We start from the raw sequence: 72,089 nt of genomic DNA on the forward strand, positions 1-72,089 counted from the left end.
ATAACTTTTGATCAACAGGAGACTACATCCAGGAAGATGATCAGCAGTTGTTGGACTTCATTCTCATCAGAAGCTCAATCATCATTACCACCAGTCTGTGTATGGGTATACCTGTTCTAGCCTGGGCCATCATCTCTCTATGCCGTCAGAAGGGAAGGAGCCTCTTTCTCATCCCCCTCCTCTTCAATGACTGTCTACAGGTGTTTACAACTCCCATGGTGACATTGTTTGCATTTTCCAGGAGAAGGTTCTATTGGGAATGGTCAGGGATCTACACACTATGGGTGATATGGGTGATATCGAGGTCCTGCGGCCTGCTGTTCCACATGATAGTAGCACTTCAGAAGGTGCTGTATCTGACTCGTCCAGGATGTGCAGATCGCCAATGCTTTATGTACTTTTTCCTGCCTCTTTCTTCCTCTTTGGTCACCACCATCATCATCATGGTGTTTCTTGATAATCCCCAACCGTTCATGTTTAGTTCTGGTATTCAATTCCTCATGGAGTCTGTTGTGTTTCTGATGGCCCTTGGTATTGCAGTTGCAGCATGCATACTCACATGTACAGCCCCACCTACATCTGACCAAGCCAGAGTAGAGAATTTAGGGGTGCTGGGAATCTCACTGTTAACTCTTGTGTTACTGTATGGCCCCTGCTTTTTGGTCATTTGTTTGCAAGTGGCTGGATATTTAGTTTCTCCATCGGCATCCTTATCTGGAGGATATGCTATCAATGCCTTAGTGTGCCACTCCATGGCGAGCCTGAGGCTGATCACAGATCTTCTCCTGTGTTGGCTGGTCTCTAGGGGGCACTCTAGAGAGCAGCAGCAGCAGGAAGCTGTCACAGAGCTCCAGAACTGATCTCAGATCAGGGCTTAGTAGAGCCGGTGGTTCTCCTGCATTGGCAGGTAGAGTTCTGAACTGATATCAGATCAGACTGACTGGGATTAGAGGTGGTTGGGATGAAAGGACAGAGATTCCAATGGGTCCAATGGGAATGGAAGATCCTGTTGAGGTGGTTGTTGCAGTTGAATGTTAGATGTAAATGTAGAGTATTGAGGTGAATGACGTGGAGCTCAGATTTTGTAATTGTTTACAATTTCCTATTTTGTTGGAAAAATGAAAAGTTACATTTGGAGGTGAATGTTGTAATAAATAAATTGTTATTGAATTTAAATATATGTCATCCTTTTTTAATAGAGTCTACTTCCAAAACATGATCATGCTCTTTAACTCATTAAATAATATTCAGTGCAACACCACCAACTACCAACCACCCCAACCCACCCACCTGCCCCCCTCCCCACACCAACCCCTCTGTCCTCCGTGGAATCCACATGCATACGCACCAGACGTGTGTGTGTGTGTGTGTGTGTGTGTGTGTGTGTGTGTGTGTGTGTGTGTGTGTGGATGGGTGGGTGGGTAGGTGTGTGTGTATTTACTCATTGCAGTGACAAATGGACAGGTTATACAGCGGAGAGATAAAAACTTCTAAAACTATTAGCTTGAGTTACAAGACCGGAAAAAAACATCTTCAGATGCAGGTTGTGTGGTCATGAAAAAGCCCCTGCCGTGCTCTTCCTGCCTGCCTGGGTTACAGAGGTGGGGTTTTCTAGTGTGGTCTGTCCTAGCACAACCACACCTTCAGAAAGCCATATTTTTAGATCTCTGATATTGATCTCTGATATTGACTGCACACACATCATGGTGTGCATCACTTTTTCCACACTATACTCTGATACTATAATTGGAGGTCCTGTACTTGAGTGTTCAGATCTTCTAATTTAATATGACAGATACAGAACATATTGATAATTGAAGATTATACAATTTATGCACAGGTCCAGTACTTATGTTGAGGCAACAGCACCTCTAAAATGACTAGAAAGCACACACACAGACACAGACACACACACACACACACACACACACACACACACACACACACACATGCAAGCATGAATGCACACTCGTGCAAACACAAACACACACTGTTGCGTGAGACATTTTATTCAGCAGAAGTCTCCACGTTTAGTCAACCAAAGTAGTTTGCTAGCATCAACCTAGCTAGTTATCAACGGACAGAAAAAAGACATGACCACATCACACTGAGTTTGGCCGTGAGAAGAGAACGATTCAATTACGTGCATGCTCATTAGTATCACCACCTGTCTGTCACACTCGCACGCTATAATGATGTCAGGTAGTAGCATAAACATTATACTGGAATATGCAAATATAACACTCACAAACACAAGCACACACTCTTGCACACATACTGTGTACACACATATTAACTTATGACAACAAGCAGAACCCGTTTTCTATTCTCTAGAATCAACAGGTCATCACCATCAAGCAGGCCAACAGAGATTCATCATGACTCAGTGAGCAGTTGTGGGAGTTCAGTGTCATCAGAAGCTCAGGTACACAGGTACACCCAGTGTGTGTGGGTGTACCTGTGCTAGCCTGGGCCATCCGCTCAAAACCAGACTCACTATTCTCACCAATCAACCTTCACTTCAACCTTTTCTTTGCATAGAGCTGGACTCAAAATGATTGACTGAAACCAAAATAACCAGGCCTCAAGCTTTGTTTGTGCACAATGTGCACAATGTCTAGAAATACAGATAATCAAAAAGCCCACAGCTACATGTTTGATTCAGTTAAACATTATTTCCTGTTGTTACTGTGGCTGAGGCACAGGAGGTAGAGCCGGCGTCTAATGATCACAAGGTTGGCAGATCGGTGGTTCGAACCCTGGCTGGCCATATGTCGAGGTGTCCTTGGGCAAGACGCTGAACCCCAAATTGCTCTTGATGAGCGGGTCGGTGCCTTGCATGGTAGCTTGCCGCCATTGGTGTGAGAATGGGTGAATGAGTGAATGAGAGGCTATTGTAAAGCGCTTTGGAATAAGGCGCTATATAAGTCTGTACATTTACCACCTAAGATAACCTAATCAGTGGTTCAATCAAAGTGCTGCTATGACAGCTTACATATACAGTGACCAACAATACTGCTATTACACTCAACAGGCACAAGTTCATCGACTGATGCACTTGCAGCAGAAGCTACACAGCTCAGCCTGTGGTCACCTCGCTGGTGTGAAGAGTCTTCCTGTATGCCTGACAGAACCAATAGTGTAGGTAGAAAAGAGGAAGTTCCGACAAGATTCTCCTGTTGGTCAGGGACCTACATTGGTCACAGTGACATCATCAGAATGAGTGACTGAAAGACAGTCAAGATAGATAGATACTTTATTGATCCCAGAGGGGAAATTAAGGCGTTACAGCAGCTCAGACTTCAAACAACAACCAAATGATGGTGATGGTCGAGAAATGTATGTTCAAAACCCAACAACCATTGGCCTACCTACATAACCGTTTGCAATAACTAATATGTTTCTATTAGAGAAATAAGTCTCACTCTCTCAAGATTTTTTTCTCCCTTACTGTATTTATAAATTGGCTGCTCGTATTCTGTTAAACAACCGTTATTCCTTGCTTTGCTTGAAGATGCTTTCATTATTTCTAAGCCATTTCCCCTAACCTATGACCCCTCAGTAACCCATCTGGTATCATTCTTATAGCTATTTTGACTTTCTGATCAGCAGTGGCCTGTACCGCCCAGCAGATGGCAGCATACTTCCATAAATAGGGAGCCGAAGGCTCAGAAGCTTGTCAGATGTGCTAGAGAAGGGTAAGCACAAACATTTGTAGTGTCCCCATTTCCTGTAGTAGTGACTGAGTTCATACTTTTCAAAATATACAAACGTATATAAAAGTTATAATAATAGTTTCATATGAAAATACAACTTGCAAGACACTGTACTGCTTGTAGTCTTCTTCTGCAGGGTATGCAGTCTCTACAGATCATGCCTTCAGTCAGTGGTCAGACAAAAATCAGGTTTAAAATATTTTTATTAAAACATCATACATTTAAGGAAAGACATATGGAGTGGCAAAAACGTAATGAGTTTTTTTTTTAAATAATGCTATACAAATAACAAAACATGTTAAGACAAACAAATCTACATTAATTTAGCTGCAGTCCACAGATCCAATGATCAACATAATATGTATTCTCCCCTTGAAAAAGTATGGCATGTTCACAGTTGTCTCTAGTCCTGGGGAGCCACCAGGCTGAAGATACTAGGCCGGTTTCCCTCTACACAGATTAAGCCTAGTCCTGGTTAAATAACATTATCAATAGAAAAAAATCATTGAATACACATTGGGGTCTAGGATTAGTCTTAACCGTTGTCCCGGGAAACTAGCCTTTAGAGTATTGCCTACCTGCTCCACTACCAATTCACTGCTCATTAAATCCTTTAATTGCTCTATCAGGTATTAAAAACAAGTCAACAAACCAGAGATGTGGGTTCCCCAGTAGTGTTGATGAGCTCCATTTCAATACATTCATCATGTCTCAACATCATTTCCATGTGTGTACTGCATCCTTCCTGACTTACCTGTTCATGAGCCTGCATGCTGAGCCAGCACCTCCCCAGAGAGCCCCTCCCAGTTAGGATGATCAACATGACTTCATACAAGTGAGATATGGGGAAAGGGGACATTCTGAATAACACTATAGCCTATCCGACTCACCCATGACACAAAAAAACCTATTGGGCAGTGAGGAGGAGGAGAAGGAGGAGGAGGAGGAGGGGGGGGGGGGGGGGGGGAGTGTTATGATAAGCAGATTTGTTAAGCGATTGTGATTGAGCACTTTACGTCGAAGAGATCACAAGATATGATTCATTGCATGATGTGAATTCACATTGGTATAGTACAGGACGCCGTCGTAGAGGGTAGGGCTATTCCCTCATTAATCAGGCAGAGAAACACGAATCAAGAGGAGACTGAACTGCGGCCGTCGAGTCTGACGGGTTGAGAGGGACCCATTGATTGGACTCAGGAACGACAGGCTGATCATTAAACATTATGTAGTAGTCTACGGTCAAGATTTAACGGGAAACAATTGATACGGTCAAAATCACTACACAATTCAGGTCTTTATTAAAAACATAAGTAAAGACAATAAGGAAGTACATTTATCCGCCTTGAGGTTGATCTACCATCTCCAGATAGGCTAAGATATCCAACTAGCCAATTGACACTAAGCCGTAGGTGTTTATTACGCTGTGAACATTGTCGCAGAACGCAACCTTTCAAATTCTGTATTTAGCATGAGTTAAACGATGGAACGTGCAAGTGAAATTTCAAAAGGAGACAAAAGGTTTTGTTTTGATAAACAGTCCCGAGTACTTATATTAACATCCTCGTCTGAAACTTGATGCAGGAAAATCACTGTTTCAGGGAGTTCATATCATATCACATACAATATCAGAAGACTAAATATTGGAACGTAAAATAAAAAACGCCTGACTTAGGCTTGGTGCCGAATGTTAAAATAGCTAAAGCACAATAATAATAGTAAAAAAAAAGAAAATAAAGGGCAAAACAAGACGAGGGTAAAAAGTTTTCTTTTTCTTTTAAGTCTTTAAGAAAGACATGGCGTCCGCATAACAACTCCTCCTGTGTGCGCTCCAGGAGAACGTAACGCGCTCAGCCAGACGAGACGAGAGGGTATAGCGCCACGTGCACCAGGAGACGAAGACGACGGAGACGACGGCAATCTTGTCGGATAATTTTTAACCTGGAAAGAGAGCAAACCACACAAGTCAGCCGCCTGTAGCACACCAGAGCACGCGTTCCATTTCTACGATATATGCATTCTTACAAAGACAATGTCGTGAACGTTTTATTTCTTCCCCCCCCCCCCCCTTTTTATCATGATCAGCTCAAGTGAATACCACTTTCTCCCTTTAAAACTGCTTGATACCCGTCTACTCAATCTCTGCTAGAGAAAACAAGGGCCGGCGAAAGATTCACTGAAGAGCTTTCTTTACGTGTTCTTTACCAGTACCCTATAACGCAAGGCAGCAGGCCATTCGTTCTTTAAAAAAAACTGGGGCTTACAGTTGTGCTCAGGGGTACCCCTCAGACTGTCATGGGGGCCCGTAATTAGGAAAGATACTATTCAGCCTTTCAGGCCGCGTTAGGGCGGCCATTGTAGCGCAGGCCCATTCTCACCTTGATTCACATGCCGGGTTGCATTTAGTACGAGTAGCGTGGCGGCGGCGGCGGCAACCTGTCAGCATAGGGGTCCCTGGGGCGAGGCATTCCATACATCGGGGCCCTAGAGACGGGGGAGAGACGGGAGCGCTCGTACGAGTAGCCGTTACCCGCCGGGGCGATCGGGGGAGGGGGGGCTCTTCTGATGGGGCTGCGGTCCCGGGCGTAGTACGCGGACGGAGGAGGGGGGAGGGGGCGACGCTCGTAGGGGTCATGGGGAGACGTCATGAGACGCTCCCTGACAATGGCAGAGGGAGGCGGTGGAGGAGGGGGTATAGAGCCAACGCGCCTCTCCTCGTAAGACGTAATACCGTAAGACGGAGCACCGTAAGGGCGAGCTCTGTATTTCTCGTAGTAATCCACCACCCCGTAGCTCTCTCTCTCGTGCTCATAGGCTCGCTCTGGGTAAGGGGCTCGTCTGGGTGGAGGGGGTGGTGGCGGGGGAGCTGGGTAGCCATGGCCATGAGGATGAGGGGGTGGGTGGCGACCCCTTAGATAGCTAGGAGGGGGAGGTTCATGCCTATCCCCACCAGGGTAACGGGGGGGCCAGTATCCCCCCCTCTCAGGGGGAGGTGGTGGGTAGTCTTCTTCCTCATCATGCCTGGGTCGGCTCTTTGATATCTGGACGTGGATACGTTTGCCTAGGAGAGAGATGAGCAAAAAGGCAGCAACAAAAACATGGTTTAGGAGTGAGTGAAAGAAAGTAATATAACACTGTCAACCAAAACACCTAGAGGAGGGTGAGACTCTGTTTAATAATAATATAATATACACCATTCAGCTGACGCTTTTATCCAAAGCACCTTACATTGCAGTGGGTGCATAGTACATTTTTCAGTATGGTCCCAGCGGGAATCGAACCCCAGAAGCGTCGTTAGCGTCATGCTCTACCACCTGAGCCACAGATGACGACAGACCCCGTAGACTACCTCACAGCCCTTTTACCCTTTTCTTACCCTGGAACTCAGCGTTGTCCAATCCCTTAATGGCATCCATAGCCTCGTCAGAGTTGGCCATGTGCACAAAAGCGAAGTTTTTGACGATGGCGCACTCTGAGACCGTGCCGTACTCTTCGAACAGGGTGCGGAGCTCGTCGTCTGTGCCTTTCTCTACGTTGGCCACGTGGAGCTTGATGGAGCCCTGGTTCTTCCCGTGGCTAGCCTCCACGTTGATGGGGATGCCGTGGAGCTTGTGCAGGTGCAGGGTTTTGATGGCCTTGGTGGCAGACTTGCGGTCGTCCATGTGTACGAAGGCAAAGTTTTTGATGATGGCGCATTCCGTGACGGCCCCATACTCAGAGAAGAGAGCCTGGATTTCCTCTTGGTCTGTCTCCCTTGGGAGGTTGCCGATGAAGATCTTCACCATCCTGTAGCAGTGTGTTTACAAAGCCTGGAGGGAAATAATATAAAAGAACACATCAGTGAAATCATGACACTTTCTGTGATTAACTGTGCTGCTCCAAGTCATATTCAAAGGAAAGGAGGCAGGTGCACTTCCTAAAACAACAAAGTTAGATACAGACCACAAACCAGCCCCTTGCAATCCATACAAGGAAACAGGTGTTTCCCTCTGAAATGACATAACTGATAGTGATTTGTAAAGCGTAGCGAACAACCACAACGCGTTGGAATCATGTCCAAAGAAAGTCCATGTCTCGATCTGACAGAACCAGCAACAGACATATCGGCCACACACAACCCACAAGGACCTAGCTAAGCTAAGCTAACGTTAGCGTGGGTTAGCGTTATTAGCCACCCATTCATTCCAGTGGCACATTTTCAATCGTCCATAAGCCAGCCAAGCGTGATACATACTACCCGCAACACAGAGCTAGAATAAGCAAAGTCGTCAGCATATTATAATAAACAGAAACACAATTTAACCGGTAGGCTAAAATAACAAGCTAGGTAGCAAAGCTTTAGATGACTTTTATAAACCCGAGCAAGCGAGCGAGCCACGCCAAGGCCCACAGAGGAACCACCGATGGCCTTTCAGTTTCAGGCATAAATATGATAGTTAATGAAGCTATTATTAAAAAAAAATATCACACAAACAACTACTTCGTGTCTATCATACATACATTTGTGTAATGTTGGTTCATAATCTCACCGAGGCCGTTTGAATGGCACACTTACTTACCACGAGTTAACCAGACGCACGCAGTGGGGGGAAATGGCAACAATGGCGGCCCTCGTCCCAGTGACTGGAGTGGAGAAATCCCGCCTCCTTTGAACGCTTTGTGCCTCGAGTCATTTGGGTGCGTTCGTAACGTTTATCTGACAGCGCCGGAGCGCAACACTGGGGTCATAAAGAGACCGAGTCATTTGATTGGACGAGAGGCGTTCCGTGAGTGCTGATCAGATTTTCAGAGCGGATTTACGAACGCACCCATTGTTTTTTTTAGAGAGGCATTGTTCTATGTATGATTACCTTGTGTCACAATAGGCCGTTACGAAACTGTATCGCAACCATTCAAACCACCGATGCAATGTCGACATTGAAGTTTGGTACAGTGTACAACAATTTACAAACACGCAGTAGGTTTGTATTGTTTATTGGCGGGATTAGTTTGTATATGCTATACTCTGTCGATCGAGCTCAAGTTTACACAGCATGCCACGACTGTCAAATAATGTGTAAAACACACACACACACACACACGTATTCTCTCATAATCAAACCTATCTATTGAATGTAAACCTCTACTTAAGTAGAAAAGAGCTAGGTAGAAACCTCAGGAAAAAGGGCTTACTGACAATAAGTGTGAGGACTTAATAAGGCTTTCTGTCCACTGGTGACTGTTCACCCTCTCTGTCTCCTGCCTGGCCATTCCCCAAAAGTGTTTGCATACAAGGTCAACAGGCGTGAAAGCATGTCTTTGAAATGGATGTGAAAATCTTGCAGTATAGCATAATGCATAATTTCCCTCAGGTTTCAGCCATTTACTGTATGCTGTGTGGTAGAGACAGGTGCTCAGTCATGGGATAGCCCCTTCTGTAGCTTCTGGAAATATTCCAGGCGACATACCTTTCAGGTAAAGTCCATCTACTAATGTTTACTGTAATAGCATTTCTTCATTCTCAACCACACTCAACCAATGGTACTTCAGTAGGATATACTCTAGGCCACACCCCGGCCAGGAAGAAAACCAATAAGCTCATATTGACACAGCCCATGGTGTCATTAAGCTTGGTATGATGCGTGTCTTCTGGAGGTGCAGTGCCCTCATGTTCTAGTGTCCAAATAGCAGTGTTCTATTCTTGTTGGCATGGGATACTTCAGTTCTCTATATTCTAGCTTGTGTTCCTCAACTCTAAAATGTATCTACATACTGGAATTAATCATAATAATCAAATTAACAGAGCAAAGGACCTTTATTCCATCCATACACAGTATGAGGTGAAGTGACGCCTGAATGAGGTGTCTTGCTACCCTAAAGTCTCCCACAGAAGATTAACAAAACGTACAATATGGTCATGAAAATACATTTATTTACAATCGTCCAATAAATATTACTGTGGGGGTGGAAACACAATAAAACAAAACACTAAGTTATTATATAATCTTTGCCAAATGAAGCTGAGCAGTATCACAACCACAGAATAATCTCATGTGTTCATAAATGTCAGTGACAACATTTGACTTCAATCACTGTCCCTCACTGATGACATGAGAGAAGGGAATATGTTTGGGTCTCTGTCCATTTTTTTTCACCACTAGGATAATTTTTATGAAACTTGGGTAAATGATGGGTCTCGCCATACAGATGACACATTTATGAAATTACACTAATTAGCCTGAATTTTTACAAAAACTATGGTGAAAGAGGTGATCATTAAACACGCCATAATAGGGTGCAAAGTGGAGCATTCCGAGTGTAGCTTAATGCAGTAGGCGTAAAGCCGTACACATTTGGGAATACTTTTCTTTTAAAATCAATAGAAAGCTCTAAGAAACAAGACTGATTAACTGATCAAATACACACTACAGGTTCCGGTGACTCATCCTGGCTATGAATGCAGGTGCAAGAGGGCCTGAGGCAGTAGGCCTATAGCCTAAGGAATTTGGGAATAATATTTTGAAGTCGGTTATGCAGAATAAATACCAACACTTGGCCTGTATCAATACGGAAACCAGAGATGTGTAACTTCATTGCAGTGAGTGCATACATCTCAATACAATCTCAATACATATGGTCCCAGCAGGAATCAAACCCACAACCTAAGCTTTATTGGCACCATGCTCTACCAACTGAGCCACAGAAGACCACGTAACTAAATAATTTGACTGTGCAAATAGGTTGTCTGAGCGTATTGGTGAAATTTGAGCTTGAAGTCAATAGAGCGAATACGCCCAATATAAAACGTTTTTTGGGTCACAGAAAGTAATTGCAAAAAGTAATTGTAAAACATTATGAACATTGGAGATGACACTAGATTTGAATTCAACATATTCAAAAGTTACAGAGAAAATGGAAAGTTGCCTCAAGGTTATAGAGGCAGGCCAGTTAACAGGGGGTTGCCGGTTCAAATCAATTGGCTGCCAGGAAAATCTGGAGGGATGTGAGCTGGCAATCAGAGGGTTGCTGGCGACCATAACTCAGGTGTCAACACCACGGTTGTGTCCTTGAGCAAGGCTTTTAACCCCTCCACTGCTCCAACAACACCACACTGTAGCTCCCAGCTTTTCCGTTGCAAAAAGGGACCAATAAAGATTGTATTGTATATAAAATGCTCGATTCTGTGAGGGGGGAGTGGTGGGCGGGGGCAATGTATAATACAAAGTCATAAAGTCCTTGCGACACAGAGAGCAAATTCCTGTAGTCACTGGTTGCAGCAGGTGGTGATGTCGTGTCCAGGACGGTGAGGACGACAGGGCGCTCAAACACGACTTCAGTCAGAAGTCTTGACTAGCAGTCTTGGGCCTGTGGTGCCCACTTCCCTCCCTACGGGAACAGACACACACATGAAAATCCATCCTGCACTCCGTGAACATTCACCGTCACTAAAATGCCCAACAGATATTGCTTAGAAAAAGTGATGTCCAACCTGTAGGCTCTATTAGCAGGACTCTCCTGGCCTGTTGGTCTGTAGGGTTGCACCGGGTCAGCAAACCGGTAGCGACTCAAATGAAAGTCATCTCAAAGTGACGGCCAACGTCCCCATCAGCAGTCCTGTGGGCGCACCACGCCTTACTACAGGGAAAAAAAGAGTAGGTAGTATAAATAAAGTCTGTATAAGTTAGACACAAGACAAAGATTAAATTAAAAGTGTACACAGATAAAAGAGTAAACTAAATATGGGGCCAATGTAAATGTGATTTGTGGAATCCTGTGGCAACAGGGAACTATTTGGACTAATTGTCTGTAGGTTCAGAGACACTTGGATCAATATTTAGCCGGCCCACACAGAACTCGGAGGAAGGCCTCCAAGATCTCCAGGGACCCGACCCACCCTGGGCACGTACACTTTATCAGGCTGCCCTCGAAAAGGAGGTACAGGACCCCGGCCGCTAAGACAAACAGACTGAAGAACTGCTTCTACCACAGGGCCGTCAAGGCCCTGAACACAGCAAAGGCCTAAGTTCCGGGCCCAGGACAGTCTGGACGGATTGTATGGCAGCTAGTGCTGAGGCACAAACATGTACATTTCAAGCCTGCAAACTGTGACACTTTAAATAACGTGAAAAAATACTTTTGTGCAATATGACAACCCTAGTTGACTATCTGTGCAGTATAGTACAGTGGATTGTGTACATAGCCTTTATTTATGTAAACCAGCTCCTTACCTTCTTGTGATTTTATTCTTTTTCAAAAAGTTTTTTTTTTCCCCTTTCCTAACACCAGGGGAGCCACCCCTCCTAAATGTCGTTGTTTGGTACCTGTACTGTAGCAATGACAATAAAGTCCATTCATTCATTCATTCAACTCCACAACTCTGCAGGTAGAATTAAATAGTTACTTGCCTTGACTTTATGGTCGGACACAGAACGTATGGTCCAGCAGAATCACTCACCTTAGCCTCACGTCTCCTACATACATCCCCTTTCCAGAGATCATGGTTCTAACAACCTACAAAAAGCAAAAGTGCTAAGAACACCAAGGCTTAATTACAGATGTACTATGGATGAAAGGGCATCAACAGATCACAAGCCCATAAACATTACATAATCATCGAGAGGATAGTGATGGAAAGTGAAGGACATGCAGTGTGAATGGGGACTGAGTAATTCAAGAGTGTACCACAATCAGATATAAATCGCAAGCAATTATGCATTGGCCATCGCAATGTTACCAAAATTGTAAAACAATTATTTGTTAAATTACTTGGAGAATAACTTAAAGACTCAAAACGTATATTTCGGGGAGGATGGGCCGCCTTCATGCCACTGATTAAGTTACAGTACAGTACTGGTTCATATGGACTTCCACTGACCCCAAGAGGGGTTTTCCTAAAGCGTCTTGCTACCTGACCCGGAAAGATTGGAGAGTTCAAAACGACGATTCAGATCAAATCTGTTTATTAAAAAGCTTTGAAATCAATAGATATCTGTAAAGAAATAAAATCAAACATAACGCTGCTTTAGGGCATATATAAATCAACAGATAATTGAACAAATGAAATTACACTGTTAGTTCCGTGTCATCGATGTACTAACATTGAGTCGCAAATCTTATGTACTGGACAAGCAATTTCCAAAACCAGGATTTGACAAACCAAAGCGATATTACTAACACGTGTTGGACTGATTATACAACTCATAGTGTGGGGTATAAAAAAACGTGGACACAGCCATAAGTATCTGGAAGACCTCTTGAATCGAGTATCTGGCATTCTTGTTAAACAAATCACACAATTTGCTCTGGAACTAGAGCTCTTCCCTTGTTCACACTATCAGAGGCTTTATCCATTTATATGACGGCGAGAAGGAAATTAAAAAAAAAAGAGCCGTCTGATGCTTAGCCATTAACAGTATTGTTCAAACTGAACAAAACTAACACCTCAGCCATAACTCTAAGATTTAAACAGTTCAAAAAATTCGAACAATAAAATCAAGCATAACAAAAAAATTATAGAAGAAACAAAACAATTAAAGCAAGGAAGACGAAACCGAAGACATAAAAGCGTTTTTAAAGTACGGGGTGCCCGCAATACAGTATCTTCCAGTAAGTCACAGGCAAACGCAACGCAATCCGCCACAGACGAAGGGGTATAGCGCCACGTGCATCAGGGGACGACGACGATCTCGCCAGATAATTTAAACCTGGAAAGAGAGCAAATCACACATGTCAAGCGCATTTTACTAATAAAGTTACGCGCCAAGGTTCAGTCAAAACGTCCAGCATTCTTTAAAGGCATATTATCAATCTTAACGGTTTGATATATATCTCTCAGTTGAGGCAGATCTGGTATATTTATGAACAGTGTCTGGGTGCAACATTCTCCTTCCTAATGTTTTTGGTGTTTTAAGCAAAAACTACTGAGTGACCTGAGACTTCTCGTTCCTCGCAAAAGAAAATGGGACTCAGAACTGATGGGTACCTATAGCTAGACAAGTGAGCTGGATGCGGAGTTCACCTTCACGCCTCGTATCTCACCTTCAGTAAAACCCTGCTGGGGGGGGTCTAGTAGGAGTAGCGTGGTGGCGGCGGAGGCACCCTGTCAGCATAGGGGTCCCTGACGCGAGGCATTCCATACATCGGAGGCCTGGACAGAGGGGACAGCCTGGATCGCTCGTACGAGTAGCCGTTACCCGCCGGGGCAATCGGGGGAGGGGGGGCTCTTCTGATGGGGCTGCGGTCTCGGGCGTAGTACGAGGACGGAGGAGGGGGGAGGGGGCGACGCTCGTAGGGGTCATGGATAGAGGACGCAAGACGCTCCCTCACAATGGCAGAGGGAGGCGGTGGAGGGGGTATGGCGCCAATGCGCCTGTCGTCGTAAGACGGAGCACCGTAAGGGCGAGCTCTGAACTTCTCGTAGTAATCCACCACCCCGTAGCTCTCTCTCTCACGCTCATAGGCTCGCTCTGGGTAAGGGGCTCGTCTGGGTGGAGGGGGTGGTGGCGGGGGAGCTGGGTAGCCATGGCCATGAGGATGAGGGGGTGGGTGGCGACCCCTTAGATAGCTAGGAGGGGGAGGTTCATGCCTATCCCCACCAGGGTAACGGGGGGGCCAGTATCCCCCCCTCTCAGGGGGAGGTGGTGGGTAGTCTTCTTCTTCATGCCTGGGTCGGCTCTTTGATACCTGGACGTGGATACGTTTGCCTAAAGAGGAAAACCATGATTAACAGTAAGACAATGGACCCTTCTCAATTCTTAGGAACTTGATTCCTCTTGTCCCCATGTTCTCCCCATCGATGCTTTTTGAGAAGCAGCATGGAGGAGAGGACATGGGGGGAGAATCAAGTTTCTAACAATTGAGACAGATGCTAGTGACAAACTAAGAGATGTCAAGAGATGTCCAATACAGACAGACACAGTTCAAAGTTCAATCATAAATCACATTGGGGGGGGCTTTTCTTACCCTGGAACTCAGCGTTGTCCAATCCCTTAATGGCATCCATAGCCTCGTCAGAGTTGGCCATGTGCACAAAAGCGAAGTTTTTGACGACAGCGCACTCTGAGACCGTGCCGTACTCTTCAAACAGGGTGCGGAGCTCGTCGTCATTGCCTTTCTCTACGTTGGCCACATGGAGCTTGACTGGACCCTGGTTCTTCCCCCGGCTTGGCTCCACGTTGATGGGTCTGCCGTGTAATTTGTAAAGGTGCAGGGTTTTGATGGCTTTGGTGGCGGACTTGCGGTCGTCCATGTGGACAAAGGCATAGTTTTTGTACTTTGCACATTCTGTCACTTTGCCGTGTTCCGTAAAGAGAGCCTCTATTTCATCTTTGTCTGCCTCCTGGGGCAGGTTTCCAATGAAGATCTTCACCATTCTCTTTACTTCTTCAATGCCAAGACTGCGTGAGAGTGAAGGGACATAGCGGAGCAGTTAAGCAGCAGTATTTTTAAGGAATCTTTCACTTTTTGATAAAATAACAAGTTAGAACAGAGGTCGATTTATGCATCATGACCAGATTTACCTATGGAGTCACCACAGTATAACTAATGATGCTATAGAATGAGGTCTTTGTGCATCTTCAGGAAAATATTACTTTGAAGAGTGCTGGTCCCCATGCAATAACTGGACCCACTCCAAAATAGTTTTAACTTGTATTTATTTTTGATTTAATCATAAAATAACAAAAACAGGATACAAGCACTCATGTGGCTACTAGGGTGCACATATGGGTGGATTGGGACTCTCAGATTGTAAAACAAGTCAAGATTTTAAATTAAACTACATTTTTAAAAAGTTCCAAGTTTAAAATTGAAAGTTAAGTTGTCCTCCAATGAGGTAGTGGAGTGATTCTTTTTTGTAAACTTACAACATGTTTGAATGGTACACATATGAACATAAATATACTATTTTTGTACTTTTGTTCTATTTTCTTTTAAAGGTTCTGACCATAGTGACTTATTTTAAGAAAAGTTTGACAGTATAATGCATAACAAGTTGGCGACGCGTGTCGAATCATCAGTTATAACAAAAAAGGGTAGGCCCTATAAATCTACACTAAATGTACAGTCCTTTTCCAAATTAAAGGCGTGTAAAATAGGACGTCCCATCGGCGGCCATTCTGCTATAGTATCGGTCACAGGCCAAATGATTGATGGTTCGATGTTCATCTATACCATTAACGTACTTAACGTTAGCGGTTAATAAAATGGTGGTATTATTTTTCGTTGGACATGTTTAAAAATCGCTGCTTACAACCCTCCGAGATCTAAGGTCGCTCCATATCTTAGTGATAACGTCAAAAAAAATCTAATAACTAAAGGTTTGTACAACAGTAGTACCGTCGGCGGCCATTTTGAAACATGGCTGCCTAGGCACCAAAACGGCTCCATGTCTTATTCTCTTCACGGTTTAACACATTAATACATCTACATTAATACATCTACGCTGGCTCTGTGCTCAATGTTGTGCCTTTATCAAACAGTCAACGATGTATCGCCTTAACCGATGTACTAATACTACAGGTACACTGAACAAAGCCTGGCTCGGCGCTATAAGCAAATGGAGCAGGCTGGCGAGATCATGTGGTGATTTTGAATTAAGGCAAAACCCCCCAAAAATGTTTTCATTTGTCAAATTGCATCACTTTAAAAGTCCAACACCGAGGGTTTGAACATAAGTCTAACGTGTTCAGCTGATAGTTAAGCCAAGTCTCTGTCCAAGCGACGATAAAGACACGGAACTTCCTTGTTGTCAGCTAGCGAGGCGGCTAGCTCGGGTGGCTAACGTTAGCATGCTATATCTTAGCTCGCTCGCAATTAATAATATACTGGTCAGAAGACAAATGAGAAGCCAAAACCATATAATAACATTATCAACAAAAACCAACTCAGCTTATTATTGTGTAAAAACTCACACAAAAGAAACATTACACGTTTTGAATACGGTTGATTAGCTAACAAGCTAACTAGCCAACTCACCTTAGACTGTTGCTACACGACGGAAGACTGCGGCGGAGAACAGCTAAGCGGTTTTAGCTGCGACTGCCAAGCCCGCCCACGGCCGACTGTGATTGGTCAATGCTCTAGTCTAAGCCGACTGTGATTGGTCAATGCTCTAGTCTGTAACAAAGCATCTGTCTTATGAATGGGCACAGGCTGCAGGTTCGACCTTACTTACTTTACTCCGGTTTGCTTGTCCAATTTCATTGGATAAACCTGAACACAATCCCCATTGATAAAATCTACAGGTAAATCATTACTCCCGTAATCAGTGATCTAATCTAACATGACTGTCCAAGCATAGCCTACCTTTCACCAATTCACCAACGATGAATTGAGAATCAAGGACCCCAATTGAAATAAGCCAGTGGCTTTCTTGGGTTTTTATCCTGTTAGTTGACCATGTATGTAATATGTACTTTCATGTACCTACTTCTGCAAATCTTCTAATAAGTTTTCAATCAATCAATCAATCAATCAACACATCATATCAGATCAGTGCTTCCTAGAGGAAGTGTGATGGCCCTATATTAAACATTATCCTTGAGACCTGCCTTTGCTCGGTGTAAAGTGCGGTACGTTTATCCCAAAAGGCACTATTTCTTCCAATCGTGGCCTGCAGCTATGGGCAGAGATCTGTGCCACTAGAATCTGAATCTGAATTACTGACTTACTTAAACAATACAAATTCAAATTATGTGATTCAAAGTTAAAAAAAATATTCAACGTCATTTTTTAAATTCAAATTGAGCAATTCAAATTCAAAGTCAGTAATTCAGATTCACATTCTAGTGGCACAGATCTCTCACTACAAATCAACAATGCATTTATCACATATGGCATACAGTTGTAATTAACACAGTGACATTTTGGGGGGATCTTGTCTCAACAACAGCTGTCAGCAGCAATCAACAATTAATAAGTAATAGGCTACAAAGTGACAATAGTAGGCTACTTTAGCCGCACCATTACGACATGAATCGTCAACACATTGGAAATTAATCAAATAAGCTCCGGGTGTTGTGCCGAATTCTCACTCCCCTTCGCGTAGCATTGCGAAGTGTTCGTCTTAACTTTAACCAAAAATATACGATCGCTTGTCCTCTGTTGTAACTGCATGTGCTTTCTAGGGTACCAGGAGGTTGTCACAATGATTATTAATAAATAATATAATACATACATGTATTACTGTAAACTATTCCGTATATAAGTGCTCTCGTAGTTTATTATCGTGGATGTTATAGCATACATTATTATTATTATTCAATAATATAAAACATAAATGTATTATTGTAAACTATTATGTATTTAACCCTTGTATGGTCCTTGGGTCTGTGGGACCCATGTTCAATGTTTACTAAAATAAGAAATAAATGTATCAATAAATGATACAATTAATATTTTTTTCAACCTGAGACTCATTGGCCTTGGCTCAGTTTCTGTGAAGAACATGTACACATTTTCATTGAGTACCCACTGTGCACGCCCCCTACACACGTACATTACTTACAGGGTCCTCGGGTCCACTGGACCTGCAGGTATAGTGAGTGTGGAAATTGGAAGCGGGTCGGGGGCAGGTCAGTGACCTCTGGGCCACCCCCCTGCACCCCCTGGCGAAGACCACGAGTCTCTACCTCACCCAGGGGCCGAGTTTTGGGGCCGCTTTGGATAAAAGTGTCTGCTAAATTTACATGTAAATGCATACGCACACGCACACACACAAACACATGCACTCACACAATTCGTGGGTAGAAGTTGTTATGGTTAAACCAGGACACAAACTCACATAGAGACACAAAAAAGACACTCACTTGTCTTTACAACAGTCAAAGAGTTGACTGCTCCACAGAATCTTTTGGGGTTGAGTGTCGCCTGGCTGAGCTGTCACTATGGGCCAATGTTGAACAGCCATGTCTGTGTGAAGAGTTCATGTGGAGAGATAAGACACCAGTCAATTTGATCAGCAGCTGTTCTATGATGAGGTGTTGTGGAGATTAACAGTTTGTTAGAATATATGACAACAAGCTGTCAAGGAGATAGATATACTGTAGTTGACTTACTACAGTGAAAAAATAACCAAATAATAGTCTGTTAATATAGTTGTCATTATCACTTTCATTACACGTTTAAAGAGAGAAAACTGATAAATCCAAAGAGAAAAATGTTATAGTTTAGAAGCGTCTGTGGCGCAGGAGGTAGTCGCAAGGTTGGGAGATCGGCGGTTCGAGCCCTGGCTGGCCACATGTCGAAGTGTCCTTGGGCAAGACACTGAACCCCAAATTGCTCCCAGTGAGCGGGCCGGCGCCTTGCATGGTAGCTTGCCGCCATTGGTGTGTGAATGTGTGTGTGAATGGGTGAATGAGAGGCCGTTGTAAAGCGCTTGGGATGAAGGCGCTATATAAGTGCAGTCCATTTACCATTTACCATTTACCAAGCATCTATAATCTCTCAAGTGCTCAGGTCTGGCTAAGGACAATACCAAGTACAGACACGGCAGAAAGTGACAGCTGGACAGTCATCCCCCCATCGACCCTTACAGGTGTGACAGAGAGTGAAGATGAATGTATTTAATGAACATACCCCCTCATAACAAGATATGCAAATGATGCAGGGCGCATGGTAGCAGGGCGCAACAAAGCAACAGATTGGACAAGTGAGGATGCAGTCACACAAAACCAGGGAACCCAAATATGCAATAAATGAATATTTATTGATAAAGCAACAAAGGGAACAGAGAGGACTAACAGTGGCAACAAATAAAAGTCATAATCCGAAATAATAATCCCACCACTCCTTCACAGGTACAAAAGGTAGTATAACAAATGGAAGCTTTCACATTTCTATTATATAAACATCAAATTAACAAGACCCAGAAGAAAAACAGCTGAGAGAGAGAGAGAGAGAGAGAGAGAGAGAGAGAGAGAGAGAGAGAGAGAGAGAGAGAGAGAGAGAGAGAGAGAGAGAGAGAGAGAGAGAGAGAGAGAGAGAGAGAGAGAGAGAGAGAGAGAGAGAGAGAGAGAGAGAGAGAGAGAGAGAGAGAGAGAGAGAGAGAGAGAGAGAGAGAACTGATGACACAGAGCTATTTATAATGAAGGAACAGGTTGATTACTGATCAGGAACAGGTGTGGAATGATGGGAGTGGAACCAAGCATGCATCTGAGATTTTAGGAGAATGAGAACAGCAGGGGGAGACAAAAACACAACACACAACACCATACAGAAAACCAACACTGTACGTAACAATGACCATCACAATTTCGCCCATGTAATGCATAGTTACCTATCACTACCATTCTTGTTTGATTTATGTCATGCTTTTTTATCACTATTTGCACTTTTGGTTGGATGCTAAACTGCATTTCCTTGTATAGTACTTGTACTCTGCGATGACAATAATGTTGAATCTAATCTAATCGTGTGGTGCCTCTCCCTCACGTCCAGCAGGGGGAGACACACTCAATGGTAGTATGACAGTAGGGGACACCAGGGGGACCAGAGGCCACAGCAACATGGGAGAACGTGTATGTGTGTGGGTGTGTGTGTGTGTGTTTGTGTGAGTGTGAGTGTGTGTGACAAGATAGCTCAGTTTTGAACAGGAGAGGTGTCTTTAAATGTCTACTCGGATATAATGTCTACACACACAGACAGACACACAGACACACACACACACAGACACACACACACACACACACACACACACACACACACACACACACACACACACACACACACACACACACACACACACACACACACACACACACACACACACACCACGCCTCAAACTTGGCCTTCATCAAGCCAGTAGAAAAAGAGTAGAAAACAGACAGTGTATAGCCATTGGCTCTCCATGTCAATCATCTCCAACAGCACACGCACACGCACACGCACACACACACACACCTAATGAGCTACAGCTTTGTCCCCTTTCTGAGTGACCTGGATATACTACTGACCTCCTGGCGTGTGGCTGTGGTGTGTGTGCGTGCGTGCTGTTGGAAATGACTGACGCGGAGAGCCAATGGCTTTATGCTCTGTTTTCTACTCTCTTTCTACTGGCTTAACCAAGTTTGAGGCGTCGGTCCACCTGACCAGTTGCGCATTTGGGCGGAAATGTCCGGGAACGTGACTACCTATTAGGAGGTGAAGCGGGTCTTGACTCATGTTCTCACACAGGGTCACATCTGAGTTGCAGTCAAGGACAGCCCACTTCATTGACACACAGTCTCTATTGTCTAAGCATATCACACTCTGATAATGTGTAATTTTATTTATTTGTGTGGTGGCCTGGGAAAACCCTTCACATGGTGGCATTTTGACATTTTCATTTTTTAATATTTCCATAAATCAGAAGTTCTCAGCTATTCATAACTGGTTGAATGACTGAGATAGCCCTTTATTTTAAAAAGTTATGAGCATTTTAATGTATCATGTCAAAAAAAGTGAAAGGTGAGAAATGCTGCCCCCGACCCCTTTCTCCTCCGGGTCGGGGGAGGAGCCTATGCAGATCGGCCGGTCTCGTTTGTCTGCTTGTGATGCGGTAGCACCCATGACACCCACAGCGCTACACTATGACTACGGTACTACTACTGCTATTTTCCACATTGGTCTTGTGAGCCTCATTCGCATGACAATGATTCATGATTTTTTCAACAAATTTCTCCAACCTGACAGGGCTTTATATTGTATGGGGCTGAACTCACACCCTCCACCACCACAAACCTATGGACTGGAGCACCCACAACCTCCATTACAACGCCTTCTCAGCGAAGGACACACTGCTGTACAGCACCACCAGGGCTAACCTAAAGTGTGGCATCCGGGAGGCCAAGGCAGACCACAGAGAGAAGATTGAGGAATGTGGCAGGGGTTCAGCACATGACAAACTTCAGAGCCAACAGGCTCACAGCCGCGGAGGACGACCCCCTGCTGGCGGAAAAGCTGAACTCCTTCTACGCCCGGTTCGACGAGGGGCGAACGGAGGTAACCACAACACAAACACCACTCTCTCCAGCTCTCAGCAGCCTCACCCTTACAGAGCATGAAGTGAGACGCGTGCTGAAGGCGGTGGACCCCAGGAAAGCCTCAGGGCCGGATGGCGTCCTGGGACGGGTGCTGAGGGACTGCGCCGACCAGCGTTTTCACCAACATCTTCAACCAGTCCCTGTCCCAGGCCACCATCCCACCCTGCCTGAAAACCTCAACTATCATCCCAGTCCCGAAGAAAAGCACGGTAAGCTGCCTAAACGACTACCGCCCGGTGGCACTCACACCAATCATCATGAAGTGCTTCGAGAAACTAGTCCGGGCCCACATAGTCACATGCCTCCCGCCCAACCTGGATCCATACCAGTTCGCCTACAGAGCCCACAGGTCCACAGAGGACGCCATCGCGACGACTCTCCACTCCACTCTATCCCACCTGGAGAGGGGAAACAGCTACGCGAGACTGCTCTTTGTGGACTTCAGCTCTGCCTTCAACACCATCCTTCCAGACAGGCTAGTGACCAAACTACTAGACCTGGGACTATCACACTCTATATGTGCATGGATCAAGGACTTCCTGTCTGACCGCCCCCAGAGGGTGCGGGTGGGCTCCCACACCTCCACAGCCCTCAGACTCAGCACTGGGTCCCCCCAGGGCTGCGTGCTAAGCCCCATCCTCTACAACCTCTACACCTACGACTTCACCCCCGTCCACCCCAGCAACTCCATCGTAAAGTTTGCAGACGACACCACCGTGGTGGGCTGCATCTCGGGGGGGGGACGAGGCGGCGTACAGGGATGAGGTGGAGCAGCTGGGCAAGCTGTGCAAGGTTAACAACCTGCTGCTGAACCAGTCAAAGACCCAGGAAATCATCGTGGGCTTCAGGAGGAAAAAATCTGAGGTCCAGCCCCTGCTCGTCGATGGAGGGAGCGTGGAGAGAGTCTCAACCCTCCGATTCCTGGGGGTGCACATACAGGATGACCTGTCCTGGAAGAACAACACAGCAGCCATCATCAAGAAGGCACAACAGCGGCTCTACTTCCTGAGAGTCCTCAGGAAAAACCACATCGGACAGGAGATGCTTGTGACCTTCTACCGCTGCGCAGTGGAGAGCATCCTCACCTACTGCATCTGCGTGTGGTTCTCCAGCTGCACAGCCGCAGAGAGAAATGCGCTACAGAGAGTCGTGAGATCGGCCCAGAAGATCACCGGCGCCCCCCTCCCCTCTCTGGAAGAACTGTACAACACATGCTGCCTCAGGAAGGCCTCCAAGATCTCCAGAGACCCATCCCACCCTGGGTACGAACACTTTGCTCGGCTGCCCTCGGACAGGCGGTTCAGGACCATGTTCGCAAGGACAAACAGACTGAAGTTCAGCTTCTACCCCAGGGCCATTCAGGCCCTGAACACAGCAAAGGCCTAGGTTCTAGGCCCTGGACAATCTAGACAATTTGATGGCAGCTACTAGATTGAAATCAAGTGCAATACTGAAACACAACTGTGAACATTTCAAACCTGCAAACTGCGACACTTTAAATGAATGTGAAATAACACTATGTGCAATATGACAAACCTCAGGTACATAAGGTTCAGAGATAGAAAATATTAGAATAGGTATAGCATAGCATAGAGTACAGCACAGTGTTTTATTTGTATAGTATAGTATAGTGGATAGTGTACATAGCCTTTATTTATGTAAACCAGCTCTTTTCCCTTCTTGTTTTTAGTTTTTTTTTCCTAGCACCAGGGGAGCCCCCCCTCCCAAATGTTGTTGTTTGGTACCTGTTATATCAATGACAATAAAGACCATTCATTCATTCATTGCAGAGCTTTGCCCAATGTGCAAGAAAGCCCTGTATCAGCTAAGGCAGTATGTAGGGGGAGTATGTTTAAAAATGATTCTTACAGATTTTTAAAAAGTTGTATTCTGATGGACATAGATGGGTTGTCATTTTTAAACGGTTGAACACATTTTTAAAGAAAAAAACATTGATGTTGAGAATCTGTACTTTGACCCCATAATATGGTTGTTTGATTTCAAATTCAAACTGTTGGGAGTACAGACCTAAAAGAAGACAACTGCAACTGTATCAATGTAACAGCCTGAATGGACTGCCCCACCGCGTTACTGCTACCAATAGGTAATGTTTGTGTAAATGTTTTCATTTCAGAGATTTAGCAGACACCTTTATCCAAAGCGACTTACAAGTAGATTTGTCTGAGTAAGTGAATCATCTATACATCAGTCATCATAAGAAAACAAATCTATGCTAGGACCAGGGGCCACTGGCATTCACAGTTCTAGAAGGAAGAATTACTTTTAAATAAATATTCACAGTAGAGAAACTGTATTATCTAGCAGTCTCCTGTTTCAACCAGATGGACAAACACTGGAAATTATTTATCAAACAATGAAAAGTCCTTTATTGCCATCAGAACATGAGTGAGAAGAGCAGAGACACAACCTGACACTGAGTGAGTAGACAGTACCTAAACAAACAGTACTACTAGCATACAAACACTGAAAACAGGTCAACGTTCACCCCACAGGACACGGGGATACACTGCCACATGAGGGAATGAACACACACACACACACACGAGCGAGCACACATACACACACACCTGAGGTATATGTATCACACAAACTAAAAACAAGACAGTGATTCATCTCTCTCTTACGCACACATGCATGCATGCACAACTGAACCAATGTAAACATACTCAGTGCTCTCATACTCTGACACAGAAACACAAGAACACAATTGTTGAACTTAAAAGGGCAACAACACTATTCAGAGGCCGGTTTTTAATCCAACCATATCCCTTCCACCCCTTTACCCTGTCAATCATGTGATCAAGTGGCCGCCATCATGCATCATATTTCCCCATATGTTTAATATCGTAGAACCAACACTGGTGTGGAAGAGGACAGGGGGGTATTCCATCAATGTTGCTAATAGAAAATCCGGGCTTATTTTTGATAACTCTCACGAGATTTATCGAAATGAAGTCTCACGAGACTTATCAGAATATGCCTGGATTGGTCTTTAGCGACGTTGTTGGACTACCCTCCAGGACAGACGGTTAGCTAAGTGTGACATCTTGTGGTGAACAGTCAGACAGGAAGTCATCACTATAGGGTACAGTATCTCTCTTTAAAAGCAGGAGATTAAGACATTCAATTTGGACAATATAGCAGCAGTACTAGTGAATAAAAGAATGGCAAAACTGTTTGGATACGTGACGTTTTGAGTTTTTTTCTTCCCCCCTCATGCATTGCTAAATGATCATGCAGTTTATTTAGAAAAATAGAGCTCAAACCCACAGAAAGAAATCAAAGTTCATTTCAAAGACGGTTGATTTCACTTCCATTTTTATTTCATATTTTCTATGATGTGGAAAGAACAACAACAAAAAAAAGTTGAGAGCGGTAACCAAGACGACAGTAACAACATGATCCAGGGAGCCACTGGGGTTTTGAGTCTCTCCCTCTGTCTCTCTCTCCTTCCCTCCCTCACCCCCCGCCCTCCTTGTCGACCACAACCATCAGGAACAGGACAACAACCTCGCTTATAGTTCATCTCACACGGTCATCTCTTCTCCAGCACGAGCGGGCGGGCGGCCACACTGTAACCCACACCTCCTACCACTGGGACCGTTGCAACCGTAGTGTGTTGCAGCTGCACACTGTATGTGCGCCTGTGTGTGGATGGATGTGTGTGTGTGTGTGTGTGTGTGTGTATGTGTGGATGGATGCGCGTGTGTGTGTGTATGTGTGTGTGTGGATGACTCTTCTCTTATGACTTTTGTGCGGAACGGTCTGCTGTCTCGTCTCCCCCCCCCATGCCCCGCCCCCTGTGGTCGCCATGTGTGTTTGGACCGTAGGCATGCTGCAGTGGTTACCAAGGCGTTAGTGTGGCTGGAAGCAAGAGCACTGTGCTATACCCCCCCCTCCATCTCCCTATACCACAGCAAGTGGGCCTGTAGAAAGAGGCACTGTGAAGTTCACCTTATAAGTCTAACATCCACATATTAAGTCCACAATCTCTGTGTGTCTGTCTGTCTGGGTCAGTCAGTACTGTCTGTCTGTAAGGCTGCTTAGGGACAGCCCTGGCCACTCCAGAGTAGAGCAAGGGGGAGACAACCACCTCACCATCCGGCCCGTCCTAGAGAGTGGCCTCGCCTTGTGACCTACCCAGGGCTACGTTCCAACAATTTGTTACTCCTCCCTCCCGATTTCCAATCTTGTGGTCGCCAGCTCTCTCAACTGTGCACACACACACACACACAAACACACTCACGCACACTCGCACACACACACACTCGCGCACACACACACACACAGCCCCTAACGCTGTCCAGTCCACTCTTACTGAGGACAAGCGCCTTGAATTTCTCATTTGGCACCAGACTTTTCTGTTCTGGTCAGTCACTCCTATCATTCTGTTCCTCTTATCACAGTAACACCTCTGCACTCCTTTAATTCCTCTATCCCTCCATACTGGTCTGTTCTCTCCTCGGAACAACAAAAAAAGAAGAAAAATCTCCCCCCTTTCCTCTTGTGAAATGAAACAAACTAAAACCGAAAAAAAACAAAACTAAACTAAACGTTTTTTTTTTGTTCTTTTTTAAATTCAAGGCACAATGTCTATCAATAATTCCATTTCTTTCCTTCTGTCCATCACCACTATCCCCCCCCCAAGGTTCAGGGTGCTCCTTGACTACTGGACCCTGAGGCCACCTTACCCTCTCTCCAGCCTAGCTATCATCTCTCCTCTGGACTGAACACTGTTTAGAGACGCGTCTGTCTGACTGGGCGAGCCACCACAAGTCCAAAAGCAGTGATAACAAAAGAAAGAAAGAAAAAAAGAAAGAAAAAAGAAAAGAAAAGAAAAAAGGAAGAAGAGAACCGTTTCCCCAAAAAGTAAAAGAAAAAGAAAAAGTCTCGTCCTGTTTCTGTGTGTCAGTATTTCTTATAAATCAAGTCATATCCACCAGCTCTTTTCTGGCAAGCTAGTTTTTAAATAAGCACTAAGTACTGATAGATAGGATAACATACACAGTTACGTGTGTTTTTAAGTAGATGCTTTTGTCGTTTTTTTGTACATTTCTCTCTCGTGGTATGAATTCAGGTATTTTGTCAGGTATTTTTCACTCATCTGTTTTTAAGGTTTAAGTTAATGCAAGCAGGGACAGAGTTTGCCATAAAGTCTTGCTCTAGACGTGGGTTTTATGGGGCGCGGCTAAGCCCTTTACGAGACTCCGTTGACCAGGGTCAGGGTCTCACTGGGCGTGGCCATGCCGTTGCTAGGGGAACGCTTGGAGGGTGTGCGCTCGTCTCTCTTGGCGCTGCTCCCGTTCTCCTGAGAAAAGAGCAGAGGAGGAAAAAAAAAGACTCACGTCATGCAAACACTCGCCTTGGTCACTAAATCCAACATCGTGGAGAGTGTGTTTGTGTGTGTGTACCTTGGGCTCAGGGGCAGCGTGCATCTCCTTCTGGGGCAGGTTCTGTCTGCTCTGGGACTCTGCCCGGGAGATGTAGTCTGCCACGGTCACTGGGAACACAGTTCAAAGAACAGTGAATAATAATAATAATAATAATAATAATAATACTAGGGCATATAAAACCATCAGTCCACTCAAGAGCAGTAAAACCACCCAGAGGGTTATATAGTAGAGAGACAGTTACCTGGTAAACCACCCCACCCCAGTTACCTGGTACCTCTACCACAATGACTGACGGGTCAACTTTCTCCACACACAGAACATGGTGTGGTGGACATGGCGGTTAGGTTAGGGTCCACAAGGTCGCGTAGAAGGTAACGGCATGACACTCACCGCTCTCCGCTGGCTGTCTGTCGCGGCTGGCCGAGCCTCCTTCAGGGCGGTTGCCGCGGTTACGGCGGCGGCGGCTTCTGTTGCGGCGCTGGGGCCTGCCATCCTCGTCTGAGACGCAAAGAGGGAGTGGAGAGGTGTGAGGTGAAGAGACTTGGAAGATTGACCACACACACACACACACACACACACACACACACACACACACTTCCAAGTACCTGGAAGACCGCAATTGTATCTCCCATATTTAAGTCAGATGACCCCCAGAACATATGCAACTATCGCCCAATCAGCATTTTACCTGTGATTTCCAAGGTTGCCGAGAAGTGGGTATCAGAGCAGCTTGTTTCTTTCTTAAATAATGGTCCATTTAATCTCCATCCCATGCAGTTTGGCTTTAGGGCCCATCACTCCACTGAAACAGCTAACTGTCTCTTCTTAGAGAAGGTCCGAGCAATGGTTGACAAAGGAGGTGTTGTTGGTGCTGTGTTTTTAGACCTTCGCAAAGCTTTCGACACAGTCAACCATAAGGTCCTTATTGCCAAACTGTCTGCTTTTAACTTCTCCTCATTAGCACTCAAATAGATTGAGTCATACCTAACTGGTAGAAGTCAACATGTTTCTGTGAACAACCACCGTTCATCAGCTCTTAACCTGTGCACCGGTGTACCTCAAGGATCAATGCTCGGCCCGCCTCTGTTTAGCCTATACATTAATGATCTGCCATCTGTCTGCCCTGATGTCGAAATACAATTATATGCTGATGACACCGTAATATATGTGTGGTGGCCTGGGAAAACCCGTCGGATGTCGCTGGCGTTCGTTCGTGGCAAAGAGCAAAAATAGATGGAAATCGCGATTTTGATATTATGTGGTATTCTAGTACTTTGAACTCCATACTACATTATGGCAGGGCTCGACAGTGCGACTGTTTTGGTCGCATTTGCGAGTGAATATATTTCTGTGCGACTTGGAAATACATTCAATCGCACCAGTGCGACTACTACTGTCATGCGCAGTCAAACGTATGTGTATAAGCGATGAGGGAATGAGAACAGTGAACAGAAACGCGTGTCGCAGAAATGCTTCACGCGAGTCCTATATGCGCATAATGGGTATATGGGATACAGCTCTCATAGTTCGTAGCGCTGTGTTTTGTTAGCCGCTAGCTGCTAGCAGCGTCTGCTTCCGGTTTCATTACAAAGAGGTTAACCCTATATGTGCCTGACGTCTAACAACATTCAAATGACTAACTTCATATTTTTTCGGATTTCAATGTATGACACATCATTTGAAAGCTTATGATCCGTAGTTCCAATCCACAACACGTCACATTTGAAAGTGTTTATGTAATTTGTTTACATTTGAAAGTGTTTTTTGTTTATATATATTTATATTATACAATTTACCAGTCATATTCTGGAATGTGTCTAAATGTTAAAGTTCCATAAGTATAAGCAAAATAAAGTAACAGTTAGTACTTTATAGTAGTAGCATTAAAAAAAAAAAAAACCTGCGAACCGTGAACCGTGACCCAAAAACCGAGGTTCATACCGAACCGTGGGCCAACTGAAATTAATATTCTTACTTCCCCTTTACATTGTGTGAGTCTCCATTTTTATTACGGCCAAGAGTCGGTTATGATCATTTTGATATGTTATGATTATGATAATTTGTTGTCGTTGACGAAAATTGCGCAATTTTCATTGTGCTACTGAAATTCTTGGTGTGCTACAAAATGTTTCAACATGGTAGCACAGTGCTACCTGGGGAAAAGGTAAGCGTCAAGCCCTGCATTATGGTGAATAAACATTTTAAGAAAACAAAAGAGAAAGTACTTATTTTTATGTTTTTGTGGTGGGTAGTTTGCTAGAGAAACAAGGTCATTGTCATTCTCATTTCCTCATTTCCTCATTCTCAGTTAAGCAACGCACGCACACATGAGCGAAAGGAGAGACGATACTTCCACCTGTGTTATTGCCAGTTTACTGATGCTCACAATATAAGCATAAAGTAATAACATCTTAACTAGAAGACACACAAAATTGGATCTGTCCCTCGCATACCGACGAGGCGAGCAGACTAACACCGCATCACAAGCAGACAAACGAGACCGGCCGATCTGCATAGGCTCCTCCCCCGACCCAGAGGAGAAAGGGGGAGAAATCACCTTTCACTTTTTTTGACATGATACATTAAAATGCTCATAACTTTTTAAAATAAAGGGCTATCTCGGTCATTCAACCAGTTATGAATAGCTGATAACTTCTAATTTATGGAAATATAAAAAAATGAAAATGTCAAAATGCCACCATGTGAAGGGTTTTCCCAGGCCACCACACATGTGCATGCCAAGACCAAACATCTGGCTGCTGCCAAACTCATCACAGCTATGGATCAGATCACAAATTGGCTGAACCGTTCATGCCTTCAACTTAACGTAAATAAAACTGTAGGAATGTTTTTTTACTAAAAGACAATGTAACATTGTGTCCAATATATTAATCTCAGGTAAAAATATTAGCATTGTGCCACAATTTAAATATCTGGGTATCATTATTGACTCCAATCTGTCATTCAAAACACACATTAAGAAAGTATGCCAAAGAGTGAAGTTTAGCCTAACCAATTTTAAATATATCAGAAATGTAATGACTTTTAATGCTGCCAAATTATACATGAACGCCATGATTATGTCACATCTGACATACTGTTTGACAAGTTGGGGCCAAACTAGCAGCTTGTCACTAAAGCCACTAGCCATTCTCTACAAGCAAACCCTTAAAGTCCTGGATCAGAAGCCTAACAGCTCTCATCATTGTACTATCCTAAATAACCGTAAACTTCTGAGCTGGGAAGATGTGATCAAATACAAAAACACCTGCCTGGTCTACAAAGTCTTACATAACACTGCTCCTCCTCCTCTTAACTCATTCATAACCCAACGTAACAATACCAGTCAGAGCACCAGAAGTACCACACGAGGCGACTTTCTAGTCCCATTTAGGAAAAGTAAATTTGGTCAATTATCATTCTCTGTTATAGCAATACAAAACTGGAACTCACTACCTACCTACATAAAAAATATACATACATACTCCACCTTCACAACACACCTTAAGGCATGGCTTTGCAATAACTATAACTGCATACATTAATTTCTGTCAGATGTGAAGTGTGTGTTGTATGTACACCTCTATCTTTGCTACCCGCCTGCATATGTCTGTGTGTGCTTCAATGTCTGGATGCTGCTGTGCCTGTATGTTGCTGTGTCTGTATGCTGCTATGTCTGTATATTGCTATGACTATTTGCTCTTCCTTTGTCCCCTTTGTACTGTTCTTATCTCATGTACTGTATTGATGTTGCTGCCATTTGTGCTTGACTGTCTTGTCTCCCCGGCATGTTTGTGCTTGCTCCAATTGTGCTTGATATGTTTGTATGTCCTGCTCCATTTGTTTGTGTTTGCTGCAATTGTAATTTTTTAAACTAATGTATTTTATTTTAGGGAGCCTATTGTCAACTGGCCCGGGGACTACAGCTGGAAATTAGCCATGTAGGCTAAAGCTGCTCCATTTACTGTTGTTACAGTTAATTAATGGGGACTGTCCACGACATCATAAACTAATAAACTAAACACACACACACACAATCCCCAGCGCGCACAGACACGTTCACACACACACACACACGCGCACACACACACACACACACACACACACACACACACACACACACACACACACACACACACACACACACACACACACACACACACACCTTTGGCATCGGTACATCACATCCATACAGTGGGCAGTCCCACTCTCATACTTTTTCTTCGAGAGGGAGAGTGTAGAAAGACAGGAAAGTAAGGAGGAGAGGCTATGTCAGCAGGGCATGGGCCGGATTCGAACCCATTCCGACATGGGCGTGTGTGTGTGTGTGCACTGTAGGCCCTTGTGCTACACCACTGGACCATGTAACAGTAACACAAAAGCTTTGATCAAAATTGTGAATTGACTTAAAAGCAAAATGGCCACCCTGTCCCTTCCCTCACGCCCCTGCTCACCCAGTCCATTCTCGCTGGGGCCGGCCTGGCCGTCTGACTCGGTGGCGGCGGAGTCCATCACGCTGGGCTCCTGGTCGTTACGACGACGGCGGGAGCGCCTCCTGCGGTCTCCGCCCGCCACGCCCTCGCTGGCGTCCGTGTCCCCCGCCAGCTCACCCTCGCCCTCCAGCAGGGAGAACGGGTTACTGTCTGGGTCCTTCAGGACTAGGGTAGAGGGAGAGAGAGGGATGGGGTGGAGGGAGAGAGAGAGGGAGGAAGGGGGGGGGGAGAGAAAGGAGGGGGGGGTGGAGAAAGAGAGAGAGGGGTGGAGAGAGAGGGAAGGAGGAAGGGAGATGTGGAGAGATAGTGTGAGGATTTATTACCATCCCAAACGGTGTCCCCTTCACACAACCCCACCAGAGACAGACACATCACGTTACAATTCTGCTCATCAGAGCTGATCACTTCAGTCAAACCAGTAACAATATTGGACCTCTAAACCCAATGCTAAAATTTCTAACGCCTGCGCCTCTCCACTAGGGATGGGACAGAATAATCGATTATTCGAGTCGATTTGTAACATTAGGACCTTTCCATTCAAATAAACACAAATTAACAGACAGAACTAATGTCGCTTCTGTAGCACTATTTGTTGTAATTTTTGCATTAATCATAAAAACAATATACACAATACACACACACACACACACACACACACACACACACACACACACACACAAGCATAATATTAATATAGTTCAGTAATTATTCTCTATGAAGGAGAAAGAGATTGGAGGCAGACATGGCTATTAAGAGGCGTCAAACGTAACGTTGCAGAAAGGTGAAATAGCCATGGGCTCTAACGCTGGCGGCCAGTGTTCCTCAGGTTTTGATGCGAGTAAAAACATTTACCGTATTTTCCGCCCTATAAGGCGCACCGGAGTATAAGGCGCACCTTCAATGAATGGCCTATTTTAGAAATTTTTTCATATACAAGGCGCACCGGCTTATAAGGCGCACCGGCTTATAAGGCGCATAGAATAGATACTGCAGTCAAACGTTTGACTGGGGTTGCGTTACGCCCAAGCTCCACCTACTGCGTTGCGTCACCTCTCCATCGGTGTTGTGTCAACTTCCCGTTGTCCAAGCTCCACCTGAGCGTTGTCACCATCAACGTTCTACCTGCTCCACTGTCAAAAATATATATTTTTCCACCTCAAGTATCAGCCGTTCGTCATCCATTTTTGCAACAAGCGTCAAGGACCTGCGGTGATTCACAGCTGACTCGCGTGAATAGCAATTCGCAATAGCTGCAACCACGAGATATAGAGTAGTTAGCTACAAGCATTTTCAATCTGCTATTATCTCTATTAGTGGATTAACCGCTGTGGTGATTTAACAGCTGATAAAAATACATCAAGTAGACTACAAACAGAGCAAAACAACACCAGAAAACAACCAATAGGCTATCCAATTATAACCAACAACCAATATGTGACAGCTCCTGGTGAAATGTGCAACGTACTTTTTCAGTTTTTACACATGCTTAAACTACAGATTGTAAGCTTTCAAATGATGTGTCATACATTCAAATCAGAGAAAGATTGAACACGACAGGCGTATTTGAATGTTGGTTCATCCACAACAAACGCTGCTAGCGGCTAACAGCTAACAAAACACATCGCTACGAAGGTCTAAACTGTATTTTAATAACATGACAACATACTGGGAGAACATCGACATGCTAAAAACACATAACTACACATAACTAGATGAACACACAGTTCTTGCTTTTGAACACGAGCTAAAACGAAAGTATGTTTACAAATCAACCCTCCCTTACCGGTAGCCTCCGGCAAACGAGAATAATGAATCCAATACACAAATGATAAGTGTTTAGTGATCGTTAAACTGTTGTTTATTATATCGAGTGGGTACTTTAAAACTTCAAGTTGAAAGCACCAAGAATCTCACTTTGTTCCCTCGGAAACTCTGTTTAGTCTAATTTACTTGGGGTCTTGTGGTGTGGGACTGTGTAAGCACAACACCGGTGTTTACTGATTACCGTAATGCTGCAAGCGGTGTGAGTGTCCGAATTGAACAGTTGGGTGAGTACGGCATCCATTCAGAGCACATGATAGAATAACAATAGCATGTAGTGCCGAGAGACGGGAGTCGGAGGCGGCGTATTAAATGTCACAGCTAGACGTTTATTGACAGACATGAACCAGTTGTTATCACACACTTAAAACAGGAACTAAAACTCAGTACCACCCACTTAACCCTCCGTACGGAACAATACTCCCAACTATTAGTTCCGGGGGTGAATTATGTTAACCCACCACAAGCATAGCATTCGCGGAGATTCCAAGATGGCGGCCGTCGTTTACTGATTACCGTAATGCTGCAAGCGGTGCGGCTTTGTAGTTTACCAGTCGTACTGAAACATTGTATTATTATTAAAAAAAAAATATTGGTCATGTAATTTTTACATTTTGATCCATATATAAGGCGCACCGGGTTATAAGGCGCACTGTCGTTTTTTTTTTTTTTGGGACTTTTAAGTGCGCCTTATAGGGCGGAAAATACGGTAATTGGTCCCTGTTTTCTGAGAGTCTGAGGCTGAACAGCTATACAATGCGGGCGCCGCTCCAATGCGACTGTCGGTATTAGCGGCATGGCTTTTTTCTGTTCTGCATTATTGTTGTTAGCCTCATTTATTTATTCAGAAGGAGAAATTCATGAGGACTAATACCAGATTTTTTCTTCTTCTCACTGTTAAAGGTGTTTTTTGGGGCGTTATATTAACTGATTTCTTGCCGATGATCCATGGCTGCCTTTGTGAATGTCGGCACAGATCGAAAAATCTATTATTCGTTCATAGCACCCACCGATTAGTATTCGGAAAATAAAATAAATAGAGTTATGCACATCCCTACTCTCTACCTGAGCTGATGGAGTTGGACGGCCTGGAGCTGGGTCCTCCGCGGCCCCGCCCTCCTGCGTTGGTCCCGCGGCCCCTGCCGCCGCCACCACGGCGGGAGCCCCTCTCGTCTCCGCCCACGCCGCGGGGCCGCTGGTCTCGCTCGTTCAGGTCCTCTGACTCCGAGGCGTTGGACTGCTCGGAGTTAGTGCCTGTGTGTGACGCACACACACCCAAATGAATGGTAAATGGACTGCCTTATATAGCACATTACTCCAAAGCGCTTTACAATGGCCTCTCATTCACCCATTCACACACACACATTCACACACCAATGGTGGCAAGCTACCATGCAAGGCTTTGGGGTTCAGCGTCTTGCCCAAGGACACTTCGACATGTGGCCAGGCGGGGTTTGAACCGCCAATCTAGTAGTTTACCCCACCCTCCCACCTCCCCTCCCTTCTCCTCACCATATCCAGAGTACTGGTTGTTGGGGGTCCTGCGGCCACGCCCGCGGCCCCCGTAGGTGCGGGAGGTGTGGAGGGAGTTGCTGCTCTCGTCCGTTAGGTAGCCCTTCTCCCTCTCCCCAGGCCCGGCGCCCCCGACCCGGTTAGCGGGGGCCCGGTAGCCCACCCCGATCTGACGGAGCTGCTCGTCGATCTGCAGCCGCTCCAGACGCAGCTGCTCCACTTCCTGGTATGGTGGGGGGGACGGAGAGAGAGAGGGAGAGAGAGATGGTACATGTAAGAATACATAGGTACATAGAACATACACCCAGTCACCGGATCTGAACCCAACAGAACTTCTTTGAGATGTGGTAGAACAGGAGATTCACAGCTTGAAAGTGCACCTGAAAAATCTGCAGGAAACCCACGATGCAATCATGTCATCAGGGACCAGAATAAAGTGCTCGGTGAGTGAAACACAGTCACTGAAACACTTATTTGGAACACTATACTAATACCTTCCTTTGCTCTCAACAGCCTCAATTCATGTTAGAAACATTCCTTTGAGATTCTGGTCTATGATGACATGATTGTATCACGCAATTCCTGCAGATTTTTCAGGTGCACTTTCAATCGGCGAATATCCCGTTCTACCACATCTCAAAGGTGTTATAGCGGATTCAGATCCGGTGACTGGGAAGGCCACTGAAGAACACTGAACTCATTGTCATGAAACAGGTTTTAGATGACTTTTGCTTTGTGACATGGTGCATTATCATGCTGGAATTAGCCATTAGAAGATAGGTACATTGTAACCATGAAGGTGATGCACATGGTCAGCAACAATACTCAAATAGTCTGTGGCATTCAAGAGACGATTGATTGGTATTAACGGGCGCAAAGTGTGCCAAGAAAACATTGCCCACACCAGGGCTTGACATTAAGCTTTTTCAGGTACTTGTCCTTCGGACAAGTGAACTTATCTTTTACTTGTCCTAGAGCTCAAGTTACTTGTCCAAATCCAAAGATTTTGAAAAAGCAATAATATGAATAATAATATATTATACTCTCACCGGCCACTTCATTAGGTACACCTTTTCAACTGCTTGTTAACGCAAATACGTTAGCCAATCATGTGGCAGCAACTCAATGCATTTAGGCATGTAGACATGGTCAAGACGATCTGCTGAAGTTCAAACCAGCATCAGAATGGGAAATAAAGGTGATTTAAGTGACTTTGAACCTGGCATGGTTGTTGGTGCCAGACGGGCTGTTGCGTGATATTATAGTGTCAATATGGACCAAAATCTCTGAGGAATGTTTCCAGCACCTTGTTGAATCTATGCCACGAAGAATTAAGGCAGTTCTGAAGGCAAAAGAGGGGGTCCAAACCCAAGGTGTGCCTAATGAAGTGGCCAGTGAGTGTATGTGTATGCAAATAACACATTTGACTACTATTGATTTGAGAATGATGTATCCTTCATTTTCAAATGTATTCATTAAACAATATTTTGTAATTATTTAAAAACGTAGGGGTAATCAGTGATTACCCTAACCATAACCCTTTTAGATTAAGATTGGCCACAAAAGGGATGAATATATAGGAATATTTACATATTTTTTTACATAATATGTAACTACAGTCCCTCCCCAATGGAAGCAATCTTATTTGCTAGCCTTTGGATCATGGGCGTCAGCAGCTTTTTGAATGTGGGGGGGCCACTTATTTTTTGGGGGGTCTGGGGGTCCTCCCCCCGAAATTTTTTAAATAGTAGATTCAATTTCCTGCATTCTGGTGCGTTTTACACCCAAATAATCTCCCTCTTTCTTTGTTTTTCCTTGGAGCTGGCATGGTCTGCAATTACTGACTACTATTATGTTTTGGTTTAACTCACAGAGGCCTGACACTGACACTTGGGTACTTTATTAAATATGAAGATTCAAAAAGAATCAAAGAGTGAATTAGAAAAGAATGAGGTAACTTTGAGTCAACAAATTGAATAAAAAGTTATGAGGAAACATAAAATATGTACCTAGGCTACTCAGAGCCTATTACAATCAAACGTAGCCCTCTTCAGTGCATTGCAGAACATACAACTATAACAAAAAAAATAATCAAAGAGTGAATTAGAAAAGAATGAGGTAACTTTGAGTCAACAAATTGAAAAAAAAGTTATGAGGAAACATAAAATATGTACCTAGGCTACTCAGAGCCTATTACAATCAAACGTAGCCCTCTTCAGTGCATTGCAGAACATTCAACTATAACTCAATACAACCTGTTAAAGACTTGCTTTTACTCCATTCTTTCCCCAAAATTTCAAAGATTCCCCTTTTTGTCCTTTCATTAAATGTTCCATATCTCCTCCTATAATCATATTTCTCCTCTATTATCTGTACCATGCATACAGCAGGATTTCTACAATTAGAACATAAGACATCATACAAAGGCTCCAAAAGTGTGACCTCTTTTGTCATTTGCAGACACAAATGACTGGCAAATCTCCTTTAAGTCAAGTTTGTCAAGATGCTCTTGGTGGATGTGGCAAACAGCCACATTGTTCAAGCGCTTTTGAGACATTGAAGAGCGCAGCCACGTCTTGAGCCTTCTTAAGGCACTAAAACTTCTCTCAGCCTCTGCTGAGGAACATGGCACAACAAGAAGAAGCCTGACCAACACCTCTACTTGAGTGAACAGACCTCGAACCTCTGGCAGCATAGCTCTCAGTGTATCCACCACTTCACTGACTGTGCTGCAGGGATACTGAAGTTTGAACATGGCTAGCTGTACCTCCAATGAATGAAGGTCTAGTTCTGGGTACGAACGACCACATCCACATCCTCCACCTTTCCAGTTATTAACACTCTTTCCAGTAGACTGAGTGTTTCGAAGCTGCTTTGGTCAAAGCGCCTTGTCAGCTGGATCTCCACTACATCCAGCATTTTAAAGAATTCTATCCTGTAGAACTCCTCAGGGGAGGTAGGCCTAAATGCTGGTGCATTTCCTGTGAAGCGCTTTGGGGGTCTCCGGATATGAGGAGTCTGGATAGCCTCTATGTCCAACTCCTGGATCATGTCACAGGCTTTGGTGTATATCTGATGAAATTTTTCATCACATCTCTTTACCCGAATTGTGTTTTTCACACAATCAACCGCAGCCAGCATCCCTGAGACACTCACTGTCTTGCTTTGAAGGGAGCGGTTGAGACATTCAAGTTCTTTTAGAACTTCAAGGGCCATAATCAGGCTAAGCAAAACCTGCCCCTTCTGAAACCTCTCCAGAAGCCCTCTTGCAGTTATGCAAGTGTCAGAGGAGCCATGTGCCATTTCCTCAAGACTGACCAAAATATTTTCGTATTGGTCTACAACTGCCTGGATAGCTACCACCCTCATGAGCCATCGTGTGGGGCAGAGGGGCCTCAGAGTTCTGAAACTCCCTGCTTCCGACTGGGCAACCTCCTTAAATATTGTTTTGTATTTCCCTGATAGATGGTACAGATTGCCAAGTTTGTGGACTAAATCCAGCGCATCAGACACAATAGTGCTTGTGCTACAGGCTGTCTGAGTCACCAGATTAATGCAATGAGGACCACAATGAACGTAGAGAGCAAGAGGTTGTGTTTCTTTTATGACTGCCTGAACGCCTTTAGCTCCACCTGCCATATTGGCTGCCCCATCATAGCTCTGCCCGCGAAGGCAGGATGAGGGCAGGTTCAATCGAAGGAGGACATCCAACTCTTTCCCTGTTGTTGAGGAGACTTGATAGAGGCCCAAAAACTCCTCATGAGGTAGCAAATCACTATCTACATAGCGTAGGCATATGGCCTCTTGTTCATTCCCAGACAAATCTTGTACTCCATCAATAATGATGGAGTACATGAGTGTGGACACCTCATGTATTTCCTTTGATATATTTCTCAGAACGGAGTTGCCCATAATAGTTAGCATCTCATTCTGCATTTCTGGACTTGTGTAATGGTGACAAACCTTACTGAGCCAACGCTTTAGAACCTCATCATCCGCTGCTCTAAGCTTCAGTAGCTGAACAAAGTTTCCCCCATCACTCTCATGTCCACGTAATGCTAGACCCTGACGGGCAAGTAAACAAACTGATTGCATTATTTTCAGCAAACAAGATCTGGCCTCTCTTTGCTGCTGCATCTTAACTGATGATAACTGTGTTTCTATTGTCCTGTGAAGGTGTGTGTGAGTTGTAACAGCAACTTTGTGTGCATGACTATTTTCATGGGCTCGAAATTTTTCAATGGCCTTTTTCCAGTTTTTAAAACCAGAAACCACAAAGGCTAGATCCACATTTTTCGCAAGAGGGCTTGCCTGCCTTTTGAATGCTTCTTTACAATAGAAACAAAACACGCCCCCAGCATTTGGCACATAATGAACCCAAGGAAAGTCCCTAAACCATTTTTCCTGAAAGGTAAGAGTCTTGTTCAGCAGACGTTGGGGTGGAATGACTCTCGGGTCAGGTTGATTTGCCTTGTGGTACACATCCTCTCCCTCGTCTCTCTCAGGCTGGCTCCTCTCACCCTCCTCTCTCTCAGGCTGGCTCCTCTCACCCTCGTCTCTCTCAGACTGGCTTCTCTCACCCTCCTCTTTCAACATCCCTCTCTCTTGCATCTCCATCAGAATGGGTCTCTCTCTCTTCATTCTCAATGTTTCCCTCCCTCTCTTCTGTATCTAATGTCTCCTGTTCCTAGAAATTAAAATAAGAATGAAATTGTCCATTCATTTAATTTGATTATCAATTTTCATAATTCACAGTAAACTTTGATGCTTTCAGGCATGCTAAATTATGCCTTTGCAAAAGTTGGTATAGCCTGAGGGACTGGGCATTAGAAGATTGTGAAAATATTATTATTATTAATAATAATAATAATATTTAATAATAATAATAAGCAATGCTAAATTTTCCTTAACTGCCTGTCACCTTTAAGCACTTACCTCAGCAACAGAGCTGTCTCCACTGCCCCTGCCTGCTGCCCCTGCCTCTGACTCACTCTCACTGTCTCAACCACCTATATCAGGAGAAATGGGGATGCATTGAGCACTTGTTCATATTGTTTTTCTCTAATAGAACATTTGACATAGAAATACAATCATCAATACAAAAAATACAATCACAAGCATTTTAGAAATAGAAAAATAAATGGAGCAGGTGTTTTCTTCTTATTTTTTAACCCTAGCTCAAGCAATCAGATGCAAAATTGATTCTTTGGGTGGGTGCAATGGCCAAATTAAATAGTGCAAATGCTCAGGGCAATGAACACGGGCAGTAGATGCAATAATGACAGGACAGGTAAGCACTGTGAGGTGTTTGTCGCCATTCTGTGCTTTTGATGATATTTCGCCTGTGTCTGTTCTGCATTTAAACATGTCTAACTGCACTAGTAATGCCTAACAAAACTGCTAGTGCCATATAGCTGATCTAGCTCGTATTTGGTTGCTAGTAGGCTATGCTAATTCTATTGCTAATACAGAGAATGTCTCATAAGGTGCTAACATTCTTATCAGAAAAGCTGGCTGTGTTTGACCTTGGGAGAACGCAATGTTGCTGTTTGGCCACTCACGGGAAAACTTGGATGACTTTGACTTACTTTTCTCTTCTTAGAAAAAAAAATCCTTATATCCATCTTGGTGGATGATCTAAATATCGTCTTGCCTCAGTCTGAATGTTTTGAATCTGCGTGCGTGTCTGATGCTGCCGTGTTAAAAACAGAAGTAAAACGCGGAGTGGATTTCTGGATATGGGCAATCCCCTACTCATAAAGTGGAACAGATTTGATTGTGAAGCAATGAAAATAACGCTGACCAGTCATGCAACATATTTTTGATGGCAAATGTGGGGGGGTCCAAACGACCTTGTTTCAAAGGTGGGGGGGACACGTCCCCCCCCAAATATATGGTGGTGACGCCCATGCTTTGGATAGTATCCTATATTCAAATTGAGAAATCTATCATTAGTGTCATTCTGAAGTTCGTATTGCGATGTGCTGGTCTTAAAACTTCAAACCTAAAATATACGATCGCATCGATCTACATGAAAATAAGCGGCATTGAGAAGAAGCGAATATGCGCATGTTCACGTGAATGGCACTAGTGACAGGAGACCCACAACACTATGGCTGCGTTTGTAAACTCGCTCTGGAATCTGATCAGCACTCATGGAATGCCTTTTGTCCAATCAAATTACTTGGTCTCTTTATGACGTTGAACGCAGTGTGCGCTCTGAGCGAATTGACGAACTATGACGATAACGAACTACGAGAGACTGAAACAGCGAGAATGAGGCGCGGCATCGCTTTGCTTGCTTTTTTTTTTTTTACTATTCAGATCGGAAGGAGAAATTAATGTTTGCAGATATTAATACATATTGATTAGTTTTTTTGTTTTGACTTGTCCATCGGACAACTGCAGGAGGAAGTCCACTCGTCCAAACATAAAATGTACTTGTCCCGGACAAGCGGACAAGCCTTAATGTCGAGCCCTGCACACCATTTATTTTTTCTGAGTGGGGCAGTCCCACTCATATTCTTCATTTGATTGGACATATCTAGTGAAGACAGACAGGAAAGTAAGGAGAAGAAGGGAGAGAGGGCATGTCAGCAGGGCATGGGCCGATTCGAACCCATGCCGACATGGGCATATGTGTGCACTGTAGACCGCGGTGCTAGACCACTGGACCACCCCAGGCCACTTCCCCACACCATTACACAACCTGAATGAATGAGAAGGTGTACAGGTGTTCCTAATTAAGTGCCCAGTACCTATGTTCTGTTACATAACGTAACACATGTTACGACCGAGCGAGAGAGCGTGATTGATTATTGAATATCAATTAATTCTACATTGCTAATGCGTTGGTCTTCATATCGGGATCCGATGTAATTAGGGATGCACGATATTATCGGCACTGATATTTATCGGCCCGATAATGGGAAATTAATGTTTATCGGTATTTATCGGTTTTATAACATTTTAGCCGATATTTAGCCGATAATATGAAGCCGTAAATATTTCTGCTTCCGGTTTCCGTGCTCATGCTGCTGCGCCTGCGTACAGGCACGCAGTGTATAGACGACAGCGAAACATGAGAGCTTCCCCGGTGTGTCTGACATTCTGCAGAGTTTCTGAGGCAGATAGTGCGTTTGCAATTTGCAACACATGTTCGACAAAAGTTCGGAGAGGAGGGTCTACGAGTTACAACACAACGAATCTCATAAGTCACCTTAAGATTCACCATTGCAAGCACGCTGTATGGAAGGAATATCAAGCACTAGTAGCCTAGTAGCCTAGCCGCGAAAAAAAAAGCTGCTGTGCCTATTGAACACGCATTTGTAGTGAGTAATGAGTATCACAACCTACCTCATCCTCATGCACTAAAAGTAGCATAGCCCAGCCCTTTTCAGTTGCTTTATTAAGCATACTAGTGTAGCCTACTATGTGCCTTGTGTCATTCTGTTTATCTGCAGACTAAGCAGCCATTTGGCACTAGTTTCTGTAAAAGTTCTATACAACTTTTGGTTCTTTAAAAGTCTTTATTTTTGCATTGACTGATGCACTTTATTTATTTATTTTTTGATATTTTATTTATGCATTTTCAATTTACAGGGATAGACAAGATGCACTTTATTTTTGACACTTTTTTGATCTAATTACTCTTAGGTGAGCCTTTTTTGTTTTCATAAAAGGAGGCCAGATCTTGGCTAAAAAAAGCATTGTGCACTGTCTATAACAGATTCTGTTTGTTAGAGGAAATAATAAATGAACATTTGAAGAGTCAGAAGTGTTCTCTTTGTTGTGTTAACAATAGTGATGTAAGTTAGATTTGGTGAGATCACTATGGAATATTAAATCATCAATCTTTGCTCACTACATAGCCTCACTACAGGTGTGCATGAACTACAGGTTATCAACTGTGAAATTATATCTGTTCTCATATCGGTTATCATATCGGTTATCGGCCACGAGAAGCGGGTAAACATCGGTATCGGTAGGAAAAAAATGCATATCGTGCATCCCTAGATGTAATGATTAGACTTTTCTTTCGAAAAATTTGAATACATTTCCGCGTTGTTGTAACCGAATCCATTGCGTTGCAGTATTTTGGCTTGACTAGCGAGTTTGTGTTGTGATTCTCAACAACGTTGAAATGTAGTTCCGTGTTTCAATATAAAAGTCTGAACATTTTGATTGGTTGCCGGCATGCGGACCAAATTATCAGACTGTCACATTTGGGCAGAGCCTGAGCTCATCAGCATCGTCTAGGCAACAGATCAGACACAGGACCTCGCCGTGTGGCGTAGTCTGCAGTTTGACGTGATCTTGTGAAGTGACAAGCTCAAAAATAGTTTTTAAAAAAGTGTCTTGATTTGCTTCTTTTCTGCTCTTGTGGTATATGGGGGGCAGGGAGTGGGGGGTGTTGGGTAGGGAGTAGAGGGTGGGATCAGTGGTGGCGTCGCGGGGCTGGACTAAAGTGCAATGACAGCAGTTCCTAAGGTGGGGGGGTGGGTGTCACTCCAGAATGCGACAGCTGCCCCCACATAGAACAGCTGAGCCCTAAGGGAGGTGGGTTGAGATGGGTGTGAAGGAGGGAGGGGGGGTGGGCTGGCTGTGGCTGTTATTTTGGGTTGAGGGTCCAGATATCCTGTAATCTACACTCCAGCCCCTTACCCCTACCTCAACCCAATCCCTTATACCCTTGAGTGAGGAGGCTATTTATAAAAGCACACGGGGTAAGGGCAAAATTAGCCGCTCTCAGCAGCTTCTCACAGTGGGTGGTGTGAGGGACAAGTGACCAATTTGGAATGATCTGGCACCCCCCCCCCCCCCCCAAACCCACCCTACAACGAATACTGCGTCTGCCCCTCTCAAATGGCCTACAAGTCCTCCATTGACTTGGGCCAGTCATTCACTGCCACGTTACATTGAGAAAAGCCTCCCCTTCGGGCCCCGGCGGGGCTGAGAGAGGACAGTGATGAATCCAGCCAGGCCGCGGTGACGCTGCTGGAACTGTGAGGCCCTGAGGTACGACTGATACGGAGCAGAGTCGAAGGCAGACTACTGCCCTCTACTGGTGATACTGTGGTGGTGGTGGTGCTTGTGGTGGTTATGGTTGTTGTTGCAGCCTCACCTCTAGGTAGGCCACATGGTACTCCAGAAGAGCCTGGGCGTTGCTGATGTTCTCTTTAGTTCCCACGAAGACGAAGGGGACCATGCCCTGAAGAAGAGAAGAGGAGGAGGAGGAAGGTGAGTGAGAGTACTGGTGGACTAGCTTGAGTGGAGGGCACATGCATGTGTGTGTACGCGTCTTCATTCATTCATACATTAAGTCAGAGCATTTTTTGCAACAGACAAAGTGTCTACATTAGGGCTGTTACGATTATTCGACGTCGTCGACGTCATCGACTACGTCAATACGTCGGTTTGCGTAATATGCGTCGGTTAGTCGTAAATAAACAAAATGGCGTTTTTTTTTTTTTTTTAAAACCTTTATTTTACCAGGCGAGACAATTAAGTGTATGAGTGAAAAATGGATAGCTACTAGCTAATGTTACACAAGCAATGTACCTCACCACAGTTCGTATGTCTTGTCTTCTGGTGTTAGTAACGTTAGCTATGTAGCTGGCTAGCTACGGTAGCCTATTGTCATTGTGGTGCGAGCACCTACTGTACGTTATCTAGCTCGTAGCTCGCATGCTATGTTAGCATCAATTTAGCTAATCATAACATAGCAGCGAGAGTAACGTTAGCTAGCTATGTGTTGTGGTGATGGACAGACTTCTAAATGGCCATGTTGGCATTCAAGTTGGCTAAACATAGCAGTGAGGTGGAGACAAATACGTAGTTTTTTTTTTTTTTACACCACAAAAATTAGCGTCAGACTTACCGATAAATTAGTCGTTAGACTAATCGATAAAATAATCGCTAGATTAATCGTTAGAAAAATAGTCGTTTGGAACAGCACTAGTCTACATCTTCTACACGGATACTTGATTTTTTTTTGGTGTGAATCACTGGGTAAACAAAATCTGATTTTAGGCGAAAACAACCACAGAAAAGCACACAGAACACAACCATACAACATTAACCAGCAGCTGAACGGATGGACACCCCAACCAACCAACCAACCACCCCCCCAGCCCCCACCCTGCCACACCCAACATAGGTAACAACGTGCATGAAACTTATAACGTCAGACAGACTGTCAGATTGTCAGAAACAATGGTGGCACACAACACACACAGCACAGTGAAATGGGACACAGTGGAAAAATCGTATACACACACACGATGACCCAAAACATTATGACCACCTGCCTAATACGCTGTTGGTGTTATGCCTAATATGGTCACGCATCGATGAGCCTTGGGCACCCAACACCCTGTCGCTGGTTTATGGTTTGTCCCTCCTCAGACCACTGTTGGTAGGTACTCACCACTGCTGACTGGGAGCAACCCACAAGTCTTCCCGTTTCAGAGATGCTCTGTCCCGGTCGTCTGGCCATAACAATTTTGCCCATGTCAAAGTCGCTCAGGTCTTTCATTCCTGCCCATTTCTCCTGCATCCAACACCTCAACTTCAACGGCTGACTGTTCACTTGCTCCCTAATATATCGCTACCTCTTGACAGGTGCCATTATCTCAAGATAACCAACTGTTATTCACCTCACCTGGCAGTGGTCATACTGTTTTGGCTCATCGGTGGATATATACACCCTGGTACGATTGTTTTTTTGGGGGGGAGAGCGGCGGGGCGCTCCATTCACCTCTTTGTTGGGGGCAGTGTCTTCTCTGCCAGCCCCCTGCCTGCCTACCTCCTCCCGGGGAAGCTTTTTGTCGTTGTCCCCCTCGATCCGCACCCGCACCACGCCAGACTTGTCCACTATCTCCTGGATGACTTTGCCGTTCTTGCCAATCACTTTGCCTGTGAGAAGAGAAGGAGAAGGAGGAGGAGGAGGAGGAGGAGAAGAAGAAGGAGCACCCAGAGGAAGAAAAAAATAAAAAACGACAACATTATCAGGTGGAAGAATCAGGGGGTTGTACAAATCACACCGAGACGGCCATTGTATTGAGAAAGCACAATATTGCCCTGCAGAAGCTAACCGCAGTAACTACACAAACAGTGAAACTGAGTAAAATGGCTTTAAAGTTCTTTAAACTGACTGACTATCCAGCCAAATGCAACACTGCATCTTTATATCCCTTTTCTCTAAAATGGAGCAAGATTGAACTCTTGAAACTTTGTCACAAGATAAAACAGATGTTCAGAAGTTCAATTTCACTCATAATTTTTTTTGTAGTTACTGCGGTTAGCCTCTGCAGGGCAGAATACACCTACGTCTTTATAGGGTTCGGTTTTTAAAGGCTTCTGACTGACTTTTACATTTCAACCATTTAGCAGATGCTTTTATCCAAAGTGACTTACAATTACAGATTACAGGGACAGTCTCCCAGAAGTAATTTAGGGCTAAGCGCCTTACTCAAGGGCACACTAGTGGTGGTGTTCCCCAGGTGGGATTTGAACTCATGACCTTCTGATCACCAGGGCAACTCACTATCCACCAGGCCACCGCTACCCCCACTTGTAAGGGACCTGACGTGTAAGAGTTTCCCCTCAGTGGTGAGGCACGGGACGTCCACTCACCCACAAGGTTTCTGGGGACATGGAAGTAGTCTTCTTTGAACTCCAGGTAGACCCTGGCCTGCTTCACCGCCTCTGGGGTCTGGAGGGAAAACAATACGTCATTCCTACTTCACATGAGAAACTCATACAGTGGCAACCAGACACGCGCGCGCACAGACAGACAGACACCCCCCCCCCCCCGCCACACACACACCCTCACCCCCTTCCCTCCCCACCCCACCCCCCACACACCTCTCCGTAGATCCTGAAGGTGCAGCTCTCTTCCTCCAGTTCGATGGCGGTGACTCCGGGGACCTTCCTGGCCTGCTGGATGTTGGCGCCGTGGGAGCCGATGGCCAGGCCCATCAGGTCCTCCCTCACACGCACCTCCTCCTGGTAGGCCGACGCCAGCTGCTTACTCGTCTGGGGGGGGGAGGGGTAGGTGACCACCTGTGTGCGTGTGTGTGTGTGTGTCTACAGCTGTTTGACTGGAAGGCCTGCAGGTTACGTTATTGTGTTGAGTGATTGATTTTAGGAGCTATGTGAAGCGTGTGTGTGTGTGTGTGCGAGTGACATGTGAGTGTCTGTGTGTGTGTGTGTGTGATATGTGAAGAGTGTGTGTGATATGTGAAGTGTGTGTGTGCATGTGGTGCCATGCGCATACCTCCAGGTGCTTGGTAGCTTCCTCGTTGCGAGACATGAGCATAAGCTTGGTACGGATGCTGCGGAAATGCATGTCGCTCAGAAGAGTAGCACGCTTGACTGTGGTTTCGTTCGTAGACTGGTGAGGAAAACAAGAAGGGGAAAAGATGGAATGAGAGAGATTGACAGAGAGAGAGAGAGAGAGACAAACAGACAGACAGAGAGAAAGAGACAAACAGACAACAAGACAGAGAGAGAGACAGACAGAGATTGAGAGAGAGAGAGACAGACAGAGAGACAGAGAGACAGAGAGAGCGAGACACCACAGAGATGATCTGTCTGCCCAGCGGAGCTAGGGTCTAGGAGGCCGGCGGCGGTGGACACTGACCAGGACGATGATCTCGTGTGTGGCGGCGCTGTAGAAGATGCAGTTGGCGCCGATGGCTTTCCTGAAGTCTTTGTGGATGTTGTCGTTTGCACAGCTGCCGGAGGCGGGAGACGGAGGTCACAGAGGTCAGTCTGGTTATGGAAGGAGCTCTACGGCCCATCACCATAACAATAACAATAACAATAACAATCACAATCTGTGGCTGCGGAGAGGGAGGCCCGGGCCAGACACCACAATGAGAAGCCCATGCACGCTGGTGTGGTGACGCAGTGTGACCCAGGTCATACACTCTGTGTGTGTATGTATATGTGTGGGGTGTGTGTGTGTGGGGTGTGTATGTGCCTATATGTACGTGTATGTATGTGTGTGGGGGGTGTGTGCGTTTCTGTGGGGTGGGTGGGTGTATGTATGTGTGTGGGGTGTGTGTATGTATCTATATGTACGTGTGTGTGGAGGGGGTGTATGTATGTATGTATGTACCTAGATGTACATGTGTATGTATGTGTGGGTCAGAAACTCACATTTCCCTCAGGTCCTCTGGGATGGCGATAGGGACCTTGTGGAAGGAGGTCTTGGTAGAAGGGCTGTTGGGGTTCACAGGCCGGATCCGCTCCGACGTGACGATCTCGTTGTATGTGGCGTCGCACGCGGCGTACTCGATCACGTAGAACTGACGGGTGGAACACAGACACACGGGTTCTCAGACATAGAAATGGCAACAAAAAAAGAAGAAGACTAACCTGGATTTTAAATTATGTTGAATAATAGGGGGGGGGGTCGTCAAATCAGTTACCACGGGAGTTAACATTACTACGGTGTGGTAACCCGAAATCACCAAAATGCTAAATCACCAAAACTACTTAGATCACCGTCGTGTTGAAGAGTCATACAGTGTCTTTTTAAAAATATTTTTGGGCAGTCCCACTCATATTTTTTCCATTTTATTGGACAGATAGTGAAGACAGACAGGAAAGTAGGAGAAGAACATGTCAGCAGGGCATGGGCTGTATTTGAACTCATGCCGACATGGGCATATGTGTGCACTGTAGACCGTGGTGCTAGACCACTGGACCACCCCAGGCCACTATACGGTTTCTTTGACAAAGTAAAATCATAAAGAAATGACACCTCGCTTTAAACATTCATTTAACTGCGGCTTCATTCATATGATAAATGAACCAATACTCTTTTGCCCACTCGCAGAGAGAGAGAGCATGCGGGAGAGGGGAGAGAGAGAAGGGGGTGGGAGATAGAGAGAGACATAGGAAAAGAGGGGGGGGGAGAGACAGGGGAGAGCAAGAGAGAGATGGGGGGAGAGAGAGAGAGAGCGAGAGGTAAGAGATGGAACACCACACTCCATGCTCAAAGGCCAGAATTAAAACCATCACTCTACCCCAGGACATTCCTACAGGCCATTATCACAGCCCCTCACACAGCCGGGCGAGCACACAGGGCGAGTTCCTGGGGCCCGACACCTCCTGTCCCCGTGACCCGGTCTCAACTCTGGACAGACTGTGTCACACAGGCACCACAGTGCCATGTTACACTGGGAGTGATCCTAGGGGCCCTGCCTAAACACCACATATGCTGTGTTGTTAACCCAACTAATTAACCCACATTACAGTAGGTCTGGCACGGGGACATCCAATTTTACATCCCATCCCATCTTAGAGAGAGAGGGGGGGGGGGGGGGGGGGTGCGTGTGTGTGTGTGTCAAACACCGATGCAGCACAGCATGCACGTGACAGAAATGACAGCATGGTGGATTTCAAAACAAGAGAAACAGATAAGACACCTAAAACACCAAAATCTGTAAAAGCCACTACCTCCTCAAATTAGACATCCGACACCCCCCCCCCCCCCCCCCCCCCATGTCATTGACCCCCTCCCCACACACACCCACACTCTTGTGACCCCCCCCAGCACCGACCCCATGCCGGCCCCAGTGTGCTCCCGACCCCAAACTCACCAGTCCCTGACTCACCTCTCCCTTCATCATTCGGACCCGAGCCAGCCACCAACCGCATGGCTCCTGCTCGTTGGCTCTGGAGTACACCTGCAAAGACACACAACGCTTTAGGGCCGCGAGGGAGAGACATGTATATCGTATACGAGAGAGAGGCTGGAGAATGATAGATGGGAGAGAGAGAGAGAGAGAGAGAGAGCAGAACTGTTTAGGCCAGCAAGGGAGGGCCGTATATATGAGAGAGAGAGACAGGGGAGAGAGTTACAACTAAGGGACAGAGATTAAGTCAGGGGTATTGAGAGGGAAAGAGGCATGGAAAATGGCAAGGGACCCGAACATAAACACAATTCTATAAATGTCAATTTCAGGTACGAAAAAATAAAATTAAAATAATTCTGATACATAAAGTAAGGGGCAATGATCCAGGGATGGGGTGCCAGTGAAGCCAGAGAGGTTGTCTGGACGGGGGAGACACTAGTGTCACAAATGGAATCCTGACTAATCATGTGTCTAAATTGGACCGCAGTTAATCTCCCCCCCATCTCAGTGAATGGGACACTGGGTAATCTCTGGCTGGGCACCAGCTCATGGGTAATCTCCAGCTATGAATGGAATCGCGGGGAGCGGTGCATAGTGACTGGGATTATGAGCGGTCCTTTGTGGTCCTCTGTGGCTCAGTTGGTAGAGCATGGCGCTAACAAGGTTTAGGTTGTGGGTTCGATTCCCACTGGGATCGTATATATTGAAAAATGTATGCACTCACTGCAATGTAAGTCGTTTTGGGTAAAAGCGTCAGCTAAATGGCATCTATTGATATGATATGACAGACAGACATGTAGGGGACTGAATGTGGTCAGTGCCCTACAAGTCTGGGGTGGGGTCACAAGTCAAGCTCCTGGGGGAATGGTGTGTGTGTGTGTGCATGTTTTTGTTCCTGCACAGCGCTGATACAACTGATAATAACCAATAAACCAATCACGGTATTCAACACAAAACCTTTATTAGCACAGAATCAGGTGTGTCTCTTTTAACTCTGGGTGTGCGTGTGTGTAGCTGCACTACCTCCCCCTCCTCTCCCACTAACTCCTGTGTGTGTGTGTGTGTGTGTGTGTGTGTGTGTAGCTGCCCTACCTCCACCTCCTCTCCCTCGCCGATGTCCTTGTTGTAGTCTGCTGGCGGAGGCAGTCTCACATCGCTGAAGGGCAGCTGTCTCTCTGGCTGCCAGCTTTTGGGGGACAGGGAGGGAAACACACACACACACACACATCAATCAGCATCCGAATAATAGAGGAAATCTGTCACCTTTGACCTCATAGTGAAAACACTACAGGTCTACAATATCAGACTCCTCTGTGCTTTTTCTTGAGAGATGTTCAGTTATAACAGGTTTAATCGATGCCCAACCGACACTTCACATGAAACTTGAAACTGGATGAGTAGCTTTAATAAGGTTCTCAGGAACATCATGGCTTGTACAGCAGTCCAGCAGGATGTCCTTTTACCGTATTTTCCGCACTATAAGGCGCACTTAAAAGCCTTTAATTTTAAAAAAAAAACGACAGTGCGCCTTATAACCCGGAGCGCCTTATATATGGATCAATTGGTTAATTTGTTGATCCATACTGGTTGTACACGGCGCTCTGTCAAAATGTTTCAGTACGACTGGTAAACTACAAAGCCGCACCGCTTGCAGCATTACGGTAATCAGTAAACACCGGTATACTGTGCTTACTCACAGTCCCACACCACTTGTGTGTGTATAAAGACCCCAAGTAAAGAAGACTAAACAGAGTTTCCGAGGGAACAAAGTGAGATTCTTGGTGCTTTCAACTTGAAGTTTTAAAGTACCCACTCGATATAATAAACAACAGTTTAACGATCACTAAACACTTATCATTTGTGTATTGGATTCATTATTCTCGTTTGCCGGAGGCTACCGGTAAGGGAGGGTTGACTTGTAAACATAGTTTCGTTTTAGCTCGTGTTCAAAAGCAAGAACTGTGTGTTCATCTAGTTATGTGTAGTTATGTGTTTTTAGCATGTCGATGTTCTCCCAGTATGTTGTCATGTTATTAAAATACAGTTTAGACCTTCGTAGCGATGTGTTTTGTTAGCTGTTAGCCGCTAGCAGCGTTTGTTGTGGTTTGGTCAGAGTCACTTTTCTCCCATTCAGTGTTTGAGGTGAACCAACATTCAAATACGCCTGTGGTGTTCAATCTTTCTCTGATTTGAATGTATGACACATCATTTGAAAGCTTACAATCTGTAGTTTAAGCATGTGTAAAAACTGAAAAAGTACGTTGCACATTTCACCAGGAGCTGTCACATATTGGTTGTTGGTTATAATTGGATAGCCTATTGGTTGTTTTCTGGTGTTGTTTTGCTCTGTTTGTAGTCTACTTGATGTATTTTTATCAGCTGTTAAATCACCACAGCGGTTAATCCACTAATAGAGATAATAGCAGATTGAAAATGCTTGTAGCTAACTACTCTATATCTCGTGGTTGCAGCTATTGCGAATTGCTATTCACGCGAGTCAGCTGTGAATCACCGCAGGTCCTTGACGCTTGTTGCAAAAATGGATGACGAACGGCTGATACTTGAGGTGGAAAAATATATATTTTTGACAGTGGAGCAGGTAGAACGTTGACGGTGAGAACGCTCAGGTGGAGCTTGGACAACGAGAAGTTGACACAACACCGATGGAGAGGTGACGCAACGCAGTAGGTGGAGCTTGGGCGTAACGCAACCCCAGTCAAACGTTTGACTGCAGTATCTATTCTATGCGCCTTATAATCCGGTGCGCCCTGTATATGAAAACAGTTCTAAAATAGGCCATTCATTGAAGGTGCGCCTTATAATCCGGTGCGCCTTATAGTGCGGAAAATACGGTACATAAAACACTCAGAATTAGAACCGGTCTAAAAACAGCACCGCAAGTGAAGAGCATCTAAGTTCAACCAACTGTAGGTTCAGCAAATTCACAGCGAGATATTTAGGTAGTATGTTCTAAAATAAAGGGGGGGGCTCTAAATATCGTTTCATGTCGTAAGTCGTATATGTCAGTTAGGTATCATTGCATCCTATTTTGGGGGCGGATCCGTTGGGTGAAGAGATGGAGAACGTGGCCCTTCTGAGTCGTGGATCAAGGATCAGGCAGCCACTCAGAAGAAGCCTGGGGGTTTTCATTCATGTAGTATCTTACACAACCGGCTTGTCTCACACACACACACACACACACACACACACACACACATCCATGAGTACAGCGGGAGTGGGGACGTGGGGGTGGGAGGTGGACGTGGGAGGGTGCTGTGGGCGGGTCGGGAGTTAGAGTGACAGAACCATTCCAAGAATGGCAGGGGGGCAGGACCTGCCCTCCTGCTCGCATACCTCAGGGGACTATTTTTAGGGACACTCAGTCGGTCGACAGACAGAGCCAACTAGATAAAGAGGAATGGGGGGGAGGTGGCAGCACGTAGTAGGACAGGAGTTACGGGGGAGGGTGGAGAACTGTAAAGGGTTTTGCCGACAGCTGAGTTTGCCACAGGTGCTGAAACAGGGTTTTTTCAGCTGAAGAGGGCAGGACTAGGCCAAGAGACTGAAACAATCAGACAATATGAGGAGGAAGGGCAATGTGTGTGTGTGTGTGTGGGGGGGGGGGGGGGGGGGGGGGGGTCGCTCTCCGGCCGTCTTCAATGAATCACATAACAAATACAAGCAGATTACTTAAACACACACACTCCTGTATGTGAGGAGAGAACTTACTTGTTTTCGAATACTATTGTGAGTGAGTCTTCATGGACATCTTTGATGAATCCCTAAAAAAAATAAGGGAAAACCACAATAAATATTATTCAAATGAGCAGAGCAAGGAAGTGTCTGGGTTAAAATGTGTTTATAAGCATTGATAACACTACGACTGTTAATGAGAACTGAAATGTGACACTTTTGGGGACAGGATATCACTTAAGTGACACCCCTCTGGCTGTGTGGGGAAAAGACAGCCCCACTGTGATGGGAGACACAATTGGATATGAGGGAGAGGGGGAGACAGAGAAAGAGAAAGAGAGAGGGAGAGAAAAAGAAAGAGAAATGACAGGTTGGGGCATGAGCATAGATGTCATAAGTAAATGTGACAACAGGACAAAAAAATGCATCCTTGATAAAGACCAACAGCCATTACCCAGAGATCCCTCCTCCTCTAAATCTGTTACTCGTCCGTCAGTACCCTCCACAAATCTATCCCAGAGTGCTATAAACTTCCACCAACACCACCCGAGTGAGGGGGGGTGGGGGGACCCTACTCAGTGTGACACTGCCTTATATGGGACGGAGGGGTCGCTGGCCAAGCCTGAGAGAGAGAGAGAGGGAGACTGGAGCGAGGGGATGGGAGGGGAGGACATTTCACCTGCTGGAAAGGGTCTGCTCTTCCCAGGAAAGCCGGCTACAGTTTCAGAAGCGAAACATATATATGCATGTATGGAAGCCAACCAATACGGGTCACACCGTCGAGATTCCCTCATGCACAATCTCTCTCACACCAAATGTGACTTATATCCCAGCTCCCACTGCTGCGCTGTCAGAGACCCCAGATATGGTCAGAGTGCCAGAGGGGGGCCAGAACGCCACTCTAGTCGACGCAAACAGCCACTGTCCGTGTCACTCAAACTGCGAAGGGGGGGGGTGAATAACACTGTTCTGATAGCGGCCTTGATAGAAAAAGAAAAAAACGTGAGGGGTTTATATTCTGATACCGGGAGATTATTCAAGCGACCACGTGTCATGCGATGAACGGTGGTATGCCTTTCAGGGTGTAGGCCCACTACCAGAGGTCAGGGGTCAGGCCCACTACTGGTATGAGGGTAGCCTCATGACACAGGGGCATCGGGTGGTTATGGACAGTCACGTAATGATGTCACTCTTCGAGCCATATGCTGCTCTCCATGCCTGAAAGAGGGGACTCTACGATGGGGAAAGCCAGGTTTAAGCACCACTGCCATTACAGAGCGTCGATGTAAGCTGTGCCCCAGTAGGCTCACCTACTACTCTGAGCTAGAAGAAACAGGTACACAGAAACGTGACGGTCGCGCTGTCGTAGACCCATGTTAGCCTTGTGAACAAAAGGGAGTGACGAGAGGAGGGAGAGAGAGAGAGAGAGAAAGAGCAAGAGAAGTATGCTTGAATGGAAAGTGAAGATACAGGCCAGCCAGAGAGCCAAACTGTCAGCCTGTGTAAAACAGAATAACAGGTGAGGGAGCGCGAGGAGAGTAAATATAGTCTGAACCACCATGTGGGATGGGTGGGGAAGAGAGAGAGAGAGAGAGATAGGAGGGATAACTATAACTTTAGTCAACTCAAGAGTAGGGGAAGATATAGGGAAGGAAGGGGACTTGCTTCAGGAAATGGTAAAAGGAAGGGATAGAAGAGTACAGGGAGGGGCGGCTGGGCCTTGAGGAGAGTTGAGTGTCCAGATTAGGATCACCTGTTCTTCCCACACCTGCTTTGGACCCGTAGCTTTGTGCTGGGTGTCAATCAACAAAATAACCCCTCTTTAGACTTTCACACAATTGCTGAACATTGCTAGACTACACAAACACACAACTACACACAAACTGAATGAAGAAGTCAATTGACTGACCAAAAAAGATGTGACATCCTAATGAAAATAAATGGATGCGTTGAATTCCTGTGGTGGAACTCAAGTCTGTTATGGTTATGTGGTGATGTCTACTAAGTGTTTTGGAAACAAGACAACGGACACAGACGGTTTCAACGCCACGTGACTGGTGATCCAAGTAAAATACAGTGAGTTTGATTCACTGTACTGTCATATGAAAGCAGCCTCGTCCACTGAGACGGGACAACAACATACATAACACAAAAAAAGGTCACATTGTCATTTTATTAGCTACCTTGCGACCTACCGATCCTCACGTAAGCGCACATCATCTCGCATCACTTTATGTCCCATCACATCACGAGGACAGTGAAGTCGCAAAAAAACGATGCCCACAGTGGAGGATGAGCAGATAAACAAATCGATATAAACTGGTATTTCATAAACAACGCCCGCAAGACTTAGACAAGCCTTAGCATTTCAGATATGCCCTAGCTAGATAGATCACCCTCCCTGACGTGATCTAACTCCCTTTGCAAAAGACTGGGTTAACACAGAAACGTGAGTGGTGGTTAGCTAGCTAGCAAGCAACTCCAAGGAGTGTCTTCGAGATCGAGACGCTGCATACTACTACTCCTACTACTACTAGCTAGATCAATCCTGTCCAAACAGGGAGCTGGCCCCAGTCAACTAGTCAACAATGTCAATAAGCGACACTAAGACATTAAGAGACAATCAAAAGTAGGCCATGATCGTGACCGAACACAACGGCCAATAGCCCCAACAACACTGACCGGCTGAGCCAGAGAACCGCGATCAAGCTATCAAAAGCGACCTGATCATGACTAGTCTGGCCGGGGCCTCCTCGATGAAGAGTGTCCTCCCTCCACGGCCAAGCTAACGTTAACTACGAGACTAACAAAACATGTCGCCGGTCCATCCCCTCCAGGTCCCTATTTTAGTCGAGTTAGCGAGGTTGTTGTCATGATTAAACTTGCCTCGCTAATTTAAGGGCGACATTATAACCTGATCATTTGCAAGGAATTCAAGCAAGATAGAAAGGTTGCTTGCTGCACAACTGATGTCGGTATTGGTCAACAAATCAACAACAGCTGGCTTAGAGAAATCAAGCTTAGCAATCAGAGGTTAGAGAATTCAGAATCCATCACACTCCTCCTTCTCTTACCTTGTAGAAGGCCCCGTTCGAGCCGCGCACCTCCACCGCCAGCCCGTCCATGGTGGTCGAGGGTAGGGTCTGGTCCCCGCCACCACCACCACGGGTGTTACCGAGCCTCTCCGTAGCCGCTACGACCGCGACCCCCTGGGGGTCCGGGACCACCAGACCCAGCTTGGCGGTGGGCACCGGGGCGGGGGGGTCCCCGCCGCTCTCCGGCCGCTTGTGGATTTCCAGTGTTTCGGTCGGTGTGGAGGGGCAAAGGTGAAGAGAGGGGTTGTTGGGGGGGGGGGGGAGTTGGGGGTGTTGATGGTATCAACGGGGGGTAGCTTCCGATACCGTCAACTTAATAACGTTTACTAACTAGCTCGTTAAAACAGTCGACAAACTGTCGATTAGCTTGGTTAGCTTGGCGTGCTCAAATGGCACTAGCGAAGGTGATGCTAGAGGGGAGGGGAGAAGGCGGTACCACGACGGTCAAGTTGCAATGTGCTCCCGAAAGGCTAGCGAGCTAATGATGCTATGTCAAAGGGGAATGTTAGCTCAATGGCTAGCTAGCTATACCGCTAATCAAGCTAACCCACCACCCCAACACCTTGGGTTTGATTCCGCCAGTTGGCTAGTTGGATGCTCGAGAAAGAAAGTTAAGCGTATTAATTAACGCCGGTGAAAGTTTTTGTGGAAAGTCGTCGCCGGGGGGTCCCTTTTCTTTTGTTGCGAAGACGTGTAATTTTAGCTTTCGACGAAGCCTCCGAGTCCCGAGAAAAAAAAACGCGTTTGTGGTGCACTATTGCCCGGCAACTCCTTCACTCCAACCGCCCGTCCCCTCAAACGCACGCCGACAGAGTGAATCAAGTGAGGCACCGAATGACCTCGAAAACCCCACCCCTCGTTCGTGAAAGATCCGCCCCCGAATTGTGATACTGACTTGTCATTGGTCAATGTTCTCGCCAGTCAACCGTATCGTTCCTTGATTGGTTTAGTTAGTCAGAGGCTGGTCAGATCTTACCGTCCAATAAATGAGGCGAATGTTCCATCTAGACTCCTCTATTGGAAATATTCCCTGTCAATTACATTGCTTTTTTTTTGTGTGGACCATCTGTCCCCCATTCAGTGTGACATGAGTAAAGGCAATGTTGTTGAATGAAAAGTTATAGAATGAATAAAACAATGCCATGTATGTAGGCACCAGTGGTCCGCAGGTCGGCCATTTATATATTTATGCACTTCTCAACAAAGACATGAACCGAGCCCGCTTGACCTGGTATCATGCAGATAAAACAATGATCAGAACCCGACCCGAACCCGCAAACATCACACGGTCAGTAGCGCAAACAAGCGAAATACAACATATTTTATCATTTTTATTTCTAGAGGGATATATAATCTAACCTTTAAAGTAGGAAACAACATAGCATAACAAAACCCATAACCTACATTTTATTAGGGCATAGAAACTGACCGACTGATGGATGATCTGATCACACTACACTGTTTTATTTATTATTATAAACCGCAAAGCCCTGAGTTACAGATATTGTGAGACCGGAGTAACACAGAACAGAGCTAGCACATCTTGGCTGATCTGAGGGAACAGCTGTGGAGAACAGCAGCCATGAGGGGTCAGAGGTCATGAGTGACAAGCACATAACGGTTTTGGTCATCATTTGATCTTACAGACAGAGGCCAAAACAGAATATGTTATTGGTCCTTTCCTCTGTTGACATCATACTGCAATATGTTGCTGTATATATCTGTCCAGGGGGTTTTCCATCAATGTCGCTAAAGGAAAACCCAGGATTATTCTTGATAAATCGAGACAAAAGAGACATGTCAAAATAAACCTGAATTTTTTTGATAAGTCTGACCCCTGGCCCGAGCATAGATTACTTTTTCCTGCTATCTGGTGGATAGATGATTCGCTTACTTAGTCAAATATATTTGTTACAATTCGCTTTGGATAAAGGTGTCTGCTAAATGCCCAAAATGAAATGTAATGTAAATGTATATTGCTCTGTTTTTGAGTGATGTTTTGTTTTCTCATTGACCAGCTCATAAGGCAGACTGGTTCAGCATCGCCACTTCAGCCATCAGCTCTGTCAGCTCTACCTGCTCACAGATGTTTTGAGGTTCCAGCATTATGGTATTTGATGGTCATCTTTGTTTCTAAATCAGTATACCAAAGTGCAACAAATGGCATGGTATATAAGGGTCAATTGATTGTAGATAGAGCACTCCTCTATTTTATACACAAAATAATAGAGTAGCTCAACCGGTATGATGTAATTTCTTAAGTTTCTTACAGAAGATTTGGTCTCACACTTTCTTTTTTTTTCCTACTGCAATTAGGTGGCAGTTCCCAATCAGTCCACTGGGTGGCAGTATCTGCGAATTGTATCACAGCAGAATGTGTTGAGGAGAGGGTACCCATGGGTACAATACTGTCTGCATTCTTTCTTATTGTGCTATATTGTTGACTAAGGGTGAGGAGGTACGCAGAGGAACCGTGGAAAAACTTGTGTAACCCACATTTCACCACTTCTGCATGACAGCTGTGACCAGCTCAGCACAGCATGAAGAAAGTGGTCAGTAACCACCTGCACAGCCACATGGCCACACAGCATTCCTGCTAGGCTTCTCAGCTTACATAGCCACTGAACAAGACTGTCCTTTGAGATGTCATTGCACGTTTTATAGTAAGTCATCTTGTCAACAGGCTCCCAGCACCAATCATTTCACAAGTTGTTGTTTTAGGCCGCCGTCCAACTGATGTACAAATGTCTATTAAAAAGAGTGACAGGCAGATGAACAAAAGACAACTGAGCACATGAAATATATTGCCTATAGCTGACTATGAACATCCTGCTCCACAGGACCAATATAACTGTAATTATGAAACAAGAGTGTATGAATGAATGAATGAATGGTCTTTATTGTCATTAATACAGTACATGTACCATACAATAGTGTATGTGATGGCTTTATTATGCTTTGCCATCACACATTCCAGAGGGAACAGGTTAAGTAAGATGTCCAGTTCGTCTGGGATTATTTGCAAGTGTCAGCAAGTTCAGGCTACGGTAAGGAAATAGTGTGGTTTTCATTACAATACTTCCGTGTTCAATAACCACATTACATAATACACTGTCAGCCATCAACTAAATGATGCTGTATCATATAGTACAGTACATCTTTGTCTGTATCATACAGTACATCTTTGATCCACAAATGGGCATGGGATATATCATTCCATCTTGTAGAATTTATTCGGAAACAAGACATTCTGGACTCCTTGGTTCTATTTCATATTTTGGGGTATATTTCGATAATAATATACAACATTAATAAAGCACTTTTTTACATCAGATATTAAATGTATCTGGACAAATAGGCCAGCTAAACACATAGGCCTATACCAAGAAGCTGGTTGGAGCAGCCTCGGCCCCCGTTCCAGTCTCCACAACATGCCAAATCAAAACGAATAGGCTACCATGCATTTCTACATTTTCTTCAAAATGTACATTGCAGCACCACACCCTTCACCCGAAGCTACTATATTCACAACATTCACATACCATAGTATTAAGCAATTACTTTTTAGTGTCTGTTAAAACACGCTTTTCACAAAAATATATAAAAGTAAGACTTTAATTATCTTTTATGTTATTTCATCCATAATAACAAGATGCAAAACCAGTGTCAGTGGGTGAAATTGGCAAGAACACAGCAGGTTTCAGATTACAAAAACAGTATTCTACTAAAAACCAGTGACAGAAATAACAAAGTGCCAAATTGTCCTTATTGCCTAGTATTGTCCCCTAAAACACAATTAGGGGGGAAATGTCTGAGTATGAACATAGTAGGCCTACCACTGATTTTAAGCAAAGGCAAACATTTTGCAAAGGCAAAAGTTGCCGGCTTGCCGCTACCGTTACAACCCATCTATATTCAGATTAGCTACGGTATAGAGGTGTTTGTTGACATGTCACTAACCTGAAAGAATAGGCTAATATAGAAAATATAGCCGCAAGCTGTAATTAAGGGCGCAAGGGATAACCACACATTAGGTAGGCTACACATATCTGTTATGGCACTGTCTCAAACCACGCTAACTTTGAGATTGATTAGACTAACAATGACTGACATAGCCCTATTTTAATATGTCATAAGTTATGGTAAGCTACATATTAATACATAGCTGTGTATTATTTTCAAGTATGAACTTGTCCGTCGCAAACTTTGCAGGGACTGCTACAAGCATACCGATTTCCATGTCAATCGGTATTTTAAAGTTTTTTTTTTTGTGGAAATGCAGAATATTTAGTGGCATGTGGCAGCCGCAGCCATGCTTTTCATCTGATCATGTTGGAATTTGGTAGACATCTATGTCATAACTGAGGCTCACCAAGTTCAAAAGGCAAAAAAAAAGTTACAGGAGTCATGGCCAACTGTGTTTGTGTGAAAGTGCGGTCAACACCCGCGGCTGCGACGCGCCTGAGGTTGCTTTAGGAATGAGGATGTATCTTGTCTGACTGTTTCGATGTTACCATACCAGTAAATGTCCCCATCAAGTCTACCAAGAAACAGGTTGGTGTGCTGTGCACACAGACACAGAATGAGCAGGGTAAAATAGCCTATGATGGAGCTTGTCAAATCCAAGCAAATGGCTACATGATCAAATATTACATGATGTACAGTATAGCCTACTGCATGTTGACATTCGAAAGGTCATTTTGTTTGCATTTACGATTCCACCCCCGCCCCCCTTAATTGTAATTTACAGTATGTGCCATTTCACAACTGAGTTATGACATTCTGATATTGCAATTAAGTTAAAGGAAATTGCACCCATCATAGGCTTATCATAATAATATTATACTCCAGGACTAAATGTAAAAAAAGGGGGTAAGAGGGGTAAGAGTAAAAAAAAAAAAAAAAAAAAAAAAATATCAACGGGACCTTCTCATCATTGGTCTGTTGAGCATCGCTCAGGAATGCCTCTGTCAAAACCAGCGCAACACGTCTGGAGTCGCAACTGAGGTTGATCGCTGTTGTTTCACATTGAAGACACTCAGGTAACATGCTTTAATTGTGTTGTAGCCTAAATATGTCATTTCATATGTGATTTTTAATGAAATAGCCTACCGAGGAAACGAAGTGGATTTCTGTTCGAATTATTATGAACAATGTGGACAGTTCCGCATCCTATCGTCGCGCATGTTAACTGAACTATAATGGTAAGATAATGACCACCTGCACATGTACACTGCTCTGTATAACTGATTCACATTTTTTTTTTTACTGTAAATTGCGATATGTTAGACAGCGTAAATATGACTGCTGATTTTGGATCTGTATGAATATTTGGAAAATGCGCTAAACATTGAGATATTTTATAAAGATTCATTATTTAGTGTGGTGAATCAGGTCATGGAGTTTTGAGAGGTTTGCTTTATCTGTGCGAATCCAATAGGAGGAGGGGGGGGGGCACTTTTTCAAGTGAGTTGTCTTTATAGGCTGTATACCTCTTTTTAGTGATGATGAATCATGTTTATGATGAATGCATGGCAGCACTGGCGGACTCAAGGGGGGGCAAGGGGGGCGACCGCCCCTCCTGGTGCCCCCACGGTTGAAAAACGTCTGTCTTAAGTGCCCTTTTGAGTGGCAAAAATGCCCTTTTGAGTGGCAAAATTAGAGGATGTGCCCTACTGGCTGTCCTTCCAATGGTCTAAACTTGACCATGTGCACTGATGCACAGGTGCGGGCGCTGTACAACGTTTTTCACCCCTGCCCTTCAAACAGCCTGAGTCCGCCACTGCATGGCAGATTATGCACAGAGGATGTAGAGGCATAGCCTAGATGAAATCATGTTGACGTGACATGCATGGCAGATTGTGCACAGAGGATGTAGAGGCATAGATGAAATACAACCCCCCGCTCTCTCTTATACGTTTGAGATGACAGCGGCAGAGCACAGCTTGCTCAAGCAAACTTTAGTTGCATTGCAACGTCGTTTTAGTGCAACACCGCAATCGTGAGATAACGTTTCTTTAAAGAGAGACAAAGAGAACAGTGAGTGATTATATCTTCAAACTTCACACAGGTATTGGGGCTAGATAATATATGCAAATATGGACATTACACAAACATTATGCACATTCACATCAAGCTACACCAACAAACTGCATTTAATGACATGACAATTGAAAATGTAGGCCTGTAATATAGCCTATTGTATGAATATTGCCACTTCACCCATATCAGTTTCAGTTTGAGATGACATGCGGCGGAGCACAGTTTGCTCAATAAAACTTAAAACAAATACAAAAACCTGCAACATCGTTTTGTCACAACACCACAATCAGGTCAGATTTGTGAGATAACGTTTCTTGCGGACATGCTCAGATTATATCTTCAATCACACAGCTACTGTCACTTGACGATACTAGTAAGTAGTAACAACCGTATGGAGGCGACCGTATTCGGAAAGTATTCAGACCCCTTCACTTTTTCCACATTTTCTTGTGTTATAGACTCAATTTAAAATGGATTAAAATAATTTCACATAAATCCACACACAATACCCCAGAATGCCAACGTTTTTTGAAATTGCAGTAAATTAATTAAAATTGAAATACAAGAAATACCCCATGTACGTAAGTATTCAGAGCCTTATATGACACTCTTAAAATGTGCTAAAATGCAAACATGCCATCAACAAATGACTCAATAAGTTGAATTGAGTCCACCTTAATGCAAGAACAATAGTTCATGTTAATGTTAATATATTTGGTTTTATAGGGTCTCTGATTTGCTTAGGAATCAATTACACACTGTGTAGATTAGGATTTCCAAAAAAGTGGTTTCACTTTGTCATTCTGGGGTATTGTGTGTGGATTGATGGCAAACTATTTTAATTTCATCCATTTTAAACTGAGGCTATAACCAGTGGTGTAGTCTAGTTTTTTCTAGTGGGTATACTGTGATTTTGCCCTCCCAGTCAGAGCGACACCTGTCCCGTAGCGACACCCCATAAGCATCACCACACTCACTTATGCATACAGTATGCATCTACACCAGTGTTTGCTGCCTTGGGGGGGGGGGGGGGGGGGGGGGGGGGGCATGGACTGTACTTGTACATCAAGCTGCCTCACGCTACAGAAACAGGAGATAGGCTCCTTCCCTATGGGCCGTTAGGCTCCAGAACCATTGGTTCTCAAGGCTACTTACTTATGTGGTCTTGACTACCTGTCCACTTTCTCACCTGGTTCTTGCTCTCTCTCTCTGGTGTGCCGACACCATCCTGCTCTCTCCTTCTCTCCCTCCCTATCCTCCTCTTTCCCTCTTTTGCTGTCAACCAAAAGGCAAACATAACAACCAGAGTATTTATAATTTAATAAGAGGTATACATTGAATTCATATCAAATCATAACATAATTCTAATTGAATATTGGGTTGCTGTGGGCAATGCAGTCAGATACTGTCTTTACTTACTCTCTCACCTGTAAGAAAATCGTATGTCCAACTACAAAAACCAGACATTTCCAATGAGTGAGGGTTTGTTCCAATGCTTCAATCCACTGTCCATGTACTGTAAATATACCATTATGGTATTACCATAAAGCCCAATTCTAGCAGAATAAGAAAGATTGTATATCTACTTTAAGTAAAATAATAAAGTGCCTCCAGTTAGCTCTTTAGCTGGCATGTGTGCAGCAGACTAGCTCATCTAATCACTTCTGAGCGAGCTAGCTTGCTAGTTCTTTGACACTATTATTCACACCATGAAACTATAATCAGACACTTTCTAATCACAATAATAACGACTAATTTGAACCAACTTTCTCTATCAGAAACAGTAATTATATTTGCTAACGTTTCAACTTGCTTACTTTCTTCTGCAGAGCTTTCACCCTGCAAAAACTCTCTCGCGTCGCATGCGCACACAAAACAAACCAAAAGCATTCTCCAGCGGCACGAAGCTGTGTGTGGAGGTCTGGCCCGCCCGCGAATTTGCGAAACCTAGGATGGTAAGGGGAGGCAGGGCAATACCGTTACCTGATTGGTTGGCGAAGCACTCCCTCATTGCCCCCTCATTGCCTGCCTCCCCCTACCATCCTAGGTTTCGCAAATTCGCGGCCCGCCCACCCCAAGGCTCTGTAGGGGAAATACTGAGACTAGCATTCTGAACGACTGGTTATGCGATAACAAACATGTCAGAAAGTTCGAAGTAAGTGCTTCGTAACACAGACGGGGTGAATTTTATGAATGAAAGTGAAAGTTCTGTCACAAAACGCCGTTACGTATCCTCGCGCATTTTCTAGTGGGTATACGCAAATCCTTGTCCTTTCCTAGTGGGTATACGGCGTAGTCCTGCGTATCACGTAGACTACACCACTGGCTATAACACAACAAAATGTGGAAAAAGTGAAGGGGTCTGAATACTTTCCTATGGCACTGTACTTCCATCAAAATACAAGGCCCTCTGCTACCCCCTTGTGGTCAGCAGTGTCCTAAAACACTGAGATAATAATACTAGAACATTTAAAAATGAAACTGTCATTATGCACATATACATAATATGCCGACATTATGTACATTCACATCTAGCTACACCAAAGAAAAAACTGCATTTAATGACACAATTAAATAATGTAGGCCTGTAATATATCGTATGAATTTTGACAATTGACATGATCACATGGCTCTTTTACAGTATCGTGGTGCAGAGCTGTATACGGCGGCCAAGTTCAGGACTGAAGGTAGGCGAGTCAGAATCTCACAGGGGAGTTCAGACCGCTTCCAAAGATGACCAGCCCCATCTACTGCCCCCTCATCCAGCAGATGGTGAATTCCAGTGAGCCCCCCAACTCCTCGGCCAGGGCCGGGGCCATGAGCCTGGGCACAGTCTGTCTCCACGGCGTGGTCTCCTCCCTGGGCATCCTGGAGAACCTGCTCATCCTAGGGGTCATCGGCCTGCAGGTCCGCCGCTCCATCATCAGCGTCTGGATCCTCAACCTGGCCGCCTCGGACCTCCTGGCCACCGCCTCCCTGCCCTTCTTCACTGTCTTCCTGGCCCGAGGCAGCACCTGGACCCTGGGAAACACCTTCTGCCGCCTCCACTCCTCCGTCTTCTTCCTCAACATGTTTGTGAGCGCCTTCCTCCTGGCGGCCATCTCTCTGGACCGCTGTCTGGTCGTACTGAGGCCCGTGTGGGCCCAGAACCATAGGAACGTACGGCTAGTCGGGAGGGTGTGTGGGGTCACCTGGGTGATGGCCATGATCTGCACCGTCCCGTTCTACCTGTTCCGTGACACCATCCCCCGACGTGACGGGAAGGTCATGTGTTACTATAACTACGCCCAGTTCCTTCCTCTGGGTGATATCGACCTCAAAGGGCTGTGTGAGGTGCGTCAGGAGTCCCTGGCTCTGATCAAGTTCCTCCTGGCCTTCCTGCTCCCCCTGGTGGTCATCATAGGGAGCTATGTGACGGTGACCGTCCACATCGTGCGGCGCAATCAGGGCAAGCGCCGGTCCTTCCGCTTCGTGCGGCTGGTGGTGGCGGTGGTGATGAGCTTCGTGGTGTGCTGGGCGCCCTACCACGTCTTCAGCGTACTGGAGGCTGTAGTCAAGCACCAGCCCTCCTTACAGGGGCTAGTAGCTCGTGGCATGCCCATTACAGCGAGCTTAGCCTTCCTGAACAGTGTGATCAACCCCATCCTGTACGTGTTCAGCTGCCCAGACCTGTGCAGTAAGATCCGCCAGTCGCTGAGCACGGTGCTGGAGAGCGTGCTAGTCGAGGACCTGGGGGAGTTGCCACGGCGACGCAGTACGGCCGGCACGTTAATCAGCATCTCAGAGTTTCAGCTGAGGGGGAGAGGCCTCATCCCCTCCAGCCTGAGGGAGGCAGACTCCAGGGAGGATGGGGGGGAGGAGGAGAGGGAGAAGGACCACTCCTCTTCCACTAAGGAGTCCTCATGACCTGAATTTAGTCCAGATGCCAGTTTTGATGGGCTGTGATGAGAAAGCCATTCAGTTTTGAATCAGTGTTATGTCCGCCATAGACTGAATGTTTGACTGTCCCTCCTAAAGACCTCTTCATCCCCAATATCCCCCTGTACAGTTTCTCAAAATGTAATAATATTTAAAAAAAAGAAAAATCTAAATCTAAAAAGTATTTCTTCCTTCTTCTAGCATTGTAACTGCCAAAGGCCCCTGGTCCTAGCAAATATATTATATCTTTTTAACTCATTGACTGCCAAAGACGCCAATTGGCGTCTTATAGAATAGTAACGTTGACTGCCAAAGACGCGTCTTTGGGGAAAAAAACATTTTTTCGCGGGGATCGCGTTATTGACATGTTCTACACCTAGCGAGTGAATTTCAGACTTGGGTGTAATGTATTTCGGTCCCAGATGGGGGCAGTAGTTCGATAAAAGCCTGGAGAAGGAAGTGGCTTGCTGTGGGTTGTAGTAATGGCGAAACGGATCAGGGTATGTGCCAAACGCGGCGCGGAGCATTGCGGCCATCGCGCGACTCTTCAAACAGTTCAGAGTCGGATGATACAGAAAAAGTGCAGGAAAAAAAAAAAAAAAAAAGTTCTGCAGAAAAAGCTCGTTTTCTCTGTTTATTGGTCAAAATCAGGTGTTTTTGCTGAAACCACCCTATGTTCTACGGACGATTTCTAAACATTTAAAGAGGCTAGAAACAAACTTTCTTTTTCTGATGAAAGAAGAGAGTCTAAAGTTTTGGTAGATCTGTTCAATGTTTATGTAGTCCGAAAAGTCAATATTTGGTGGGTCTTCAAAGTTCAGCGAAAATGCCCCAAAAGTCTGGCAGTGTGGAGCTCTCCGCTCTGAACATGGCTGGCAGTGTAGTATATTTCTGTAGTATGTATGATCTATGTATGAATATGTGGTATGTTTTAGACACACACACATGCCAGGGCATGCAGGGACACAGATGACCAGCAGGGACCTTTGGGGGGTGGGCAGGGACACACATGCACGCTGGCCCCTCCCCTCTGGAGGGGAACGGGGAGAGAGACACGACAAGCGCTCTCTTCTCACCCAGGATCCACGGGGAACAGATGTAATGTATAAACCTGCCTGTAACTAATTAAATTATCTTAAACTAACTGTTCTTTGATTCATCATCAATAAGAATACACGACAGTAAATGGCGAGCTAGCCAGGAGATAAATGTAACTTAATTTACAGTATTTTGCGAACTTCAATCTAACAAAGAAGGCAGATTTTCTGCAGAAATCTCTCTCTAGTCGATTGGTGTGTTTAAAATAAACTGTAAATCTCAGATAAGTTATAGTCAAAAGAATCTGTGTAACGGTAATCTTGTTGGAATAGATGCAAACTTTTCATAAATCTTTGGAGTGTGGGTGGTGAGAGCCGGACTTTGTAGCCCGTTTTTTGTAAAATATGGTATGTGATTTGTTTGTACGGTATTGGAATATCGTGTGTGTGTTTGTGTAAAATTCGGTGAGGTTGTGTTTATGTGTTGGAGTGTGGGTGGACTCGGTAGTCTATTTTGTATTGTAGCAGAGAGTACGCCATTACTCTTTGTCTGTGTGAGAGGACGCCGTTGTGTGGGCGGCCATTTGCAGTGTGTCAGAGCAGCGGAGTTTAGACGCCATTTTTATGAGGGAAACGTGCAGTGTACTTTCAGCGGAGTTTAGACGCCATTTGCATTTAGACGCCATTTGCAGTGTGTCAGAGAGTCTAAAGGACACACACAGAGGCCATCTTTGTAAGGGAAGCGTGAACGTAGAATATTTGAATGAGATAAATAGTAGTTGGGCTGGATTGAAAGATAGTCTTGATGTTGCTGTGTCGTGAAAAGTAATCGTTTATGAAAACAAGTTGTGTTGGAGAGATTGTTTTGGAGCAGGCTACAAACACGCGGTGATTTTTTAGGGGAGACGGGTTGTAGCCCCCTCTTCTTGCCTCTGCAAACAGGCACTCCTTTGGAAAGCATTCCTTTGGAAAGGAACCTGACTGATTAATTACATTCCTTATTTCTTACGGATCATTTTACATAGACTATAGTATTTAAGATAGAGATATGGTGAATTGATCTCGGGGTATTTTAAATAGTTTAGAGTTACGGTTAAAACATTCATAGCCTTGGCTAAGAGTTGGCGCATGCGCAATCGATGCGCGTTAGCCGGAGCACAGCTCCATCTGCTGGTCGAAATACGACAATACATTTTAAAACACTAAATCCTCAGGGAGATACAGCTGAGGTCGATGAAACAGTCCGATACATTAATAAATAGATGGTTATAAATGATTGTAATTGAGAATTGATCATTTTGTTCCTTTCAAATAACAAGTCGATTTCCTTACAGATTGTAATGAATAATTAATCATTTTATTCCTTCCAAATGACAAGTCGATTTCTTTAAGTGTGTAATTAATAATTAATCATTCATTCTTTTCCAAATAACAAGTCGATTCCTTTACAGGTTATAATTAATATTTGTAATTTACATCTTTTATTTTAGTTAGGTCATTTCCACAGTGTTTGATTAAGGAATAGCAGAATAGTACATATTTGATAATTAAGCAGTAAAAGGGTTTTTGTAAATCAGTGAATACTTAGGTGTTGACCAATCTTTGTGATTTAATAATTGTGTTGACCAGAACTGTAATTAGGATTGAATGAGTAATTAAGTGACACATTCATAAACAATTAGGAAACACATTTAAGTATAAAGTACTTACACAGAGATTAGATTTAAGTTAATACTGCACTGACATACACAAGAGGCAAGTCTGTTATTCTGGAGTTGCAGGGTTTTTGTGGGGATGGTTAATACAGTTATATTGGACTAGCATTTGTTTAGCAAACAAGATAAAATAAGGTGGGTTGTAAGAAGCGTACACCTTATCTAATATAGAATATTGTCAGCATATTGAGCCAAGTAGAATGGGGTCGAATTCCACGAAGCTGTTAAAAGATATTAGTGAACATCGTGGAATGTTGGCTACGTTATCCCCTATGGCTGTAGTGGAAAAAATGAATCCTCTTGTTAGGGAAATTAGCAAAATGTCTACGAAATGGAATAGCCGTTGGGCATACATTGAACAGCCGTGGCCGAAAGAGGGCAGCATTAATTTACAATTAATTGCAACATTGGAGATACTTATCAATGGGCACAAAGCACATCAAAGAGGAAAGATTAGATCAGAGAAACGCAAGTTAGAGTTAGCTATTTTAGATCTATTTAAGGTAGAGGGACAGAAAATAGCTCAGTGTCCTGCCCCCAGTCCCCCTCCCTATGCTAAGGCACTGGAGGATCATTCCCAGAAGAAGAAGAAGGAGCCAAGGGGAAAAGGGGACGACAGGAGTGACGAGGAAGATGACAGCGAAGATGGCAGTGCAGACTCAAGTGATGACGACAATGCAGATGGAGGCTACAACGCGCAGGGCAGGAAGATGATAGCCACAGCCGAAAGGAAAGGTGGGAGAAGACGCCCGGAGAAAGAGGGAGATTGTCACCGAATGTCATCAAATACATTAAAGAACTGTCCAGTGCTGATTCGGGGTAACAAGATGGAATATCATCCGTGGCATCATACAGATTTGTCTGAAGTGATCGAGAAACTCCCAGTTCTTCAAGAGGGAGGACATTCTTGGACGGCGCAAGTCGACGTGATACTGATAGGAACGCAGGCCGCGATGGGAGACCTGAAAAGACTCTTAGCTTTTATTGCAGGATTGGATACAATGCAGGAAATATTGATGAAGGCAGGACTTCATAGATATATCAATACATCAGTTTATGATCCAGAGCTCTTCGCAGCAAACAGAGGCAGGCTGTGGAAAGCAATCAGAGAGACCTACCCTACTCACATTCACCCAGACAATATCATTGTGAAGCCACTGGGGGGGGATGAGAATCCCAGGGGTTATATTGCCCGTATGCACTCTCAATGGAGAAGTGTGACAGGGAAAGACGCTGAAGATAACCCCTTAGAAAAATCCATAATCAGGGAAAAAATACAAGAAGGGCTTCCTACCCCAGTTAAGGATAAGCTAGCAGAAGTGGTGGGGCTACGACACATGAACAAAGCTGTTTATATAGACCACGTAGCTCATCAAGTGGAGTTATATCGAAAGAACATTCAGATACAGAAGGCACGAGACGAAGAATCCCTCAGAATATTGACTCATTTGCAATTGACTGAAAGCGAGAGGAACATAGAGGGAGTGCAGGCTTTAGCCCCACAGCAACAGCCACCTGGAGTGCAGACTGCTACTTACCAGTCCTACTCACAGGGGCCACAAGGGGGGTATCCTGCTACTTACCAGTCCTACCCACAGGGGCCACAAGGGGGGTATCCATACCCACAAGGGCCACCAGGGGTGCAAGCGGTTCCATGCCAGATGTACACACAGCCTGGCCAAGGACCACCACCAGGGGGATGGAAAGCAGCAGGGAAGGAGATGCTAGAACCATGCCAATGTGACCAGAATGGACATCTAGCCTGTGCCTGCTGCAACAGGCCCCAGGGGGGCGCAGGGGGGAGCCAAGGAGGAGGATATTGGCCCCCTACTACACCTGCTCCAGGAGTGATGAACCCTTACGGAGGCCCAGCAGCTGGCCTATAGGGGTGCCCGGAAGATCCGAGTGGGAGGTGCCAGCTGGTGGTGACACAGAAGCCTGAAGGCGCCACGCACCTCCCTATGTCTAGAGAATATGTGAAGACAATCGGATTTGAGGGAATTAAACAGCTGATTCCTACAACTGAGCTTGTAGACTTAGAGTACAAGGGACAGAGAGCAACTCTGTCAACACTTGTGTCAGAACACACGCCAACAGGGCTGCTAGGGAGAGATGCTCTATGCCAATTGAACTGTACAGTAAAATGCACACCTGACGGCTGTCAGGGGACGATGCCATCCGGTGCTCAGGTTCCATCGACAGCCAGAGTGATTAAGCATAGAACAGACCTACAAGCTTTGCCTTTAAAGGGAGCTGATATAGAATATTGGGTTGATGGGTCTTGTTACGGGGTAGGAGAAACTTTGTGCGCTGGGTATTCCTTAGTTAAAGCACAGAATTCAAAGTTTATTGTAGAACAGGCTGAGGCAGTTCCTCAGCCTTGCTCAGCCCAGTTGGCTGAATTGATTGCCCTCACAGAAGCATGCAACTTGGGAACCGGACGGAGAGTGACAGTGTACACCGACTCTGCCTATGCACATAATGTTTGTCATTTTAATGGAGCTGTATGGAGGGGGCGGGGTTTTAAGAGAACTGATGGTACGCCTATACAGCATCACGCACAGATCATGAAGCTGTTACAAGCCATGATGAAGCCAAAGGAATTAGCTATAGTGAAGTGTGCCACACACAGGTCTGACTCATCACATGTCACACAAGGTAACAGGGCTGCAGAGGATGCAGCCAAAGCCATTACAGGAGCAGACAAGGCAGGTAAAGGTCTTCTGGTCACACATGAAAAGCAATTACAGGGCATGGTCACACTTGAGGATTTATTGATGTTACAGAGTAGAGTAACTACGTTAGACAAGAGCGTTTGGCTAGCAAGGGGGGCAAGTCAGGATGACACAGGTCTATGGAGGAATCATGAGGGGTTGGTTGTAGCACCCTCAGATTTATTAGGCATGTTAATACAGGAAGCCCATGGATTAGCACATGTGGCTAGGGGGGAGGTAAGACGCAAGATCACCAAGAAATATGGGTT

At 45.0% G+C, this 72,089-nt stretch overlaps 4 protein-coding genes across 6 annotated transcripts; 1 reads left to right on the forward strand and 3 right to left on the reverse strand.

Annotated features, from left to right (window-relative positions):
- Positions 1-4,793: 4,793 nt before the first annotated feature.
- Positions 4,794-7,501, reverse strand: LOC308169220 (RNA-binding protein 4.1-like; the record flags this gene model as incomplete). Its single annotated transcript, XM_080543893.1, has 3 exons — positions 4,794-5,657; positions 6,095-6,777; positions 7,093-7,501. 2 exons carry the CDS (start codon positions 7,499-7,501, stop codon positions 6,119-6,121), a joined length of 1,068 nt encoding a protein of 355 aa, XP_080400019.1. The 3' UTR covers positions 4,794-5,657; positions 6,095-6,118.
- Positions 7,502-9,605: 2,104 nt separating this feature from the next.
- Positions 9,606-16,694, reverse strand: LOC308169221 (RNA-binding protein 4.1-like). 3 transcript variants are annotated; one of them, XR_013937749.1, is made up of 6 exons: positions 16,671-16,694; positions 14,658-15,091; positions 13,734-14,398; positions 12,151-12,206; positions 11,185-11,330; positions 9,606-11,081 (listed from the first exon to the last, which is right to left on the reverse strand). XR_013937749.1 is itself a non-coding variant. In XM_080543894.1 (4 exons), the coding sequence occupies exons 2-3, from the start codon at positions 15,064-15,066 to the stop codon at positions 13,761-13,763; spliced, it is 1,047 nt and encodes a 348-aa protein (XP_080400020.1). In that variant the 5' UTR covers positions 15,067-15,091; positions 16,671-16,694; the 3' UTR covers positions 12,640-13,399; positions 13,734-13,760. The 3 variants fall into 3 exon arrangements, 1 of the variants encoding a protein (XP_080400020.1); XR_013937750.1 differs by having other exon boundaries at positions 11,185-12,206; XM_080543894.1 differs by lacking the exons at positions 9,606-11,081; positions 11,185-11,330; positions 12,151-12,206 and adding an exon at positions 12,640-13,399.
- An 8,946-nt stretch (positions 16,695-25,640) lies between these two features.
- Positions 25,641-56,424, reverse strand: LOC308169217 (RNA-binding protein FXR1-like; the record flags this gene model as incomplete). The annotated part of the gene is made up of 17 exons (XM_080543890.1): positions 25,641-27,044; positions 27,148-27,236; positions 27,520-27,627; positions 31,584-31,787; positions 34,509-34,697; positions 34,956-35,178; positions 44,080-44,166; positions 45,715-45,872; positions 46,593-46,671; positions 46,824-46,994; positions 47,236-47,352; positions 47,602-47,695; positions 48,123-48,271; positions 49,586-49,657; positions 50,699-50,792; positions 53,336-53,388; positions 56,374-56,424. 17 exons carry the CDS (start codon positions 56,422-56,424, stop codon positions 26,934-26,936), a joined length of 2,049 nt encoding a protein of 682 aa, XP_080400016.1. The 3' UTR covers positions 25,641-26,933.
- An 8,745-nt stretch (positions 56,425-65,169) lies between these two features.
- Positions 65,170-66,342, forward strand: LOC308169418 (prostaglandin D2 receptor 2-like; the record flags this gene model as incomplete). The annotated part of the gene is made up of 1 exon (XM_080544100.1): positions 65,170-66,342. One exon carries the CDS (start codon positions 65,170-65,172, stop codon positions 66,340-66,342), a length of 1,173 nt encoding a protein of 390 aa, XP_080400226.1.
- Positions 66,343-72,089: the final 5,747 nt, after the last annotated feature.

This window comes from Nansenia antarctica (genome assembly GCF_963989245.1).
Source record: "Nansenia antarctica genome assembly, chromosome: 13".
In the NCBI taxonomy this organism is placed as follows: Eukaryota; Metazoa; Chordata; class Actinopteri; order Argentiniformes; family Microstomatidae; genus Nansenia; species Nansenia antarctica.

Bases quoted from the DNA above. Each gene is read 5' to 3' on its own strand.
- LOC308169221 (XM_080543894.1), bottom strand. From the start codon at position 15,066: ATGGTGAAGATCTTCATTGGAAACCTGCCCCAGGAGGCAGACAAAGAT. The intron at 14,399-14,657 runs GTAAGAAAAGCC...TTTCCTCTTTAG, and splicing joins GGACAACGCTGAGTTCCAGG to GCAAACGTATCCACGTCCAG.